Source organism: Hibiscus syriacus, unplaced genomic scaffold (genome assembly GCF_006381635.1).
Source record: "Hibiscus syriacus cultivar Baekdansim isolate YM2019G1 unplaced genomic scaffold, ASM638163v2 tig00111671_pilon, whole genome shotgun sequence".
NCBI classification, from domain to species: domain Eukaryota; kingdom Viridiplantae; phylum Streptophyta; class Magnoliopsida; order Malvales; family Malvaceae; genus Hibiscus; species Hibiscus syriacus.
The window spans coordinates 255,466-306,979 of record NW_024063152.1 but is presented as its reverse complement, the minus strand read 5'-3'; the positions used below and the strand labels follow the sequence as shown (position 1 = coordinate 306,979).

At 32.7% G+C, this 51,514-nt stretch overlaps 6 protein-coding genes, 1 long non-coding RNA gene and 1 pseudogene across 7 annotated transcripts; 6 read left to right on the top strand and 2 right to left on the bottom strand.

Annotated features, from left to right (window-relative positions):
* Positions 1–12,343: 12,343 nt before the first annotated feature.
* LOC120167261 (transcription factor bHLH94-like) lies at positions 12,344–13,718 on the top strand. The gene is made up of 3 exons (XM_039176332.1): positions 12,344–12,959; positions 13,033–13,440; positions 13,525–13,718. Exons 1-3 carry the CDS (start codon positions 12,492–12,494, stop codon positions 13,618–13,620), a joined length of 972 nt encoding a protein of 323 aa, XP_039032263.1. The 5' UTR covers positions 12,344–12,491; the 3' UTR covers positions 13,621–13,718.
* Positions 13,719–23,393: 9,675 nt separating this feature from the next.
* LOC120167208 (kinesin-like protein KIN-1) lies at positions 23,394–27,586 on the top strand. Its single transcript, XM_039176292.1, has 15 exons — positions 23,394–23,536; positions 23,685–23,787; positions 23,886–23,929; positions 24,282–24,311; positions 24,404–24,526; positions 24,617–24,642; positions 24,815–24,896; positions 25,462–25,503; positions 25,583–25,616; positions 25,760–25,835; positions 25,906–26,125; positions 26,218–26,309; positions 26,536–26,653; positions 26,727–26,906; positions 27,182–27,586. The coding sequence occupies exons 1-15, from the start codon at positions 23,423–23,425 to the stop codon at positions 27,317–27,319; spliced, it is 1,422 nt and encodes a 473-aa protein (XP_039032223.1). The 5' UTR covers positions 23,394–23,422; the 3' UTR covers positions 27,320–27,586.
* Positions 27,587–29,277: 1,691 nt separating this feature from the next.
* On the bottom strand, positions 29,278–47,221 carry LOC120167205 (UPF0603 protein At1g54780, chloroplastic-like). Its single transcript, XM_039176289.1, has 5 exons — positions 47,211–47,221; positions 31,243–31,252; positions 30,644–31,131; positions 30,172–30,364; positions 29,278–29,622 (listed from the first exon to the last, which is right to left on the bottom strand). The coding sequence occupies exons 3-5, from the start codon at positions 31,088–31,090 to the stop codon at positions 29,375–29,377; spliced, it is 888 nt and encodes a 295-aa protein (XP_039032220.1). The 5' UTR covers positions 31,091–31,131; positions 31,243–31,252; positions 47,211–47,221; the 3' UTR covers positions 29,278–29,374.
* On the top strand, positions 29,630–30,078 carry LOC120167210. The gene is made up of 2 exons (XR_005520022.1): positions 29,630–29,864; positions 29,991–30,078. It is a non-coding gene; the product is annotated as an uncharacterized LOC120167210 (long non-coding RNA).
* Positions 32,000–34,293, top strand: LOC120167206. The gene is made up of 7 exons (XM_039176290.1): positions 32,000–32,346; positions 32,767–32,846; positions 33,013–33,073; positions 33,215–33,272; positions 33,365–33,422; positions 33,827–33,899; positions 34,044–34,293. The coding sequence occupies exons 1-7, from the start codon at positions 32,041–32,043 to the stop codon at positions 34,134–34,136; spliced, it is 729 nt and encodes a 242-aa protein (XP_039032221.1). The 5' UTR covers positions 32,000–32,040; the 3' UTR covers positions 34,137–34,293.
* On the top strand, positions 37,280–40,292 carry LOC120167203 (annotated as a pseudogene).
* LOC120167207 lies at positions 40,328–41,013 on the top strand. Its single transcript, XM_039176291.1, has 2 exons — positions 40,328–40,659; positions 40,728–41,013. Exons 1-2 carry the CDS (start codon positions 40,351–40,353, stop codon positions 40,830–40,832), a joined length of 414 nt encoding a protein of 137 aa, XP_039032222.1. The 5' UTR covers positions 40,328–40,350; the 3' UTR covers positions 40,833–41,013.
* LOC120167204 (phosphoglycerate mutase-like protein AT74) lies at positions 41,135–42,691 on the bottom strand. Its single transcript, XM_039176288.1, has 2 exons — positions 42,160–42,691; positions 41,135–41,603 (listed from the first exon to the last, which is right to left on the bottom strand). Exons 1-2 carry the CDS (start codon positions 42,632–42,634, stop codon positions 41,212–41,214), a joined length of 867 nt encoding a protein of 288 aa, XP_039032219.1. The 5' UTR covers positions 42,635–42,691; the 3' UTR covers positions 41,135–41,211.
* Positions 47,222–51,514: the final 4,293 nt, after the last annotated feature.

Below are 51,514 nucleotides of genomic sequence, written 5' to 3'. Positions count from 1 at the left end.
TCCCATCTTCCAGATATCCTTTTGTTTTTCCACATGAAGTAAAGATAAAGCAATATCTCCAGACACCTTCCCCCACAAAACACACACAAAATATAATAACATATACATTCATTACAAGACAGCTGGGGGGGAATACATTGTGTAATGATTATCTCTTGTTGGAAACTTGTGTTTTGCCATAGTATTTTAAGTGTAAAAATGTTGTTCCATAAAGGAAGCGAAAGAGAAAGTGAGGGGACATTGAGCAGCCACTGCAATGAAAGCTGTCCATGTGTTTGCTTTTGGAATTTAACCAGACAGCTTTTTCATGTTTGAATATTGTTTCAAAGTTTCGCCATTTCATTGAGTTAGGTCTGCTCCCACAAGTTCTTGTAAGGAATAAAAAACGCTATGTAATTAGCGGAAGAAACATTGTATTGGAAAACTCACCATTGTGATATGCCGAGGAGACGAACAAATTTAAGTGGAGACTGATGCAAAATTTTACGTTACGGGACGTATTTATAAGATCTTAAGAGATGTAAAAAAATATAAAGAAAATATATATAATATATAAGAATTTAAAATTTCAGGAGATGGTTGTTCCATCAACACTCTCTTCGATTGATCCCTGAACTTAATGACTTGGATATTGTGTTAGAAAACAAGTTAGCATGCAGCATGTTATTTATTTGGGGACTAAATCACAGATATAAACATACAAGAGGGACCAAAACCAGAAATTGACCGCTTCTAGGATTTAAAAGTAAAGAATATACAATAGGGTGTTTTGCCTTAATATATGCCATATGAAGTCCTCTCAAGGGGTCACCTTAATCAAAATGTCATTTGACATAAAGTGCAATGGTGTCGGTCACTGCTAATAATGCAAAAAGTGACCCATCTTTATAGGGATCATACCATTAAAAAGTTCTCCCCTATCTATACATTGTTTTCTAAAAACTCAACTACCTGTCATACATGCAAATATTACTAGTTCATATGGAAAGTATGTTACTGATAATTTTTTTAATTACAAATTTGAGGAAAGGAATTAAATAATGTATAGACAGTTTTTATATAATCATCCTAGTATTATATATATATATGGGTAAATTAATAATAAGATTTTAATTGGATTATTGATATTTTAATTTATCAACCATATTATTTAATTATTTAAATACTATCAATCAAATGATCACGTGCAGTTAATTTTTGACGAGAGAATTAGCGAGACTTTTAATAAAATTGATATAGTTATATATTTCTTCATCATTACTTATACATTTTATCGATTTGGTCTCATATCATTAGTGATACATGTCATCATCTGAGATTAATTTTAGAGTAAAGTACACAAATGGTCCCCCGACTATAGGATACTGATTTATTGAGTCACTTGACTATTAAAAGTTACATAGTAGTCCCCTGACTATAGAGAATTGCTTTTTTGAGCCGCTCGACTATTAAAAATTACAAAATAGTCAACTGACTATTCATATGTTCCAAACTCGTCCATTTTCGTTAAAAAATAACTGTAATCTGAGTTGAATGTTAACTTACTGACTGAGATATAATAAAATCTTTAATTATATTAACTGACATGTCAACTTTTATGTCAAAATTTAGCTTGATTGACAATAATTAAATAATGAAATGGTCTAATTGACACAATTGAATTATCGATGATCATATTGGAATCCCCTCATTGTTTTTCTTAATAGTTTGGGGTGATTACACGGGTAATATATTTTCATAATATTTTTTAACCATTGACAACACACAAATTACAAACGCAGCTGCTCGAACTCAGAACCTCAAAGGAGAATAACACTCCCTCTAATCACTGAGCCACTTAAGTGGCCATTGGTGTAGTTTACCCCACATATGTGTGTGTATGTATATATATATATAGTTAGGTAAAACCGTGTATACGTGATTGACGTACATTACTAGTTTTGGTTTAATTAAAGAAAGATATGAGCTGTTATACAGAAGGAAGCCTCACAGCATCAAGTTCATTAGGGGACAAACCCTAAAACCAGAGCTGAGGAGCTGGAGGGGGATGGTTCCAGCCCGTCGGTAACAACAAAATCTACCCTCTTTGAAAAATCTTTACCTTGAACGGATACTGACAAAGTCGCCGGTATCTTCATCACGATCTATATATATAAAATATTGTAAGTATTCATGGAACCAAATCAATGGAGTGGCATTTGTTCAAACCCTAGCTAAGATCTGACCAAACGGCTAAGTGGTTCGACATTTGGGGCGCCAATGGCCCCCAGTCACTTTAATGTATCTTACCGACTCCCTGCGGAACGGGGCATAGTATGCATGCATTTCATGACCTTTCTCTCTCTCACACACACAAAACCCTAATTAAAAACCAAATTGTATATATATATATATATGGGATAATATCCAATTATACAATGTATTTGTTTTAGTTTTACACAGATTTATGATAATTATACGAGTGAAAATAGACGGTTAAGATTAATAATAGAAAATGAGAAGATATCTATTGGAAAAATAAAACAAAGAGTTAATTTCAACTGTATATTTTCACCCATCCAAATGTCTTAAATCTATGTAAAATTTAAAAAAATACATTGTGTAAGTTGATACAAACCCTTTATATATGTATAGAGAGAGATATATGTATATCTTTGAGTGGTCGTGTGATATTTTCACTCGTTTAGTTGGTATATAGGTTGTAGATAATGCAAATATGTGGTTTTGACTTTCAAGAAAAAGATAAATAAGTTTTAGGGCATGCTAGGGGCCAGAATATTGTTCCATGGCTGACCGAATCCTATACGTGCCATATTAGGATTTAGGGGGAGGGGGGGTACTTTGCTCCCATCCTTGGATCCTCTCCCTTTGTTAGTAAAGTTGTCCCTCAAATTACTTAGTTCTAGCATTTGATGCATGGGTTTATATTTTCATATATAATTTCATATATTATCGGTGAATTGAAATTTTAATGATATAGATTCAATTTAAGGTTGATAATAAAGTGAGATAACTTTTTGTTGATTCAATCTGATCTGATTCCTAAAAAAAGTCATTGATTCAAACTAGATATGTCCCAAAATGTTAGAACTATTAAAATATATAAAATAGTCAAAATTAAAAATAAAAAATTAAAGGAGGGTATACCAACTACCAGTTGGTCAAACATGATGAAATGTTAGATTTTTAAACAAGATCATGGGTTTGAATTTTAATATTGTGAATAAAGAAAATTGAATTTAGAGGGTTGTCCTCATAATAGGCCTCTATCGTGTACAATTCTAATTAGTTCATCAATGAATCATATATCAACAATTATACCAATAATATTTAAACTTTAAAAAGATGGAATTTTGATAATTTTTTTAGGGTAAGGTGGAATGAGTTTGACCTAAAGTTCATCCAATCTGAGCTTGAAAATTTTAATAAAAATTTATTTGCCCTAACTTAAATCTATATTGAAAAAAAGTATACCTATATAAAGTTAGATTAAACCAGATGAATTTGGATTTTTTTTTTCATTCTTAAAGTCTTCCTAAAAAGAAAATACATTAAGTTTTTAAAAAATTGATATTATTAAAAGGTATATTCATCTTGTCAAATTAATTTTAATTTATACCTTTTGTAAAGTTAAAAATGTATATATTTGGCATGTTTTGGCAGCATGGACTAGTATTATATATTGTATAAGGTTATATATATATATACTATTATTCCTTTTGTTTCGATCTATATAATATATAGTTTTAATTTTTTTTAAAACATATATAATATATAGTTAAAAAATATTTTTGAAATATATATATTATATTGTTTATATTATTATTATTATTATTATTTATTTTATTTTAATTTTTATTTTAATTTTTTTTGTCCAGGGTCCAATACGTCTAAAGTGGGCAAGAGCCCAAGTTAAGGTTCGTGTCTAGAACAGAGCCTGACATAGCCCAAAAGGAAACTAGGATTTCCAATGATATTCAGCCAGGTGCCGCACAAGCTGCACACGTGGAAGCCACGCGCAGATCGAAGCCAATAGCCAGCGAGATTTCCGACCACTCACTAACGAAACGAATCGGTATGGAAATAATCCCGACTAAATCGGGACTGACCCATCCCGTTTAGCCGGTTAACTGCGAACCCACTCATTTCGGGGATCGAAACGGCCCCTTTGAGGGCTATAAAAGGAGCCCCACCAAACCACGGTGAGAACACATCAACGGCGAAGAACCCAGACCAATACCAAAAAGATCGAATATCAGAGAGCAACACAGAGACAAAAACAAGAGAAAAACCGTAAACACAAGCAACCAAACCACCAAGCAAATACAAATAAAATAGCAACATAAACACAAAAAACCACTCGGAGAGGAAGAAACCCCCGGGAGCCGAACCGTTCTTCGAGAAAGGTAAAAACAGAGAAACTAAAACCTAGATCTACGCCGATTTGTAGAGATTTTGGGGATTTGGGTTGTGGTTTTGGTTTCTTGGGGTTGAGGGCGGCGACTGGAGCGGTGGCGAGCGGCGGAGTTGCAGCCGAGAAGGGTTACTAGCCTTTGGCCGGTCAATTTTGGGTGAGAAAGTGTTTGAAAGGTTTTGGGAGTTTTTTTGGAAATGGTTTCAAATGAGTTTTTTTTTTGTTTTTTTCCTATTTATAGGGGAGGGACTTGTGTGTAATTAGCCAATATTTAAATTATTTCCGCAGTCCTTGAACTTTTGAAGTGTAATTCATTTTGGTCACTGTATTCAATTTGGCCTCTGAATTTTCACACAAAAAAATCAGACGAAAATTAGTGTCTACACAATCATATTTTTTTCATTTTTCTTCTTCTTCTTTTGTAATTTATCTTTCATTTCCTGGTAATAAAAACAAGTAAATGTTATATAATTAATCAAAACGAAACCTAAAAATCAGGAGGAAAATAAAAAAAATTGTTCTAATACATTATTATCATTTTACAGTGATATGGTAATTTTATTTTATTTATTTACCTTTCGGGCTTAGTTTGCAAACTACAACACACTTTTATATTAAAAATATTATAAATAAACAATTTTATGTGTTTTAAATTGATATAGATAAAAACATATTTCAAGGTTACAAGTATAATCAATATATTTTTATGTTGTATGACCAAAATCATATTTAATTACCATAACACATAATATAATCTGATAATTGAAATATGTCTAAATCTAGACTAAAGTAACTTTATATATGATTTATATAGAATGCAAATTAAACTAAAATATATCTAAATTGGGAACCCACATATAATAATACATAATAAAACCTAAACAAAATATTTTCAAAATTTTATAACCTCGGTCTTTCCAGCAAAACTAATATATATATATATATATAATCATCAGATGAGTAAAAATAGATAACTGAAATTAACAGTAAGAAATAAGAAGATATTCATTAAAAAAATGAAGTAGTCAATCGCAACCATCTATTTTAGTTTTACATAGATTTAGAATCGTTGGATGAGTGAGAATAGATGGCTGAGATTGACTTTTTTCCCACTCAACATCTTCTAATTTCCTACTATTAATCTCAATCATATATTTCACTCATCTGACAGTTTTAAATCTCTATAAAACTAAAAGAATTTTACATTGTGTAAGAAGATCTTATTCTCATACATATAAGAAGGCATTAAGTAAATAAAATTCTGGGTGATTACAATATAGTATATACTTGAAAGACTCTCAATCCTTTGATAATGAGCACTCAAATACATTGCAGACGTTGTACTCAAACCCGAAACCTTTAGAGATATAACCATCCTTTAACCACTGTGATCGTTTAATTCGTACATATAATTTGATTATTTTAATTATAAATTTGAGGTAGATCATCATTATTTAGACATTGAAGTTAATGAAAAACAAAGAGGAGGAATCTAGCTTTGTTTTATGGAAAGATCCAAATACAAGTGAGACAGGTGGCAGGCATCTACAGATGGTGTCCATTGATAAAAATATTTAATTTAATGTAAATACTTTATTGACCATTGTAGTGGATACACGAAGGCACAAGATGTTGTTAGTTAAGACAATTTTGGTTCTTTGTTAGCATCTAATCCCTAATTACTTGCTTTAATTATTCATTAGCATTCACGACAAAATGATTAAAATTTTAAATTTTAAAAATTAAGGTTAATCGAAATTAGGAAGATGTAATCTTCTTAAAGATTTAAATTGTCAACGTATCTCTTGAACAACAATATTTTTTTAAAAACACTCGAAAAGTTTTTCTTTTTATTTTTTAAATAAAAATTATTTTAAAATAACATTAAATACTGCGGTGATAATATTAAAATTAAGAAATTAATTAATTTTAAAAAAATAGTTTTATCAAACAAGATAATTTATATAGTACACTTGCTTTTATTAATTTATTAAATAATGTTTTAATATAAATCCAGTAATACGTATAAGAATCAATATTTTCAATTTATCAAATAACATCTAAACTAATACTAGATGATAATAATTAGAGTTATAGGGGAGTCGAGTCAAAAAATTTCGAGTAAGTTGAGTTGACGAGTCCTATTTTATAACTCGAAGTTGATTTGGAATTTTTTCAAGTTGAGTCGAGTTTATAAAATACGAGTCGAATTTTTGAGTTTTTGTTTAAATTTAATTAAAAATATTTATAATACTATGATATTTTGATTCCAATTTAAATGACTTTTTTTATAACCATATACAATATGTATATATTTCTTTATATTTTTTTCATATGTGATATACACATATCATATAGAGTAGAGGGACTCGACTCAAACTTAAAATCAATCCACTAATTACTAAAAATTTTGAGTTATTCGAGTTGCATTTTACAACTCGATTTGAATTTGAATTTTTTTGAGTCAAGTCGAGTCAAAAGAATTGATTTTTCGAATGGAGTCGAATTTTGCTCACCCCTAATTAGATATGTCAGTTTTGAACCCGAATTAAATCTAAATATGATAAACTCTATCTGATTATAAAAAAGTAAACAACACAAACTCAAAAGATCAAATTCAACATGATCTATACTTAAAAATATTTAAATCTAAGATGATCAAAACTCGAAATGAATCGAGTATGTAACTTGAAATTACTTAAACCCTAATAACCTACACTTGAACTGGTTAACTTGAATAGAATAAGTTGAATCAATATAATGGTTAGCTTGCTTTTTTTTAAAAGATTTTTTAAATTTGAACTTATCGAGCGGCCTCAATGATAAAAACGAACGTTATTCTTTCTGGAGATCTTGGTTTCGAACAACTGCTTCTATAAGGTGTGTGTACGTTATTGATAAATCAATAAAGTTTTTGAACAAATATTACTTTATAATTATCTTAAACTATTAAAAATGATTTTTCAAATTTCAGATAGATCCATTACACATTGACTGACTAATTAAAAAACTGATTTTTCATGCTTGTGGATGACTATATTTTTGGATTTATTCTCTCTTTTCCATTCATAAAATCTTTTGGATTATTCTTTCATAGCTGGCTTAAACTCTAACCTTTGCAAAATTTGGTATGAGGTTGACTTTATAGATATTCAATTTAATTAAGGTTGATTAATTGAATTATCTATTATAAGGACTATTTTGCCATATAGGTCAAACTTATGGACTAATTCGCAATTCATAACACTTAGGAAGCTAAAATAAATAAAGTTTTATGTATAGGATAAGAGAATACTTGTAACTCACCGTATTTCTGAATCAACACATGTGAGTTGGACTGAAGGGTCTATGGATAAATGTAAGTATGTGATTAGATGTATTAAATAAAATTTGAGCCTAATCAAATGAGAATTGGGTCCGATAGGTCACACACACACACACACACATATATATATATATATATATATATATATTATATATATATATATATATATATATATATATATGTTTTTAATTAATTATTGATATCCGATCTATTGACCGACTAATGGGCGATCCTCTCAATCGAGTTTGCTTTATTCGCAAACGCTAAGATTCGAACCTCTGACCTTGCTTAAGGGACATAATGCCTCATCACATTAGACCAACTGGTTGTTGGTATAAATATTTTATTTAAGATCAAACGAGCAACGATCATATAGATAATCAAACCGAGAATAAGGTTGATTTTTCATTGAATTTTGCTTATGATCATTTTGAGACATAAGAACCTATTTCCCATCAATTTTCACTTATAATAATTTTAGGGCCAATAGCCATGCAACACTTTTTCTTTTATTTCCATTACAATGTAGTATTTAAACTTTCTTTTCAATTTGGTCCTTCTTTAATTTAATCATTAATTTACTATCAAATTTATATTTTTAATAAAAATCTCAAATAAATTGGTCCTCAAACTATAACCTTAATTTTAAATTGGTTCTTAAACTTTTGAATATTCCAATTACATCCCTAAACTATAACTCTCATTCTAAATTAGTCATTAAACTTTAGAACATTATATTTTCATCCCTAAACTATGACCCTATTTCTAAATTGGTCCCAAACTTTTGAATATTTCAATTTCATCCAAACATGTAATTAGTTTCAACCATAGTTTAACCTAATTTTTTTTTCAAACATACAATAATATAACTTGGCCTAATGATTCTATTAACAAGGGATGCGAATAGTATATATGTATAGTTTGGGATGAAATTGGAATGTTAAAAAATTTTGGGGACTAATTTAGAATGAAGGTCATAGTTTGAGGATTAAATTGAAATGTCCAAAAGTTTAAGGAATAATATAGAATTATAGTCATAGTTTAGAGATGAAATTTGAACATTTAAAAGTTTACAGACCGATTTGAAATGAGATAATACTTTAAGAGTGTATTATGCAATTAACTCTTAAATATATTTACGCATTGATTCCGGTCCAATTCGGGTATTGACTTAAGGTTCTTCAAGCTGTCATCAATGGAGGAATTAAGAAATTGATGAAGATGATGAAATGAAATGGTAAGATTTTGGGTGGTAAATTCGACGGGGAGGCTTAAGACAAAGGAAATTTTATTTTATTTTTAATGAAATATAAACCATATAATATAAATAAAATAACACTATCAACCAAACTCATCACACATTATTTAAGGTCTAATATCAATGCAAGGACCTCATTTTTCACATTTCTCTATTGGATACACCATTTTGCCAATTTACTTATTTGGTTATCAATTGATTTTCTCAAAAAGAACTCTTGATCAAAAAAAGAAACAGACAACTATAAACGTTAAAATCCCCCTAAAAGGTTATTCCAAATCAAAGTATTATGAGAAATAATTCTCAAAGCCCTGATATTATCGGGGAAGAGTATAAAATACAACTTGTAAATGTAAGGTTAAAAAATGACAGAAATTAATTGTAATTAAAATATTATCAAGATGTAACTTTTTAGATTGGACATGATAATATTTTCGGACGAACAAAGAATGTTACATTTTTCATAACATTTTCGAGTACGACCGAAAATATTACAAATTTATAAAACTTTTTAGATTGTAAACCTTAAAATCATTGTAATATAACATTTTCGGTTTAAATTAAAACATTATAAACTTGTACTATAACTTTTTATATTGAACAATAACATTTTAAGTTAAAAATAATTTTGAATTAATCTTAAATTATTTAGGTTAAAAAACATTTTTTATTTATTAAATTCACATGTCATCTCTGACATACAATGTCGCCTTAACTTTCCATCTCTTTAATCAAAAAAAATTCAATAAAAATAAAAAAGAATTTTATTTCTAAATCTTAGCCATTGTTTGTTGTTTTCCTCACTCTCTTTTTTCATAACATGGCAAGAATCTCTGTAAATGTCAGCCTTTTTCATTTTATCATTGTTATAATTATCTTGTATCAATGTAATTCGTACGACCGTATTATTACCAAATGACGAGGGAACCGGTCGCTTCGTTGTAATTCCATGCATCTCTACGTGCGTGTACTTCACGTGCCGCCTAATTTGGCCAACTCGTGGACCTTATTTGTCGTTGTAATTTTGATGCATTGTTTGAAAGTAAGTTAAATTATATAAGATACCATTGAACTTTAGGTATTGTATTGTTTATATCACTAAACTTTCAATTTCTTCAATTATAATATTAAACTTTGATTTTCGTTTTAATTATATATTTGAATCGTTAATTCATTAATAGTATGATGACATGATTGACGATTACTGATGTTTTTATTGCACCAAAACAACTTTATTTTGAAAGATAAAATATAAATAATCTCAAGTGTAGTTTGATAGCTAGATTATTTTTTTTAAAATACAATAAAAGCTTAAGTTAGTTTGATGGATGAGCTCTAACCTTTTTTTTCCAAAGATGGTATAGAGTTTGAATCCATTCAAATGCAATAATTTAATAATTTTACTCCAACAATACGTCATTTTAGGTCTTTTGGGCATCAAACCAGCCTCATCAAAAGGACATAATTTTGGTGTGACATGAGACAAGCACGTTGAAATTGACAGCACGTTGAAATTCATAGCCATCATTCAAATGCAATAATTTAATAATTTTACTCCAACAATACGTCATTTTAGGTCTTTTGGGCATCAAACCAGCCTCATCAAAAGGACATAATTTTGGTGTGACATGAGACAAGCACGTTGAAATTCGTTAGCCATGTCACCATGTCGTTAACGATTTAATGTTCTAGTGATATAATTGAAACATAAATCAAAATTTAGTACTAAAATTGAAGAAATTGAAATTCAGTGGTATAAACGATACAACACTTAAAGTTCAGTGACATTCTATATAATTTACCCTTAAAAGTATTACTCGCTATTGACAAATATTAAAATTATATATGAATTCTAATTAAATGTGTAACATAATATACAAATTTTAATTTAATATAATTGTATACATGAAATTGTAGTTTTATTTTAACTATACACGTGAATTCATTAAGTGACCTTAGTAATAAAAGATAATGTTATTCTTTTTAGAGAATTCAGGTTCGAGCAACTACGTCTACAAGATGTATGAGTGTAATCATCAAATACTATTAAAAAAGTTATTCATGCGAAACTTTAATTTTAGTTTAGTTATAAATATTTAAACAATTATAAATTTATTTATTTTATATTATATTTCTATAATTCTTTGTTCACACAATACATAAATATAAAACCATAGTACATTAATAAAAATGTTAGCGATTTATGAAATTTAAATCAAATTAAAATTATATATACACCATTATACGTGATCAACATTCATATATTATAATATTATATTACATATTTTACCAAAATTATATAATTTTCTTTTATAAAAAGTCACAAACAAATTTGAACCACTAATTTTTTTTGAAAATGTAATTAAATATCTTTATCAAATTAAAGAAACTGAAAGTCATGTCCATAATTCTAGAAGAATCCAAAAATTAATTAAAGTTCGTAAATATCTTGCATCATTTTCAATATTAATTTCAAAAATGTCATTTTCATATTCTTAAAAAGATTTTTTGGTCCAAAATTAATTTTCATTACATAAATAAAACCAATGAGTAGACAAAGTGTGGCTCACAAGACGAGAGCATGTTAGCTTAATACCTACGAGTAAGTTCAAAAATAGAAATCATATTTATATGCCTTTTTTTTCTATCAGTAGAAGAATAAAGTAATCTTTAGTCCTTAAATTTAATAATTTTCTCAATTTGGTCCTTAAAACAATTTTTGATAAAATACACAAATGGTCCACCGACTATAGGATATTGTTTTGTTGAGTCCCATAACTATTAAAAGTTATAAAATGTCTCCCAACTATATGGCGGCGTTGCTTTGTTGAATCTTTTGGCTATTAAAAGTTACAAATAGTCACCTGATTATTCATATGTTCCAAAATTGACTTTTTTCGTTAAAAAAATTAGGGGCTCAAAAATAATTTTAATTCTTAAATTTGATGATTTTCTCAATTTGGTCCCTAAAACATTTTTCCTAGTCTACGTTAGTAAAAAACATGATTTTTTTTATAAATATAGAGTGAATACAAAATAATATATGTTCAAAGACTTTCAAACATTAGCCTCAACACATGAATTTTTTATAACTTAAAGATGTGACACTGATATTATTCCATATGATGATAATATATCACAGTGACATATCATCAAAATGATTAAAAGTTGAAAAATTTATCAATAAGGTGGACTAAAAAAACTATAAGGATTAAATTAAGAAAAATGTATCAAATTCAAGGACTAAAGATGATTTTATCCTTTGAATAAAATATCATAATTTTATTTTAATATTTTTGGGGTTCATCAAATGCCTTTAAAAGGCTCATTTCTGCAACCCAAAGTTGAAACCCTCAAGGCTAACATCTCCCCCCAACTCTTTTGTTTTTTTGTTCTTGTTTTGGCCTTTGGGTATCTTATTTAAACAAATAATAATAAAACCTTTCTTTTTTGTTTTGTTGTGAAAGAGAAAGCAGCAGCAGCAGAGAAAGAAAATGGCACTGGAAGCTGTAGTTTTCCAGCAAGATTTGTTCGGTTTCAGCGGCAAAGAACTCTACAGCTTGTTGGGAGGGAGTTTGAGCTATGAACAAGACATTGAAGACGACAAGCATTTCCATCATTGCAACCAAACATCCGATGATGCTAACGCTAGTTTTGTTAATGGAGATTATTGGGTTTCTTCTTCTTCACCAACTTCAATGGCTCCACTACCCCATTTCAGTGATGCTACTAACAATAATGTTAATAGATCATCCTCCGATGTCATCGATGATTCGGCGGCGGCGGCTTTTGAAACGACCTCAAGTCGTCCCAAAAGACGTCGGCTCAAAACTCGTAAAAATAAGGAAGAGATTGAGAATCAAAGGATGACTCACATTGCTGTTGAACGCAATAGGAGAAGGCAAATGAATGAATATCTCTCTGTTCTTCGCTCTCTCATGCCTGAATCTTATGTTCAAAGGGTATATTTCATTTCATTACTTGTAATATATATATATATATATATGATAATCATAAGTTTATTGTTTTGATTAGGGTGATCAAGCGTCAATAGTTGGAGGAGCTATCAATTTTGTGAAGGAGCTTGAGCACTGTGTTCAATTGCTAAGTGCTAAGAAAGAGGTGAAGGAAAGATCAGATGGAAGTACAAGTACTAGATGCTGTTCATCACCTTTTGCCGAGTTCTTCACGTTCCCACAGTACTCGACTCGGGGCGATAGTAATTCGAACCCGACTAACGAATCGATGTCTGAGAATCGATCCGCCATAGCCGACATCGAAGTTACCATGGTGGAGAGCCATGCAAACCTCAAAATAAGATCAAAAAAGGGACCGGCACAGCTCCTGAAACTGGTTTCAGGGTTGAGCAGTATGCGTCTCAATATCCTCCATCTCAATGTCACTACAGTTGATCAAACTGTACTCTATTCTCTCAGTGTCAAGGTTAGCATACATACATACATCATACATATAAATGGACTTCAGATTTGTAGTATAATTTACTATAATTGGTTGCAAAAAATGCAGGTAGAAGATGATTGTAAGCTGACTTCAGTGGATGACATTGCTACAGCAGTAAACGAGTTGCTAGGTAGGATTCAAGAAGATGCTATGTTGAATTGAGAATTTACTGCGGTTTTCCATTCCATAATCCCACTGTAATTTGTAATTTCTCTTTAATTTCCATCTTCATATTATATGAAGGCTTTTTTTAACCTTCAGGTTGTTCACTGAAATCGCTTAATTTTTAGGCCAATTTACCATGAACTGTACTAGAAAAATTACTGTTGGTTTCACCAGAATCATGTAATTTTCAAATAATCTAAATTTTATCAAGAATTTTCTTCTCAACAGAAGTTCAAAGGAGACTATATGACCACTTAGGGAAGATGAAGTACTAAAACCAAAGGCTGCCATATGAACAGCTTTAGAAAGGCTAATGGTAAAACTTTTTCCTCCTTTTTGTAAATTGTTTTTACTCGAGCCAGAATTGACAAAAATAACTATGGAAATTTGGGTTGGACCAACAGATTTACCCTTAATAACAATGATTATTGTTATTGTTTTCACTGTATTAATATGACTCCAAAGTTAAAATCAAAATCATTTGTGCATGGAGGAGGATATATAATCACGACCCCGTGAATTTTGTACGATGTTCATTGTCGAATCCCAAGGTGAAAAATAAAATAAAGTTGATATGTTGGTGGGGTTTTGATTCTTTTAGATGGTCGCAGAACGTAGAGGTACTGTTAAAGTCTTTTTTTTTTATTACTGTATCAATTTTGTTAATGAATACTGGAAGAGTCTATAGTTCGTGTCGATTTATTCATTTTTAATTTTTGCGAAAAATTAGGATAGTTCTGCTATACGATAGTCAAATTTAAAAGTTAAAAACGACGACTTTAGAGTACAATAAAAAATGTAGTGAAAGTCATAACATTTTAGATTAAACGTAACCTAAAATATTATATTTTTATTAACTTAACATTTTCGGTTGAATCTAAAATACTACAAGGAATATAACATTTTTCGGTTGCCAATCGAAAATGGGTAACTGAAAATGTTATGAAGAATGTAACATTTTCGATTCAACCGAAAATGTTAGGAAAAAATAACATTTTAGGTTGCGCCTAACCTAAAGTGTTATGATTTTTATCACATTTTCTGTTTCGCCCAAGGTTGTTGTTTTTAACCTTAAATTAGGCTACCGCTCCTTCGACTTCCATGAAAAGTTATAAGTATTATTAATGAATAATCGGAAATTGTTAGTGTTAGGAGAAAATCCCTAATATTTACAAGAAAAAATTATCATTTTATCCCTAAAGTCATATTTTTAAGTGTTGGGATAATTGAGATAACGATGAATGTGACATATAATCAACGATAAACATATGATTTTAGGTAGGAGGCGAAAATAGATTATTAGTAAAAAATATTTAAATTATATAAAAATCTAACATTTTCAATAAAACAACAGCTCCACCGGCCTCCCTTTAATCTATCCCTACTTATAACGAATATTATTATCACAGTACAATAAATTTCTTTCAAATCATGCAATACATGTTTTCTTTGGAAAAAAAAGTTTAATACCCATTTTAACCTTTGAATTATATTAATTTTGTCATTTTGGAATTTAATTTTTTTATGATTCATTTTAATATTTAAAACGATTTTTTTGTTTTATTTACTAAAAATTATTGTCATCTAATAAAACGTGATATATTCTTATTAATAACTTTTAAATTTTAAGATAAATTTAAAAAGAAATGATAGTTTAAGTATCGAAATGGAATAAAAAATTTAAAGTAAACCAAAAAACGAGTATAATTTAAAAACCAAAATGAACATTAATCCAAAAAAATAATAGCTTCAGATATCGTGTGTGTGTGTGTTTTTTTATAATATCATTAAAGCAACGTTAAAATCACATGATAATGCCTTTGCAATGCTATATTTCGAGTTGATAATAATTTTTTTTTTGAATTAATCACTAGTAACCGATCTATTGACATACTACTACAGATCGGGTACTGCAGAGGCGAGACGACCCTCCCAACCCAGTTTGCTCTATTCGCAAACGTCAGGATTCAAACCTCTGATCATGTTTAAGGGACCTAATATTTCATCTCACTAGACCAACTGGTTGTTGATGACAATAATAATTTTTAAATACAACAAATATCCAGTGTAGTGATAATAAGATACATTCAAGGAAAGAATTTTACGAATCCCACCACTGTCACTCTTGGTGTGCTATCTGTAAAGTTCTATGTAAATCCCAATTAGTTCTTAGGTATGCCCTGACCCTGGATTGGGGGAGTCAACCTTGACCTAAACTTTTGTATACCAAAAAAAAAGAATTTTAACTCGAATTTTTAAAATAATATTATTAAAAATAAGAAATATAATTTGAAACAAATTAAATACATCAAAATAACCATAATTTTAAAACTCAAAACATATTAAAATCAAATGTGAATGCAACAAGGCGGTTCGAGGTACAAATCAAAATAGATAGATAAATAAATATGGATTAATAAAGGAACCAACTGTAGTTGAAAGAATGTAAAATGAACCAAGGAGGATGTTTGGTCACTGTATGACTTTACTGATGGACCACTAAATTAACTTATTAGTAAAAATAATATTAATGTTAATTATGGTTAGGGATAGTTTTATAATATTTTAGGATTTGTTTGTATTAATGTGTCACTTTTCACATGCATTGAAGAAGAGTCTAAAGTCCCCATATAGGTGAACCGTAGAATCATGTTTTGATTATATATTATATCAATGTACGGACGATTTTATATTAGGCGTGAATTTGAACTTATTAAATTTTAGGGGTGAATTTGAACTTATAAAATTTTAGAGGGACAAAAATATATTTTCAATAGAAAATACATAGAAAAAAAATCTAAAACATATACTGATTTTAAATTTTCAAGGGGTGATCGCTCGCCTAGTTTCATCCCTGATTATACCTCTAATATTTATATTATTTTAGTAAAGATTCTAATCTTATATATCTCCCCCTCGTTTTCTTTTGTTTTCCCTCGTTTGTTTGTATCTTTTGTATTTTAGTGACTTGAAATGATTCTAAGTTTCTCAACCCTATCTTCTTGTGATTAATTAACGTTATAAACCAAGTAAAATTAAAGCATTAAGTGTTAATTATTATTTTTAAAAATATTAATTATACATACTCTTAGAGGAGTGAATAAACTTCGATTCGACTCAAAAAATTTCAAATAAAGTTTGAACTATAAAATAAGATTCGGAATAACTCAATTTTTTTAACAATTAATGAATTAATTTTAAAGTTATAACCGAGTCTCACATATGAAAAAAATTGAAGAAACACACACATGCGTGTGTGTGTATATATATAGATATAGATAAATAAAAGTTGTTTAATTTGGAATCAATTAATATCATAACGTTATAAATATTTAGGGTTATATTTAAATATAAACTTGAACAATTCGACTAAAAAAAATTCAAATAAAATTTAAGTTATAAAATATGACTCATCAACTCGAATAACTTAAAATTTTTGAATTCAACTCAAGTCAACTCGATCAATACTCAACGTCTTTAACTCCATTTATAGTAGGAATGCTAACCAGACATATTTTTGATCCATTATACAATATCATAACACAAGTATTTTAAATTCAATCTAAAAATTTAATTAATAAATTAATTTTGATATGACTTAGTTTAATATAATATTCAATTTTTACATATTTTTGTTAAAATAGAAAAATGATTGAATAAACACTCATTCATATAATTTAATAACATAAAATTTAAATTAATTCCATAATTATACTATTTGGTATGTTATTTTTATTTTTTATCAAAACTTAATCAATAATATATAAATATATATAAAGATATTTTTGTAATTATTTCAAATGAAATGTGACGAGACTGATTCTCTTCAAATTTAAATCTAATTCGATTAATCTTAAAAAAATTAATTAAAAAAATTAATTTAACTCAAAATTTAAATTTTATTGAAATTTTAATTTTTTTTAAATCAAATCGATCAAAATTCAACATGAAGGAGATTTTTTCCTCCCTAGTCTATAAGCAAACCCTATACATATATGGGAAAACAAGATGAATGAGAAAACTTTAATTATAATTAAATAAATTTAACTATAAAAATAGATGTACCAAAAAGGAAAAAGAATATCATGGGGGTGAGATTTTTATCTTGGAAAAAGGAAATAAATATAGGTCAAATTACGCCTCTAGTCCCTTTATTCGAAATAAAATATGATAGGGTTAGTACTTCCCATCATATTTTGTCATCAATCTCAAATTCAAAAGTAAATCATAATGAACTCAGTAAGCATATCTGATTACACAGATTTTGACAGAAAATACTAAATATTATCAGTAATTGAACTATAGATTTTAAATTAAAAATAAAAATAAAAGATTCAATATTTTTAGACTTTTTGGTATAATCACGATATATGATCTATTAATTGACCCCCACTCATTTTTTTACACCTTTAAACTGCCTACAATTCTTTTCTCCCAACTCGATTTTCTCTATAGGAAAAATTTAAGATTCGAACCTCTAACATTGCTTAAGAGATCTAGACATCTAGTGCTCAACCCACTAAAGTTTTTAGACCTTTAAATTATAAGAAGGCAAAATATCAAAAATAGCCCCCAACGTTTACCAAAATAGTCACTTCGACCATTATTCTTTTTTTGGAAGTATTTTGTCCCCCAACGTTTCACTTTGAGGCAAAAAACTCCCTCTATAGATGAAAACCATTAGTTAAGATACAATTAATGTTCTAAAATATGAGCCTTTGTAACCTAAAATGAAATATTGAGAGCTAAAATGTCTCAAAAAAGGGACAAAATGATTATTCTATCAAATGTTAGGAGTTTTTTGCCATAAAATGAAACGTTTGGGACCAAAATGCTCCAGAAAACAGAATAGGGGAAAACGACTATTTTGCTAAACATTAGAGGCTAATTTTGACATTATATTATATACAAACTATCTCAAAGTTTGCTGAAATATAGGGACCGGCCGCATATTTTAACCATAAAAAAAATACTAAAATAGATACAGAAAACTAAATTATTAGGCCTTTTAGATCATATAATATACAATGGAATATTTTTTTTTTAAAAAAGGTGACGGGAAAAGAAATAGTGAAACTATATATATAGTGATTTCCTTCTATCAAACAGAATAAAGCAAAAGAGATGTTAATGTCACTAACAAGAGAAAGTGACTAAAATTACCAAGAAACAGGAAACTTTTAAAGAACAGCATATGTGATCCTTGAGTATGTCAGCATGAGATGTTATTGTGGTCACATTGGTATTATTGTGATTGCGGGTATCACGAACATATGATAATGATTTCGAACGATATTTTTACCGCTCTATAATGACTGCTATTCTGATGATGGACCACTATTTAAATCCTTAGTTCGTACGGCCAAAGGATATATAAAGAAAATAACATTATTATCAAGAATAGCAATACTAGTGATATTCAAGAAAAAGAGCAGCATTATCCTTTGAACAAATAGCAGAATTTCCCATCGTCGTTTCCACTGCGTGGATCTATCAGTTTCCATTATCATGGTGCATAGTTCCTAGTTGCAGAAGCAGGGAACAAACAAGAACATTTGCAGGCAGATACAATTAGATTTCTTCGACTTTTGGAATGTTCTATTGGTTTGAAACCGATAATGGTAAACAATTTATGTATAATGTATGATGGTATTATAAAATACGATATAAAATTAAGTAACTAATTATGTTAAATGTTTCATACATATTAAAATGTTATAGAATTAAAGTATAGATATGATAAGTTGCATTTATAATTTGATGACCACAAAGTTAAAAATACTGTAAGAAAATAATAACATCCATAATGATTGCTCGATAAAATAGACACTAAAATTGAATGTGGAAAACTCAATTTTTGGACTTTTTGATAAAGCCACGTATATATGATCTATTAATTGATCACCCACTCCTTTTTTGACACCTTTAAACTGCCTACAATTCTTTTCTCCCAACTCAATTTTCTCTATAGGCAAATTTTAAGATTCGAACCTCTAGCATTGCTTAAGGGATATTGACATCTAGTGCTCATCCCACTAACGTTTTTAGACCTTTTAATTATAAGAAGACAAAATGTCAAAAATAGCCCCAAACGTTTACTAAAATAGTCATTTCTACCCCTATTCTTTTTTGGGAGCATTTTGTCCCCCCTACGTTTCACTTTGAAGCAAAAAAACTCCCTCTATAGATGAAAACCATTAGTTAAGATACGATTAACGCTTCAAAATATGAGTATTGTTTTAACCTAAATTAAAACATTAAGGGCTAAAATGTCCTCAAAACATTGAGAGACAAAATGATTTTTCTATCAAATGTTAGGAGTATTTTTCACTTTTAGGGCCAAAATGCTCCAAAAAATAGAATAGAGGAAAACGACTATTTTACTAAACATTAGAGGCTAATTTTGATATTATGCCTTATGCAAACTATGAAATATAGGGATCGGCCGCATATCTTAACCATAAAAAAACACTAAAATAGATACAGAAAACTAAATTATTAAGCCTTTTATATCATATAATATACAATGGAATATTTTTTTTTTTAAAAAGGTGACGGGAAAACAAAGAGTGAAACTATATATACAGTGATTTCCTTCTATCAAACAGAATAAAGCAAAAGAGATGTTAATGTCACTAACAAGAGAAAGTGACAAATTACCAAGAAACACGAAACTTTTAAAGAACATCATATGTGATCCTTGAGTATGTCAGCATGAGATGATATTGAGGTCGTATTTTTATTTACGTTGCGTTTATTATGATTGCATCAATAGTAAATATTATTGTGATTGCGGGTATTACGAGCATACAATAATGATTTCGAACGATATTTTTAAAGCTATATAATGACTGCTATTTCGATGACGGACAGCTATTTAAATCCTTAGTTCGTACGACCGAAAGATATATAAAGAAAAGAACAGTATTATCCAGAATAGCAATACTAGTGATATTCAAGAAAAAGAGCAGCATTATCCTTTGAACAAATAGCAGAATTTCTTATCGTCGTTTCCACTGCGTGGATGTATCAGTTTCCATTATCATGGTGCATAGTTCCTAGTTGCAGAAGCAGAGAACAAACAAGAACATTTGCAGGCGGATACAATTAGATTTCTTCGACTTTGAGGCAAAAAACTCCCTCTATAGATGAAAACCATTAGTTAAGATACGATTAACGCTTCAAAATATGAGTATTTTTAACCTAAAAATGAAACATTAAGGGTTAAAATGTCCTAAAAAATGAGAGACAAAGTGATTTTTCTATCGAATGTAAGGAGCATTTTTGCGCCAAAATGCTCCAGAAAATAGAATAGGGGAAAAACGACTATTTTACTAAACATTAGAGGCTAATTTTGACATTACGGTGGTTTGAACATGTCCTTAGGCGACAACTGTCGGATGTGGTCAGGAGGATAAAGTCGATTACAGTCGACGGTGCCAGAAGGAGAAGACGACCAAGGCGGAAGTGGGAATACTGCTTGAGATCTGATTTGAAGGATTTAGCCCTTACCGAGGACATGGCCTCTGATAGGAAAGTATGGAGACTTAAGACTATGGTAGCCGAGTAGTGCGGGTCACAACCATAGGGTGTAACATCTCTGTCCTCTTTTTAATGCCTTTGTAATAATTTCCATGACTTCTACTTTATATACGTTTCTGTCATTGAAATTTATGAAGCTTAGAACTAGGATAGCGGAGTAGTGTTGCCTTAGTTTAGGTCATAACCCATTTGACTTTATTCCTTTTTGTAGCTTGCTATCGTTGACTACTGTGTATCCTCCTCTTCAGGTTTCCTCTTTCTAAATTTAGCTGGGTCTTACGTTTTTTGTATATATGCAGAGATTTTTATGCATGGATTTATTTGCAGGGATTACTCCTTATTACAGACGTGCATATGAAGACTGCATATAAAGACTGTTTCAACTATGTATTTATTTACTTATACATGCATTGCATTTTATCTTTATTACTGTCGGAGGTCTTTCATGGAAGCTGCTTTCAACCTGGCGTTGGGGGCAGCCTACTACCCTACCTCCCATTACCCCATTGCATATGGGAATAGGGTGTTGTTGTTGTTGTGAATATTTTTTTTTTAAAAAGGTGACGGGAAAAGAAATAGTGAAACTATATATATAGTGATTTCCTTCTATAAAACAGAAAAAAGCAAAAGAGATGTTAATGTCACTAACAAGAGATAGTGACAAATTACCAAGAAACAAGAAACTTTTAAAGAACAGCATATGTGATCCTTGAGTATGTCAGCATGAGATGATATTGCGGTCGTATTTTTATTTGCGTTTATCATGATTGCATCAATAATAGGTATTATTGTGATTGCGGATATCACGAGTATACAATAATGATTTCGAACGATATTTTTAGAGCTATATAATAACTGCTATTCCGATGACGGACAGCTATTTAAATCCTTAGTTCGTACGACCGAAAGATATATAAAGAAAAGAACAGTATTATCCAGAATAGCAATACTAGTGATATTCAAGAAAAAGGGCAGCATTATCCTTTGAACAAATGGCAGAATTTCCCATCGTCGTTTCCACGGCGTGGATCTATCAGTTTCCATTACAAATTGTATATTGATAAGGTCATTTTCATTACAAATTGTATCATACAATTAGATTTCTTCGACTTTAGGAATGTTCTAATGGTTTGAAATCGATTATGGTAAACAATTTATGTATAATATATGATGCTATTATAAAGTACGATATAAAATTAAGTAACCAATTATGTTAAATATTTCATATGTATTAAAATGTTATAGAATTAAAGTATAGATATTATAAGTTGTATTTATAATTTGATGAGGGACAAAGTTAAAAATACTGTAAGAAGATAATGACATGCATAATCATTGCTCGATAAAATAGACACTAAAATTGAACGTGTAAAACTCTTTTGGAAAAACTACAAACATAAGAGGAGATAGAGAGATAGCAATCTAAGAAATATGTTAACTTATATTACTCTTATTCCGTCAGAGAATTTTTACGATAAAAAAAATATTTTCTTGAAATATCACAACTAAAAAAGACTAAAAAATTTCATATTTATTATAATTTAATTCTAACATGTGACATTATTTAATATAATTAAAATGAATTTAAAATTTACTATTTATTTATTGGTTTAATAATAAGACGAGAGATTAGATGATTTAAACATCATACACATAAATTTTAATATTTTAAATGTAACAAATTGAATTGAGAAGGTCATTTTCATTATAAATTTTTATAGTATATGATCTAAATTAATTGATTAAAAATTAAAAATTATTTTAATACCAAAAAACTAAGAGTGAGTTCAAAATTTCATATAAAATATATTCTAACTTCTACTTTCCCGCCTTCCCTTGCTATAAAAGAGGAGAAGTTTGCTACTCTCTCATCTCAGCTCAGCTAAAAAACAGAACGGTTCGCTCTCTCTCAGCTCTGTCCCTCTCTATATCCAAACAGAAATTTCATAAAATTTGCTCACAGTTGTTAGCGTTATACTTCATTTTGTACGATTATTTTCACAATACTTTTTGGATTCTTGGAAATTTGGGAAAGAAATTGTTAATCAACTTTTAAAAGCTTACACGAAAATTCGAAATACTGTTCGGATTTTCGGAGATTTTGAAAAGAAACTATAAATCAACTTATGAAAGCTTCGACTGATTCTCAGAAATTTGGAAAACTACAAACAGATCTATGCCATTTCCATTAACTCATTCTTTTAAAGCTCTCATTTGATTGATTCGGTTGCAGATTTGAATCAGCTTTCAAGTAGAAATGTCGAACGTAACTGTCTGCGTACGCTTCAGGCCTTTGAGCTCAAAGGAGAAAAGAGATCTTGGCGATAACATCTGCATTGAAAGCATTGACTCCGAGAACTTCATTATTAAGGTTTGAATTTCGCTTAAGTTTGTTTTTAACTCCAATTTCTTGTCGCTTTTATTTTCTATTTACTTTTGCTTTTTCAAAAAAGAAAAAGATAAAGATAAAGAAGCTTTAAAATCTGACCGGTTCAGTAATTTGAGATTGAATGTGATAGGATGAGAAGGAAGAAGGTTTTACGTTTAGCTTTGATAAGATATTTTATGAGGAATCTAAACAAGCTGATGTCTATGAGTTTCTTGTTCTTCCTATCGTTAGAGGTAAGAGATCATAAAACTGTTTATTGATTTTCTTCATTTTCATGACTTCATCAACTATTTTATCATTTACGCTTTGCATTTTTTCCATCTAAAAACAGACGCTGTCAATTCTATAAATGGAACAATCATCGCTTATGGACAGGTAAGATATCTTGCTTATTTTTGTGTTTTTAGTACATTCCATAATTTCCAGTACTTGAATGAACTCTCTATTAACTAAATAATGCGATTAAGGATTTTTCATAGTATGATTGATTGATTACGTTGTTGAAGATAATAAAGAACTTAATAGTGAGAAATATCCTCCAAATCTTGTTAATGCATTAAGCTAAAGGACTATGTTGGTTTAGATTTCTATTTCTCGTTCATTGTTAGTAAATAGATCACATTCACACTGCTAACGCAACACATTGCCCTCACCTTTTTGATTGATTGCTTAACTTATTATGAAATGCATTTAGTCCTAATTCATTTTCTTTTTCTTTTGATGACAGACTGGGGCAGGGAAGACATACAGTATGGAGGTCTGCCGATGAATGCCTAAATGTAGCCCTGTTAAATCTTATAAATTAAATTGTATTTGTTGATGATGATATATACCTCCTTATTGGATCAGGGGCCAAACATATTGGAATCTGATGAAAAGAAGAAAGGGATACTTCCAAGAGTGGTGGATGGATTGTTTGCATGTATCAAAACTTCTGCTGACTCAACCAAGTACACCATCAAGTTGTCAATGGTATGGAAACATATCATATATGCTTAGAGAACTATATTACTAGCAATTTTACAATTAAATGCTGTATAATTCATGAAATATTGTCTATAGGTGGAGATCTATATGGAAAAAGTTCGGTATGTATCACCTTAAATTCTATTTGTTGTTGGATCGAGAGCTTTCATTCTCCAGTAAATATTTCTGATTGCCCTTTCTGTTCAAAAGCTCAGGCTGATGAAATACTACACGAGGCGCTTTTCTAGCTTTTTTAATATTTATGTTAAACGCATATGCATTTCTTATCCTCAGGGACCTTTTTGATTTATCAAAGGACAATATCCAAATTAAGGAGAGCAAAACACAAGGAATATTGTTATCTGGAGCGACAGAGGTGAGCTACTTCTTGCAGAAATTACTTTTTCCTTTAGCCTTGGACCCTTGGCATTATATTAGAGTAGCATTTTCTATCTTTATGCTCGACATCAGTCGGGTTATTTTCTGATAGGCTTTACTCTTTCTAGTTGAGATTATTTTGAACCTGTTTATGAATATGTTACTTCAGACTCTCAATTTCGTCGGGAAATGTGCCATAGACTTCTATTGATTTTCCTTTTCTCCATCGAGCATACACATTGCTTTTAGTAGAAACTAGAAACCCTTTCTATGTATACATACAAATGTCATACATAATGCATTGATTCTTCAAGCTCTCCATTTAATTCTGTTTGCAGTAATCATGTTTTGGCCTGGTGGCATGAGTACTGTTGTTTTGAACAACCTCAATCTTGTGTAAAACTTAGATGAATTAAGTGCCAAATTTCCTTACCCCTAAGGCCTAAAGCAAATCACAGATGTATAGCATTATGTACATTGAACCTATACTTTGTCTCACTTAGTATTGTTATATGCCTCTTTCCTTACTAAATCCTCTATTTATTCCTTGATTTTGTTCCCAGATCTCTCTTTTGAACCCAGCCGAAGCATTGCAAAGCCTATCTGTAAGATTAAGACTAGTTATAACTTTATCTTCCTCTTTGTTCATCGGATATGGTTTCTAATATCGGCCTTGAAATTTAGAGTGGGATAGCTAACAGAGCTATTGGAGAGACCCGTATCCTTCCGTGTTTTGTGCTTTTATGTTTTCCGTTGATTTCTTAATCAGAGAAATATAAAAATTGAGTGAAAGAATTGAGTCTTCGTTTTTACTTTGTAAAAGTTCTGTTTAGAATTTGTTTGTTACTTGAACATAAACAGAAATGAACATGGCAAGCAGCCGGAGCCATTGCGTTTACATGTTCACACTGGACCAACAGTCACTTTCAGAAAGGAGGTATAGCTTATCCCTTGACTATGTTCAAGTCTTCAAATGTTACTATCTATAAATTTCACAATGTGATCAGGGTGAAATCTGGGAAGTTAGTTCTCGTGGACCTGGCGGGGTCAGAGAAAGTTGAGAAAACTGGGGCTGGAGGAAGAGTTCTCGAAGAAGCTAAAACAATCAATAAATCCCTTTCGGCATTAGGGAATGTAATCAATGCTCTGACATGTGGTACACCAGCCAAAGCAAACCATATTCCTTATCGTGATTCCAAGCTCACTCGACTCCTGCAAGATGCTCTTGTAAGTTCTCTAACCCCTAATTTCATCTCTATGTAATGTCATCAAATCAGTTCCATGAAGTGTTGGTTTTCAATTTCATATTAAATTTGCAGGGTGGGAACTCCCGCTCTGCATTGCTTTGTTGTTGCTCACCAAGTCCTTCAAACGCATCAGAAAGCCTGTCCACTCTTCGTTTTGGTGCAAGGTTCATGAACATATAATATGCTATTATACATATTTAAACCCACTAGAACAAAGGAAGTTTAAGCACCAAGGAAGGCCTAATATTCTCCTTTTAGATATCTTAATTTATCCTTCTAGAAAAGAACATTTTTAATAACAAAAGCAAAAGGTTCGACCTCTCGTTTTGTATGATCAAACTAAATATCTAATACTTGATTTTTTTTGGGGGGGTTTAATTTTCATGGCAGGGCAAGGCATATTAAGGCATCCCCACTTGTCAAGGTTAACGAAGAGAAGGGTTCTGATAAGAAGAATGGAGCTCTTTCTGGTACCAGAGACGAGACATTTGAGAAAATTCTAGAGAAAGTTAGTTTTATGATCCGATATTATGTAGGTGAAACATTCTTGTCACTTTCTAATATGGTTTGTTCTTGTTTAGATGAGTGAGAGACTTGATGCTGAAGATATAAAGTTACTCGAGGAATTATTCATCCAGGCAGGACTATTTGCCGATCTCGATTCAACAGAAGACTTGGAATCAAACATTCAAGATGTTGTTGAACAAACCATTTCTTCATTGATGAAAGCTGTGGAGGAGCTCAGCTCTACTGTTCAGACGGTAATGATTTTCATTATCCATTATTGTCTTCCACTAGAGAAACAAGGGAAAGAACAAAGAGAGGTAGAAGTCAAATATGCTCTGTATATTTGTATGCCCACTTTTGCTCAAAAAATATAATAATCACATTTTTTTCTTGAAAATTTGTTTCAGTTTTTCTATAGTTCTTGCTCACTTAATATCACCAAAGTTATTTTCTAGACATATAGGACCTTCAAATCATGACATTTGAAATTGGTTTCCATGCAATTGCTGAGCTTACCATCTTTTTACAGCTTCAGAGAGAGAACAAGGCCCTGAAGGATAGGCTTGGTGCTGCCGACAGATTCGATACTTTTCCGGGGGGAACTGCTGGTTTCCTTCACAAGATTTTGGGTTTTCTCAGCTCCTTTATTCCTGGAATGCAGAGATGAAACTTTGTTCCACTCCATGATTACTGTCACTCTAGCTCTGTTGTTGCACTTATTCTACATTATAACTGTTGTCTACTGGTCTCAACAGATTTGAAGGAGATATCAATGAGAGAAGAAACGGGGGACAAAAAGCATGAAGCGTGTAAGAATCAAAATCCCAAACACAAAATAAGGAAACAAAAATTAAAGACTAAAAAGTAACCCAAAATGACAATCAAAGAACGGGATAGAAAAACTAAGTAAGATTAGGGGTGATCGTTCAATCTAATCGAGCAAAAAATTTCGAGTTCATGAGTCATAAATATTTACAACTCGAACTTGATTTGATTTTTTTTTGAGTCAAGTAGAGTTATTCGAGTTTATGTTTAAATTTACTTGTACATATTTCTAATATTATGATACTATTTGATTCCAATTTAAAAGGTTTTCTATAACTATATACAATACATATATATATATATATTTTATAACTCGACTCAAACTTGAAAATCAATATACAAATCACTAAATATTTCGAGTTATTAAAGTTCTATTTTATAACTTAACTTGATATTGTATATATTTTATAGCTCTACTCAAGCTTGAAAATCAATCCACAAATCACTAAAAATTTCGAGTTATTCAAGTTCTATTTTGTAAGTCAACTTGAATATGAAATTTTTTAGTCGAGTTCATGAAATTATAACTTTAAGTCAATTCGAGTCGAATCAAAAAGTTTGATTTTTTGAGTCGAGTCAAATTTTACTTATCCTAGTTAAGATGAAACACAACACTTCATAGGCATAAGTGAGAAGGGGGAAAAGGCTTGATGAAAAAAATAAGTGTCGTATTAAATAAAAAGTCATTCATGCTAATGAATAAGCTTAAATCATCGTGTAGAATAAGTGCAATGTCAAAGCTAGAGAGTAACACTAATCATGCATGTAATTTGGAACTTCGTACTTCGAATCCAATACATTGCAAATGGTTAATGAACAGAAAGAAAACGAAAAATGCATAAAAATAAAAGGTCATGCATATGAACTTATGCGTTTGGTTCACGGAATATAAGATTACCAATCGGAATAAAAGATTATCAGGGAATAGGATTACTGAGAATGTTGTATTTTGTGTTTGGTTGGCTTAGCAAGAATGTAAGATTACCGTGTTTGGTTAAAGGAATAAAAGATTATTGGAATATATATTTGACCAAATTGTTCTTATTATATATTTGTTTTTTTAATAACTTAGAAAATATTTATATATTTTCTTTAAAAAATTTAAATTCATAAAATTTATATAATTTTTTTACAAAATTGAAAATATAAAAAGGTTTAATGAAATGGTAAACTTTTATTTTAACCCTTTAACTTTATATAAAATTTTAATTATAGATTTTTTTTGTAAATTTAAAATAGTTTAAGGATAAATTTATAATTTAACACTCGTAGATTTTTTATTATTCAATGACAGAATAAATATATTTTTGAAAAAAAAAATTTAAGGGCATTTTAGTTCAAAATGCCGGTAATCCAACAATACCTAAGGAAAGGAAGGAAATGACATTCCCGGTAATATACCCAAAAAAATTCACTATTAGAAATGTAAGATTATTGGGAATGACATTCCTGGCCAACCAAACGGGAGAATGTGAATTTCATTCCCATGAGAATCTCACATTCCCCAACCAAACACACTCTTAATGTTTTAATCTGTTATTCTGGTTATATGTTCAGTTATCAAATATGTTCTCAAAATAAATAAAAACTTAATAATATTATTAATTCATTCATTAATGAAAAGTATGACAGGTCTCAAAATATAGTTCTCGTGTTGTCGACTTCCTTTCTCCGATTTTAAGCTTTAAGCATTCTGATTATGGCGATTATAGAACTCGGTCACATGTTATCATCGAGCTTTTTCTAAACACGAACCGAAAATCTGTACTACTGCTTGGATTGCAAGTTTCTCATCAACCATATTTAACATGCGTAGGTGTATAACTACACGTTATACATGTTTATTCATGTAAGGGAAGGGAGTGGAAAGACAAATCTTATTAATACAGATTAGCTTTTATTTCTTGGAGACATAGGCATAGTATTGTGCCATGGGAACAACAAAAGCAATCACCAACAAACCTCCAACTACGAGACTGAACTGCCCTCGTTTCTCTTCGGTCTCTTCCCTGGACTTAAAATTCGACTCCCGCTTGTTGTCCTTAAACGTGGGGCCACCGGGATCTGGAAGTCCATCTATAGCAGCAACAAGCCTTTTGGCACTGCTGTAAACTGCTTCATTGTACTTCTCTTCCGTAGCCAAAACTGCAATTGCAAAGAACATGACTATATGATTAAAGTTGCAGAAATCGAAATGAAAGGAAAAGAAGGATTATTTGTGCAGGTGAAACTTCAGTTTTCACAGTAAGCTATACTATCGATGGAAAAGGCCAATATGGCAATATGGTTCGAGACTTAGAGCAATCATATAAGTTCATTAAGTTGAAATGAAAACCAATTTTCGATCTTCGTATTGGCATCTAGAACTCGAAAGATGCTGTCCTTGGGTAAGACAGAAAGGCCTAAAGTGTGTTTTGAAACAATGGAACCTAATGGGAGCACTTGCCAGTGACGAGTGGTAATTAGAATTGCACAACTAAGCACCAACAACTCGTATGCAGGAGCTATAGAAGACGACTAACAGCTTATTCGGATGGTTTGCTCGTGTTGATCACATAGCTTATCAGTTGTTTTAGTTTTATGAATCATCATAAAGGTGAGGAAAATGATTCCAACAAGTTCGACCAGCATGATAAAGTAATTCTACAGGGTTGGACCAGAAGATTTTCAAGTTTCAACTTCAGAAATATGTACCAGGAAGGTTCTCAGTTACGGTAGCGTCGAGAATATTTTCTCCGACAGCTTCGATGAATGAAGGTCCACCGGTGACCGCCCCTTCTTTTTGGCTCGTCACAAGCACAACGATCCCTTTATTGCTACCCTCTTCAACTGTAGGATACCATTTCTCCAGAACTTGGTCAGCATACTCAAAAGCATCAGCTTTGCTCTGCAATCAAAATATTATCAATATTCAGTTTTAATCTATCCCTTCAATTCTTCTCCAATCAATAATAATTCTCAAACTTTGAATCTGTTCCAAAAGCTAAAGTAATCTTATGTTTTTAATGTTTACCAAGAAACTCAAAGCAAAAGAAAAGGAATTCATGGTTAAAATTTAAGTTTGATTTTCCAAGTGACCAAACAGACAGTAAATGACTAAAGCCTGTACCATGTCTTCCCACTGCAAATCATAAAATTCTGCAAATTCATGAAATCAAGATCTTACAGTGAGCTTTCTAACAGTAACAAAATTAATGTGAAAATTCTTCCTCGACTCCAAATCAGACAAAAGCCGCTTCAAATCAGATTTCGTCACCCGACTAAGCACATTAGCATCATCCACAACATAAGATTCCTTTGGTGGCCCCTCGTTTATCACATCAAACTCCGACGCCATTGCATTGCCAGTGAGCAGAACGGGAGAAAAATTGAGTGCCAATGAAATAGCTAGAGCTGCAAGTCCCTGCTGTGCATGAACAAACCAATCTCTGGGTTCTGCCAAACATGGTTTTACTGACTGGAAAGTGTGTTTCTTGAGGGTACAAGCAATGGGTTTTGAGAGAAAAAGAGAGGTTGATCTTGGTTGATGTGAAGGTAACAAAAGGTTCTTGGAAATGGATGGTTTGGGATTCAAGATTGGATGAATGGAGTGAGAAGAAAGAATTGTTTCCATTGTTAAACTGCTCACCAGCTAGAGGACAGCAGAAAAATGAAGAAAGGAGAGATTTTTTTTCATTACAGTTCCAAATTGATTCTGGTTCAGTTTAGTTTAGAGTGTTTGTGTGGTTTGGATTTTGTCTGGTTTTGGATTTGGTTGGCCACATGTTTTTTTTTTCTTCTTTCTCCTGAGGATAATGTCTCTCATCCATATAGAGATAAACAAAGGGTATCTTTGTAACTTCATGTTAGGGTTAAATTTTTCTCAATTATAAGTACAGTGAATAATATTATTTTGGGTAAATTCTATAAATGAGCACTAATATTTGAGTATTTTTTTAATGATGTTTCAAAAATTATAATTTTGATCACTAATGTTATCAATTTATAACAAATCAATCATAAATTGTCACTGAGATAATAAAAAGCCTATGTGGTGCATTAAATTGACTAATATGACATTGTTTGGTCACACAAAACAATTATTTTGATCGACCGTTTGACTCTTCTCCTGTTGAAAGTCAATTTGTCATCGATCGTGTTTCTATTTCTTTCTATCTCTTTTGTAAAATGATTTGTGGCAACAAACTGACTTTCAACAAGAGAAGAGTCAAATGATCGATCAAAATAATTATTTTGTGTGGTCAAACAATGCTATGTCAATTGATTTACACAACAACATTTCATTATCCCAATAACGATAATTAACGGCTAATGAGCGATTTGTCATAAATATATAATGTTAATAGTTAAATCGTTACTTTTAATATAGCAGTGGAAAAAAGAGAAATTTACTCAAATATAAGTGATCATTTATGTAGTTTACCCTATTATTTTTCCCCTAAATAATAATACTTTTTAATCACTAGAAAATGACTATAATACCCGCTGTAAGCATTAAAGTAGTAAATGTCGCATTATCTAGTTTTCTCTATTAACGACCATGAACTCCATCTTCCTTCTGCCATGGCCTTTCTTCTCTCCTTGTCCCCAAACCCTCCTCAAAACCCTAAATTTTCCTCTCTAAACCCCTCATTTCCCACCACTCCCATTAAAACCCTCAATACCAAGAGACACTTCATCATCAACACTGCTTCATTTTGCATCCTTTTTTTGGCCCCACAAAGCCCAATCCCACATTCTTTAGCTGAAGCTTCTGCACCTCCGAAACCGGCTTTGAACATTGCAAACACCAAGTCTTGGTTCCAGTTCTACGGTGATGGTTTTGCCGTTAGGGTTCCTCCTGAATTTGAGGACATCATGGAGCCCGAGGTACATTTTTTGCCCCCTTGCAATTGGTTTTGCCATTAGTTTTTATGCATCGCAGGGATTTAAATTGCGGTTACGGTCGTCTTTTCGATTTGTGTTGCATTTATCGTGTTTGCCAAAAAAACATATACTATTGTGATCATTGCAGGTGTCGCTGTTGTGCAATAACGGTCTTGGATGACATCTATATAGTTATACAAGGGTCGCTATCCTAATAACGGACTGTTATTTAAATCCCTGATGCATTCTGGCCAAATCCACTGCTTTGTTTTATGTGATTATATTGCAAGAAAAAGATATTATTTTATACTCATGGACTGAAAGTGTTTGTGGTTTCTGGAAATTAATGGTAATACTGAATTATGATGAATAAAGATGTAGGAGTTTTGTTGATAAACTGGATGAATTGTTCCATGTTTTTAGGATTTTAATGCCGGAGCGACTCTTTACGGGGACAAAGCGAAGCCTCGGACTTTCGTAGCACGATTTGCATCTACTGATGGGTATGAACTACGAAGTACTTTTGTACAAACTTCCCTTGTCTTGTCTTGCCTTTGATTCCTATGTTCATTTATGTTTTCTCTATGATCATATAGGTAGAGGCTTATGCTTCCTAAGATTAACTTCTGAATGAAGGATTTGATATCTGTCGTATTTCCGTATGTGCAGATCCGAAGTTTTAAGTGTTGTCGTTCGCCCGACTAATCAACTCAAAATCACCTTCCTAGAGGTTTGTGTCTACGAGGTTTACTATCTGAGCAAGCTTAGCACCAAGGGCATGTATGAGATGTTGTAATGTTCGGATTTCTAACATTGTTGGCCTATGATTAATGCATACCTAGAACTTTATGTGATCTCTTCTCATGAGCAGGCCCAAGAAATTACTGATTTAGGTTCCATTAAAGAGGCAGCTAAAATCTTTGTCCCAGGTTGATTTAGGTTCCTTAACAAATGATAATGCCATCTTTCTTCTTGATTTCTGTCATCTTTACTATCGGTCTACTTGATCATGCAATGGCAGGTGGAGCCACTCTCTACGATGCCCGAACGATTAAGATAAAGGAAGATGAAGGTTTCAAGTAAGCTATTTCGATCATCCTGGTGACTATAAACAGCTATCGGTTATTGATTCAACTATTTAAAAAGATACCACACAGATCCTTTTTTCAGTGAGCGAAAGTAATTGAGGCAATAACAGTAGATTAACTTGAGCAAAACCGAATCAGTGAATCCTCTTCTTTCCTGCAAGCTATTTTGGCATCATCTACTGTTAATTGTACCGTTTCTCGGAGTTTTACATTCAACAAAATGAAAAGAAAAGAGATACGTCTTCGGGAAATATGCACCTTAGATGACAGATAAGCATCATGCATGTTGCACTACAGAGTTGCAATAATAAAGAAGAAGAGTTATTTAAAGAATGTGCTTTTGATATTTGCTTCTGAGTCTAATATTTGCTGCTGAAATGCTTGATTCATGTCAGGACTTACTATTTCTATGAATTCGAAAGAGATGATCAACACATTGCACTAATGGCTACCGTTAGCGGCGGAAAGGTGTGTTAATCGCCACTCTTTTTTTATAGTGTGATTGTTCTTCATTTCAGGGCTAAATTCTTTATTAGAGGTCCTGATGCAAAAGAAAATCTTATATATTCATCGTTCTCATTTGTATATTGGACCGATCAACACTTGGTGCAGGCTATTATTTCCGGAGCGAGTGCTCTGAGTTCCAAATGGGACGACAACGGAGTAAAGTTGCGTTCTGCAGCAATCTCGTTGACAGCTTTGTAGTCCTTTGTTGATTGGTTTAGAGATTTGTCTCTGGTCACTTATCTCGACATCTACGAAGAATTTTCGATCAGAAGGCCGATTCATAGCAGCTTCCCTTCTCAAAACAGCTTGTGAACTGCAGAAAGCTTAGAATTTTGAATTCAAGTCTTGATTTTGAGTGCCATTTTATATGCTGATTTTGTCAACAATACTTTCTTTATTTCATTTCTTACAGGACTGGTTATGTCTGATACTTGGACTTTTTGGTATAATCACCTCTAAATCGGATACTACAGAGGCGAGGACGATCCTCTGAACCTAGTTTGCTTCATTTATAAACGTCAGGATTCGAATCCCTCACCGTGCTTAAGGGATTTAATGTCTCATCTTACTAGGACAACGAGTTGTTGGTTGTTAGTACTTGGAATTTAATTCAATCTATTGTCCTTTTATATTAAATTTTTACAATTTTGTATTGGTGGCTTGAATCAAAATTCAGATATCAATTTGAGAACAAATAATTCTTTTAGTACTAATTCGAGCGAAAATGTTTAGCTCGGATACCAATTTGAAAAAAGTGTCTAGGTTTAGCTCGGATACCAATTTGAAATAAAGTGTCTAGGTTTGTCTCATCTTACTAGGACAACGAGTTGTTGGTTGTTAGTACTTGGAATTTAATTCAACTATTGTCCTTTTATATTAAATTTTTACAATTTTGTATTGGTGGCTTGAATCAAAATTCAGATATCAATTTGAGAACAAATAATTCTTTTAGTACTAATTCGAGCGAAAATGTTTAGCTCGGATACCAATTTGAAATAAAGTGTCTAGGTTGGGTACTAAATATATATTTAAGCCTAAAATCAATGACAAATTCTTCTATTAGTCCATGTATTATGTTATGGATTTAATCTTTATAGAGTAATTTAATCAATTTTAGTTTATATACTTTTCAAATTTTTAGAATTTTGATTATGACAAAAACAATAATAGTAAAAATCTAAGTTCATGATTTATAAAAGGAATTGTTTGTCTTTTCTTTTACTTTTCATGGAAAGTATTACCTATGAAAATCTCATTTTGCCATAGTCAAGATTAGGGATGGGCATGAGATTCAAATCCGACGGATTTTTAAAAAAAATTAGGTTTTGGTGATGTTCGGGTTGGTTAGATTCGGATTTAGAGTGAAAAATACCCGACCTGACTCAAAAAAATAATTTTACCTTATATATTTAAGAATAATTACAATAATATTCCTCTATATATTATTATTTTTTTAATTAAATCATTATTTTTATTGAATAAAAATAATATTTTTTTTATTATTTCGGGTCGGATATAATTAGATTCGGGTCGGATAAAAGATGTAAAATTTTCAGGTAGGGTCGGGTTGGCCCAAACCCGACCCATGCCCATCCTTAGTCAAGATAGCATTTTATTTTGTAGATACACACAAAAGACGAGAAAATGAATTTTGTATGTAATTTTAACATAGCTTCTCGCATTTTCTATCTCCTATATCATAGATAAAAGGCGAAATAAATCTATTCTTATTTCATTTATGAGTAATTCTAACATTTAGGTTACACTATCATATACAGGGATGGGTATGGATTAAGTTGGATTGGGTTTTTAGTTAATTTGATCTAACCCAAAAAATTTAACCTCTCCACCCGAAACCCTACCCGAGGTTAAGGTGACTTCACCCAACCTTTTTTTAGATAAAATTTCGACTCCGACCCGACCCAAAATAAATATATTTATAAAAATATTAATTTCATTTGATAAAATAGAGATCTAATTGTAAAAAAATATATAAAGATTGATATTATTACAATTATCCCTAAATATGTACGTATAATCATATTATTTTTCGAGTCGGGTCGAGTTAGAAACCGTCGAATTCGGATCCCGTGCCCATCCCTAATCATATATGTATAGATTAAAAATTAATAATTAAAAATTAGTATGGTATAAATAAAATTATATCAATAATAAATTTAATTAATATTTTAAATTAATTATCACTTAATTAATATTATTGTTGTATATAAATTACAACTTAATACTATAACAAGTATTAGATATAAGAAAAATCATAAAGTAAAAAACGTGAAAATTATTAATATTAATAAGTTAGATTCATCTTAAAGAGAATGTATGGAGTATTAGAGATTTAGAGTAATGATATTTTTAAGAGAAAGTATAAATTCATATTAGGATAATATTGACATCGAATAGAGATAAAGATAGAAGATTATTAAAATGTGACGAGATAATTATAATATTACGTTATCTTAATTTATTTTTTATTGTAATTTTAAAATACTTTTAATATTAAAATTTAGTGTTACGTCAGCAACATGTATTGATTGTTAGTCCTCTAATAATTTTTATTCAACATTTTGATCAAAAATTAAATTATTGGGGATAAAATGTTCTAAAAAAGAATAGGTGGTAAAATGATTATTTATGCAAACGTTAGAGGGGTAATTTTGTCATTATGAGTGTTACTTGTTTGCTACCTAATAATTTCTATACAAAATGTTAGAGTCAAAATATTCGACATGCTCCCCCTAACTCAAGATTAGCGTCCACTTTGGTTGAGCTGGCAAATGGATCATTCTGATCAGGTTCGAGTCGAATCATTTTAGGTTAAATTTTTTTGAATTTAAATTTGATTCGGGTCAAATTTGGATTCCGATCAAAATTAACATGTATACACTTTTGTCTTTTAAAACTTTTGTTTTTAGTAAAAAAATCATTTTTTTTTTGTTATTTCTTTGAATAAAGTGCAAAATTTCAACTTCTGGCGTGGATTTATTAACACCGTCAGAAAAAAAATGATAGAATTTCTTAAAAGCAAGTTTAAGAATTATGCTAATAATGCTGAAAGATAAATGACATAAAAGTTTCCACTTCCATAATTTTGTAGTGTTTATTCGATCCTACGTGGCAGGATTTCATTGGTCATGTGGTAGGTAAATAGGAGAACACGGTGATAGTAAATAGACCCCCGCCAATGGTACCTACCAGTCTTCCCTCCAACAACAGCTTCAAAATTGTACTGAAAATCCTCAACCAGTCTTGTTGAAACATTAGTTTCATCAAGAACCCTTTTTCTCAATCTCTCCAAAGAAAACAATATATATATATATATATATATATGCATGTGTATGGGTGTATGTATATATTGTGAAAGAAAGTTTCATCAGTAACACTTCATATATGTCCACCATTGCAGCTATGTCACATACACTCCAAAGTTCAACAGATTTTCTTAGTACCAGCACCATCATCGCACTTACCATCTTCTTTTCGCTTCTCTGTGCTTGTATCGTCGTAGGCCACCTACTCGAAGAGAACCGGTGGGCCAACGAGTCAATTACGGCGCTTCTTTTGGTATCTGAACTTGGAAATTTTGTTCTTTAACTTGTTTTGGCGTAAGAATTCTGGGTTTGAATTGATTTTTGTGTGGTTTGTATGTAGGGGTTAGGTGCTGGAGCTGTGGTGTTGTTTGTGAGTAAAGGCAATAGTTCAAGGATTCTAGTGTTCAGTGAGGACTTGTTCTTCCTTTATTTGCTTCCTCCCATAATTTTCAATGCCGGGTATGGTTTTCTCTGATGATTCTCAGGTGATACAACGATTCCGGTTCATCGTTTTATGCTGTTTTTCTATTCTCCGGCACTCACGCTTTCAGTTTCGTGATGCAGCTGTTGGTGCCATATTGTCAGCAACGGACACTGTGTGTACATTGCAGGTATATTTGATAACATTTCACCTTTCTTTTTGGGTCTAAATACTAGTTTGTTATGGCACTAATATGCATGAACCGTTTCTTGTGTTGAGAAGGTTCTCAATCAAGATGAAACACCATTTCTTTACAGTGTTATATTTGGGGAAGGAGTAGTGAATGATGCCACTTCGATCGTGCTTTTCAATGCGGTTCAATCAATCGATATGGACAATATCGATGCCTTGATGTCCTTGAAACTGTTGGGGACTTTCCTTTACCTCTTCTTCTCCAGTACCTTCCTTGGTATAGCAGTAAGTCATCACATTTTACTGAGATTTTCCAATGAATATGCTTTCAATCTCTTTCAATCTTTTCCAGGCAGGTCTTTTGAGTGCTTTTATCATAAAAACACTGTACTTTGGAAGGTATAGATACCCTGTTTCAGCCATTTTTTGAGCATTTGCTACTGATATTTCTTCCAAACAATTCACCATCAATGATTTGATTTCCTTTCTGTTTGTAAAAATTACAGGCATTCGACGGACCGTGAAGTTGCACTCATGATGATCATGGCTTATTTGTCATATATGTTGGCCGAGGTACGAATACGAGAATCTCTTCTTTGTTCAATTTCTTCTTCTTCTTCCCTCTTACCATGATGATCTTTGAAGATCATGAGTTTTCAGTGGATTTCTTAAAGGTTAATGAACTTGTTTTTTCTTGCAGCTACTGGATCTCAGTGGGATTTTAACAGTTTTCTTCTGTGGCATTGTCATGTCACACTACACATGGCATAATGTTACCGAAAGCTCGAGGACGACAACAAAGTAAGAACATTCTCTTCCTTTCTTTCCTGACTTTTGAAGATTCATCTTCAAGCACAACCGCCATCAAACGTATGGCATGTTTTAATCCTCATTCTTTGTACCGGTCGATCATTTCAGGCATGCGTTTGCGACAATGTCATTCATTGCAGAAACATTTATATACCTATATGTTGGCATGGATACCTTGGACATTGACAAATGGAAAGCCAGCAGTGCAAGGTGTTTTCTCCTTTCTGATGCGTCGTTCGAGCAAGCAGCTGGAATACCTTGTGATTCTAACTTGGATTTCTGGATTCAGTGCAGGAACCTTTGTTGCAGTCAGCTCAACACTTTTCGCTCTGGTGTTAGTTGGAAGGGCAGCATTTGTGTACCCACTAGCAAACTTCATCAACTGTACTAAAAAACAGGGCAGTTCGAATATCGAGTTTCGACAGCAGGTGATAACAGCAACCATCCATGAATTTAACTATTGTCAAATGGTTCTAATCCGATTTTTTTCCCTAAATCGTTGAATTCTCAGTTTATAATGTGGTGGGCAGGCCTCATGAGAGGTGCTGTCACTATTGCGCTGTCTTATAACCAGGTAAATCATATTCCTAGTTTTGGTTTAACAACGTAATTTTCTTGTCTCTTTGTTGATATCAAGATCAAGAAAACTTGAATACAGTTTTCGGATTCCGAGGATAAAGATACCAAAGATTCTGCATTGATGATCACTTGTACCATGATTGTGGTCCTGTTTAGCACAGTGGTAAGCTTATTAGTTCATAACTCCACGATCTTATTTCTGCAACTCGTTTAACCAGTCATGTCGGGAACGTTGATATTATAATGTTTCTATGGAACAGGTGTTCGGTTCGATAACAAAGCCATTAATCGAAGCGGTAGTGCTATTAAGACATGCGAAACCAGATGTTTTAGATGCTACTGATATACCCAGCCTTGAAGACTTGAGAATTCTGTTGATTGAAAATAGTGAACCAAGTGACATGGGAGAGAACCAACCGGCTGCAGCAACCCGTAGAAGTAGTTTAAGTTTGCTACTGACTCACCCAACTTGGACAGTTCATCACTTGTGGAGGAAATTCGACGACAGATTCATGAGACCGGTTTTCGGTGGAAGGGGGTTTGTTCCATTTGTGCCTGGTTCACCCACTGGTGCAGCTGATGGAAATTCAAGAGCCTGAAGAACCATGTCTACCTACGTCGCTTCGACTCTGTATTTTTCTTGAAGTACTAGTGTCCGCCTGTCCGGTGCAAATCCTTTCATGGGCATGAAGACATGACCATTTGGAGATCATCCAAAAACAAGATAAAACTAAGCATACCCATTTCGGATACATACCCATATGATATGTGATATCCATATTGGATACTCACATCCGAATCCGAGTAGCATAGATCTACATGCATTAATATTTTCGATGATGTTTTCGAATTTACCTTCTGAAAATCCTGTTAGCCTCTGATGCTTTGTATTGAAGCAATAGCCAATATAGGTGTCATAGACAAAGGAAATCTATTAAGAAAAGTAAAGTATTACCCCCAAGTAATCTTTTCTTGCATCCAAAGTAAAGCATCAATGAAATGTGTTAAATATTCCCTCTGTTCTCATTGGCTGATAAAATTTATAAAATAACCAAATGCTCTTTTAGAACCAATTTCCAAGAAAATGGATCAAATCTTTCTTGGCCTTTGCCACAAGCTCTACAATTTCATCATGAAATATCTAGCAACATATGCCATGAAAAGAGTAACTTTAGGCCAAGGTTCTCATCATGATTCAACTCAGTTACCTTCTTCTGGGCCTGCATCGGCTATATCAAGCTCCATCACCGATCAAGCAGTGCTTCCCATGGCCGATGAAACTCCAGTTGAAGATGCAAGTTTGCAGGCCAAAGTAGAGCCAGGTCCAATATGTAATCATAGTGAAAGCGGCATTTCTTCTGCAACATCGAATGAGGAGAAAAATGAGGATGAAGCACCAGCAACGTCTGCAATTCGACCCGAAGCTAGACCTCCGAAGAAAATGGTTAGCATAAATGATAGGCACCAGCAACGTCTGCAATTCGACCCGAAGCTAGACCTCCGAAGAAAATGGTTAGCATAAATGATAGAGTGGAGGAGATGAGCGACAGTTTGGGATCTAGCTGAATTTACCTAGCTGATTTGTTCTTTGTATACTATTGGCTAAAGCCTAGGCAGATGGTTCATTAGCTGAAATCGATTCGAATGAATTATTGCAGCCTTGATTCTCCATGCCAAAAGCAAATAGGGAGAACTCAACACCGTTTTGATTTAGTCCTATATCATTAAACAAATCCATTTTAGTTGATAGATTTTTATTACAATTTCTTGTTAAATCAATGATGATCTTGCTAACATATAGCTGCTATGAAACATTTTTATAAAAAAAATGAAAACGAAAATACATTTGCTAAATCCATCTATATAAATGAACATTCCCATGGGGTATTATGAAATACAAGTTTTGCATTCAAAGAATTAGTATCTACACCTTTTTTATTAAATATCAATTACTTTCAACATCATCTTCGGAGTCTAATTCGTCGAAAAACGACTTAAGATACCAGGTACAATGATTATTCCAATCAGCCTTTTCGCCGGTGATTCGCCATTTTTGGTCTTGTATCATATCCGGGGAGAGTCCCCATTCCAGCATCTCTTCATCTGTATGATTAATAGCTAAGCTATAGTCTCCGCTCTGTCCCAACTCCATAACTCGACACTCACAATTCCCGGGATTATTTAAGCGCTCGAATTGCTCGACCGTCCATTTGAACCACTTCATTAGAAACACCCGTGATGTTAGACCGTGCGAGATTATTATGAGATTCAAGTCTTGACATGGATCTTTGTGAAGCCTATTCAAGTCTATGTCTCTCCAGAGAGATTCAAGAAAACCTGCAAATTTCAATGATTTTTTCTTCGATTTAGCATAAACCGACACAAATTACATATCAAAACCGATTAGTTCGACTCATTCTTTAAGATTAAAGAACGTATATCAAAGAAATCTATGCTCATTACATGGTCAAGGAAGCAATAAAACAGATGCTAATGTATTTTGTTTAACAGTCCCTTAATGTTTATTCTCTTTCACCATTATCGAAATAGAATCCAATTTTCCTTCAGAAAGTTCATATCTTTCAAAGTTGCAAAGCAAGTCATTACACTTTCAACAAGAATACAGATTGATTTCAACAGTCCTCTTTAATTTTTGTTCTTTCATATTGCTTTCAAAATCAATGAAGAAACTTTCCAAGTCATTATCTTCTTAGAAAACTACTTTAAATCAACACCAAGTATTTAACATTTCAGCAATAACTTCATAAATGTTCATGCACCCAGTTCACAAACCACCATTTCTTCATAGAAACTCAATACCCTAAGCAAAATTTACATACAAACTAATGCAAACTTTGTATATGATAAAACTCCACAATGAAGAACAACTTACTTGAAACACGATCAAAAACATCAGCGGCAGATTCACCTTCAGGGAACCTATAAAAGAACCTCCCGAACTTTTCCCTCGTCTCCTTTATTACTTTCATCCTTTCCTCAACCTGAAAATTCCCAAAGTCCTGTTCTCGAATCCTGCACTCTTCCCTCACCCCAATCACCCTTTTCTTCGAAAACGACTTCCCGATCTCCCGCAGTGTGGATCGGGTGCGCTCGTAAGGGGAAACGTAGAAGTACACCCGCCAATCGGGGCGAGACCCATCACCGGAAATGAGGTCCTGGAGGTGCGAACCGGCAAGGCTGGCTTGGGCACGACCTTCTTCGGTTAAGGAGATCTTGTAGTCGGGGGTTTTCGAGTAGGCTGAGGTGTCTAAGTTGCCTTCCGACTCACCGTGTCGGACTAGGATTATCCGCTTCGGTAACACCACCTTCTTGGCGGATTGGTGGCTGCTGTGATTACTCTTTTGCATTCTTGACGGGGGAAAAAAATGGGTTTTTTGGGATGTAAATCTCGAATTTCTGCACTTTGAAAGCTTTGATTTGTTAATCGTATTTATAAGGCTGAGCTCGGCTGCTTGTTGCATTGAAGTCTAAAGATAAAGATGTATGGGAAAGATTCCATTTATATTTGTGGTTTAACTATTTATTTATTTATGTTCAAATTATTTTCTATTTTTCTTAAAATTTGCTTTACGATATAATTAAATATCTGATTATATTTTGTTACTAATAATTTCGTTCTTTTAGATTGATTTAAATTTTCTTTTAAATTGTTTAATTGAATTCATAGAACTGTTTATTTTAATTAATTAACAAGTTTTTATTATGTCGCTTTTATTAAAATTATTTAAAATTAAAATAAAGGTTTATAATTAAATTTAAATTAAGCAAATAATTAAGACGTTTTCTACCATTATTGACATAAAAAACTAGTAGTGAACCACAATATGGATATAATTACATTGGTAAATGAACCACAATAAAAAGATGAAATTATTTAAATATCACTGTCAATAACAAATCATAATTGAGCGTCGTGAGGAAATTATCTCTGAATGTAAATCGTATATTCAAATCTAATATAAGAGTACAAAATATAAAATATCAATATGATAATAAATAAAAGTCATGTTGATCAGTTGAGGCGTCGTCAAATTCAACTATGAGAAAATTAAACAAAGATAATAAAAAAAAAACAACTAATAAAAAGATCGAAGCTATGCCAAAAGACAGAAAAAATATGTCATAAAGGTAGATTTATTAAAAATTAAAAAATAAGAAAAAAAAAATAAAGATGCGATATAAAAAATAAAAGAAAATTTATAACTGTTAACGGTTGACGATCGACACTAATATTGATGGACCAATAAAGATGAAAGAGAAAAGAAAACGAGTATTTTTTAATAGGGAGGAGTTGCAAATTTCATAATTTAGTATTAGTCTTAATGTAAAAAAACGTGTTCAAATTATACTTAAAGTCAACTTTAAGTACTTAAAGAATTTTTCACTAAAAATAATTACTTAAAGTTTTGAACGCTATACTTTTAGATGTCTAGACCGTTAATACTATTAAATTCGACCATTAAGTAATATGTGTCAGACATATAAAATTTCAAAAATTTTATAAATAAGTTTTTTAAATTTTTTATAAGTTTGACACATATCACTTAACGGGTAAATTTAACGACAAACGCTTAAAATTATAATGTCAGAAACGTTATACATATATTTTTAACGAAAAATTCTTTAAATATCTAAAATTAATTTTATATTTAATTTGAACACTTATTTATACATTAAACCTCGGTATTATGATCCGGATGCGTTGTAAACCGAATGTAACGCCATGTGCACCCATATGTAGTTAAAGCACAAATGATTGGTACGTGAATGTAGATGTTTTGGCATCTACAAGGAAGGATATTTAATTTTTTTTAATGAAAACGTGTAAGGTTGGCAGCTTGGTTTGAACAGCTAATTGGTCATTAAACATCTTCAAGATATGGAATGGAAATTCAGAAATGACAGTGCCACTTTCATGTTTTTATTATTTTAATTATGGGATGGAATAGTAATAGAAGATGGCCACAAGTAGATGTCTACATATTCCACTTGCTTTCGTGTAGGGATAAAGCTTTAGTTTGTCAAACCTCTTGTCTGTATTCGATTAACATATTAAAGCGGCCACAGGGTTCATACTTCCGACGACTACCGGTGCCTCTCTTTGTGTGCGGCGCCAATTCTCACACAGTTTCATTATATCGTTGCTTCAACAATGGTTCGTATTTCTATTTTCTAGCTTTTATATTTGTTAGAATTTATAAGCGAGAAAATAATTTAAACGATATTAATATAAAATAAGATATACATTTGAGATAATATTTGTAACACCCCAGACCGATGCGGGTAGCCCGATCCGATTCGGGAAGTCACATTAGGGCCACCGGAGCGACCCACCGTAAAAATAGCGGAAATTTTAAAACTTTTTATCAGAACATGTAAACTTATAAATCATTATCACTATTTAAAAATAAAACAGATTTCCAAACTCGTATATAAATCAAATACAATTTCATGCCTAATCACAAGTACCATACTCTGCAACCACGCCGGAAGAACTCCCTTACTGAAGTCGATAGATGCACTGGTACAATTGTTTTAACCTGAAAAGGTGAGTAATAGAGTGAGCTTTGGAAAGCTCAGTAATACAGAACTACCAGATGATGCTACATGACATGTAGATAAATGGAAAGCCATATAATTTCCTTATTGAATCATATGTATACCAGCTTGCAGAATAATTGGGGTTCCCTTAGAAGTTCATCGAGTAGAAGCCATGAATCTCAGTTCATAAGAAACCTTTCAAAGTATGACATTTTCAGGAGATCGAATAGGATGTCTAGTGTGTTCCAACAGTATAATAAAATCATAATAGGTACAAATCATAGTCCAGTAAATCTCACAATTTCGTAAAAGAGTTTAACTTTGAAAATCATAGTTTAAACCCTTTTCTGGTACACCATCAGTAGTTCCCAAATATTTTCCATATAGCTTACTTTATGCACATAGCAAAAAGAAAGCCGACTTAAGAATAGGCTATGAAGCTTGTATCCTTAAGCCCAAGTCAATAAGTCCATATAGCTTACCCTAAGCACACAGCAAAGGAAAGCCGACCTAATGAAACATCTTGGGGCCCTCAAGAGTCACATTAGGCCCAGTTAGCTTGATCAGAGCTATTCCATCGTAATTCAATTCCAAAATTCAATTGCACCGTGACACAAATTCCATAAATCCAAAAACATGGTAATCATATACCAGTTCAAAACAAAAATTAGATAGCATCCATATTCCATAAATTGTCACATTAAATTGGTGCATCAATAAAACAATAACCAATGAATTCGGTGTACCACATATTAAAACCAATAAAACAGTTCAGTAATAAGTAGGGAACACTAGAGAATCCCAGTATTTCCAGAGGCCATTGTAGTTATCATTTTGGATAACATGAAACTTATGAAATTTGATCGAATTCCTGGAACAAGGTTCTATTGAGGGGAATCGATTACTAACCGATCTAGCCATTTAATGTTGATACATTAGAATCCCACTATTTTCGTGTGCTTTAGGAAAACGTTCAGGAACCTTTATACATAATAATTCTAAATTCAGATTTACTGCGAGTGATTCCATTACCCAAACAATCAGGGGTATTCATGAATATACTTTAAATTCATAGGATTTCAGCCCAATTGAACCAAATGGGATATTCAGAATCTTTTCCATCTGCGTTACTTTTTTTTTTTTTTTCAAACATGACCGAAGTGATTTTAGATGAAATATAGAATCGAAGATTCAAGTCATTTACAATCTACGACTATCGATCATATTATCAAACAACTCGAGTTACACAACTCTCAAACTGATGCATGTCAACAAGTCAATTCATTATCCTTCCAGTGTATTCACTCTTTAATACCATAGTGCAGATCCATAGATCATCCCCATAATCATCACTGAATAAATCTTCCAACGGTCTTTATTTCATTTCCACGTTTCAACAATATCAGGAAATACTGACGTACTTGATCCATGGCTCATAACCCATAATGACAATTCATGTAAGTTCAACAGTGTTTCCAAACTCATAAAATCACCTATTTAATCCTTAGTCATTGATGTTACTTAGTTCGTTTGGTAAGCAAGTCTATCCCGATTACTTTAAAGTTTTCCAGAATAATTCAGACGTTTCTGAATTTCAAATACACGTTGTACTTCATTTCATTTCAACTTAATTAATAAAGTCATTCTGGTATTCGTGGTTGATTTGACTAACGACTACCCACTATTAATACTGTATGCGCTCTAGAGTTGAGCTGCGCCAAGTACTTCCAGAATTATCATCGATCCAAATTTGAGAAGATGAACAAACATTCAAGTGATACTTATATCATTCAGGTAATGATATAGTACTAACGTTGGTTAATCACTTAAGTTGCGTTCCATAACTTTTACTGGTAGCACAACATCCATGTTTATTTGGATTTCTTAATTAATCCAAGACATTTACTTATTCTAGGTCATAAGGGCATTTTGGTCATTTTGGTGCTTAACATTTTTTTTTCTATTCATTTCAAAGCTTGAGTATATCCATTCATTCCTGAGCTTGGTGACATTCTTGAGTCATTTCCATTCCAGGGGTAATTTGGTCATTTATAATTCTAGAATATTTCAATCATTTCCTTCCATCCGGTCTTATTATTTAATTCAATCTTATCATTTACTTCAGTCCTTTCGAACAATTCTGTCAGCAGAATACCTCCGATAAATTACTCTTCAAGTATTTACTCCTTATTCGAATATTTTCGAGTCAAGTGTCTTCTCAGATTTTACAAACGGAATATTATAAATTTTTCTGTACAAAGACAGGATCTTAACAATTAAATTCGTACTTAATCGAGTTAAGTACAAATCCTCAAAGTACTTTATCATTCAGGGTCAAATCAGACTATTTTATCTCTCAAGGCATTTTCGTAATTTCTTAACCAGATAATTTATGTCTTTTCAGAGTTATTAACCAACTTCCAGGGCAATTCTTATCATTTTCCAACATAAGGGTAATTCGTAATTTTACCATATCGGAGTATCTCATAATTTTTCATCCAAGTATCTTTAACATTTAACCCTTGATGATATAAAATATAAGTTACAAATCCAGAGCTGATTTCTTTATCACCAATCACAAACTTGTAATTTAATTCTAACAATTATCAATCTCTTATCTTAGTCATTCGATCCGTATTCAGTTACAGAATTTCTACCATTCATCGAGTGAATAAATTATTCAACTCCACAAAGTGACCAACATTATCTTATTCATGCATTTACCAATATCAACATGTTCCATAAAGCATAAAGAGGTAGTAAAGTATTACCTCGATTTCCGTGCAATACTGATCGACCATAAAAATTCCATTCGAACACCTTTGATCTTCAATTCAACTTCCAATGTTTCCTCGGATCCATATAAACAGAAATTATATCAGAAAAGGAGCTTAATTACGATAAGCGGATCGATCGGGTGATAAATCAGTGAAAGACGGCTTACCGGGTTCGAATTTGGCGAAACGGACTTCGGATTCGGATTCAGGACGTCGAAAGCATAAAATATGACTTTTCGGAAATTTGGAATTTTCGGTCAAAATCAAAGTCAACGGTTTGACCGGAAATTTCGAGGCCTTCGGGTTCGAATTTCGAAAAAACGGACAGCGGAATCAGATTTGGAACGTCGAAAAATGTCAGGATAGGTATACTCGGTCGAAGTCAAAGGTCGTTTAATGCCTGATCAAAGCCGGTCAAAGTTTTGGTCAACATTGGTCAACGTCGGTCAACGGTCAACGGGTCAACGGGTCGGGTCAACAGGTCGGGTCGGGTCAACTGGTCGGGTCGGGTAAATGGGTCGGGTCGGGTAAACGGGTCGGGTCGGGTTGTGACGGTCAAACCGGTCAACTATCCACTAAAACCGGTCAAACCGGTCACTTTTGTCTTCCCCACGCGCAGTGGCGGCGCGTGGGGCGTGAACAGTGCAAAAAATCTCGGAAAAATTTCTAAAAATTATTTTGAGCGATTTCGAGATACTTACAAAGCTCGGTTCACAATTTTGAACGGCGGAGAGCTCGATTTCAACGAATCGGAAACTTTGACCGCTTCACCTCCCGCGCCGCCGTCGACGGAGACCAAGGATGACACCGACAAACTCGGAACGATGCAACGAACACGATGGTGCGGGAGGTGTCGTAAACGGATGACCCGATTGTCGTGAATCGATGAAAAACCAACTAAAACCGAGTTATTACCGACGATACTTCCGACTGAAATTCACGACGAACGGCGATGATTCACGACGAAAGGTTTGAGGGGTTTTGTTCCTCGATTGACAACGAACACGATGGTGGTTTCGGCTCGTCGTTTGGAGGTCGGACGGCGAGTAGATCGGAGTTGGAACTTGGGTCAACGGAAGAGAAAAACTGGAAAATTATACATTCTGCAGCACGGGGAGGGGGTTATAAATTCTCTCATAAAGGAAATTGGCTAAACCAAAAGTTTAGTCACTGAACTTCCTACACTTCTTAAAACGGTCTGCTAACTTTGAAATCTTACAATTTAATCTCCGATTCCTTCCAAAAATACCAATTAAATCCACCACTTTATAATTTCTTAAATTTAGCCCCTAAATTGGGGTGTTACAATATTTAATGTGATTTAGTAGAGCACAATGTTCTTAACCTTGAGGTCGTGGGATCTGTCGCAACCGTCTTTCGGTTGGACCCGGAATTGGGCTTCGACTTGAAATAATTGAGTTAGAGTCGCCACCGATCATTTTAAAATGATATTTAGGTAGATCGGACACCATCTTACCTGATCTGCGTTTTACCAGAAATGTGTCGGGCTCGGGAGTCGGTTACGGTCAAGGAAGGATTAGCACCCTTGCACCGCCCTTTCGGTACCAATTAATTTAACGACTTTCTTAGTTGCGAAAAATTGAAATTTAAATTAAAATTTGAAATTCATTTCGAATTAATTACCTTTGATCGATTAAAAAAATTCCCCTAAAAAGTCAAAAAATATTAGATAAGAAATAATAAATAAATACTAAATAAATCAAAGAAAAAAATATTTTAAAAGTAATAAAATGAACGGAAAAAAAACCTGTGAAAATAGAATAATAATTAAATAAAAATATTAGATCAAATCATAAAAATAAATTAGGGGTTAGATTGAATTCAGAGTAAAGTTTATAGACTGAAAGTTAAAATCTATAAAAGTTGAAATCTATAAAAGTTGAAATCTATAAACATTAGTGGCTTTGGGTGTAGTTTACCCAGGAAAATCCACAAAACCCAAATCTGCATCCCCATTCATTTTACGTGAGTGCTTCTGCCTTCTCCTTTCCTCAGTGTGAGTTGCACGAGACATGAACAACAGGTGGTCCCAGATCCGGCAAGCAAGCCATCCCCATCATCAGCGTAGGTGATCGATTCTCCCGAGCACTCTGCGTACGAGCCCCTCGAAACAATGGTTCCTTACCTCCACGCATGTAGCAAATTCGGATCCTCTGAAACCTCTGGCCATCACGATGGGGATCTCTTCGAACCCTTACCATGGTTGTTGAGGTCTCATCGTTGGGAGAAGAGAATGGAGTGGTCGCTTTGGGGTCGATGAGGTTTGGGAGATAAAAGGTCGAGGGAAGCCCGAGGAGTTGGAAGAGAGAAGGAGACATCGTTGGTGAGGGTACCCGTGAAAGCACTGATGGTAGCGCCCTGAGCGGCGCTAGTGGTGGTAACCACGGCAGCCTCGACGGGTAAGGAAACTGTCTGCAACTGTCTAAGTGGGTTTTGTCGTGGCATCACCACCATTCCTTGCTCCCGTTTTTTTTTTCCACCTCCATTCTTGTCCATTTATAGCGAAGAAAACATATTTCCGTGCGATTTTAGAACTCTAATGGGATTGAATGACTTGTTGGTTGTTGTTGGATTGTTGGTCTCGTGAGCTCTCCTTGCGCCGGAAGGTTCGGGGTTGGTGGCGTGAAAAGCGAGGTTGGCTGGGATAGAGAACATACAGCGAAAATTTAGTGTCTACAACTGCCCCTCTTTGTCCTTTTTCGTGGAACGAAAAATAGGGCAAAGATAAAAGGACACAAATTTTCGTTCGGTGGAGTTGAAGAATAACTCCCTGTCGAATTGAGTTGCGGATAACTCTTCCGTCGTGAAGTTGAAACTGTGGATGGCCCCTCCGTCGTGGAATTCAGCCTTGAATTGGATATCCTTCGTTGTGAAGTTGAAATCCAATGAAAGTTGTGTTGTTTCGAGTCCAATATCCTTCGTCGTGAAGTTGAAATCGGATCTGAAACCGAAAAGTTTATTGACAGACACTCATTCTTTGAAGTTGGATATCCTTCGTCATGAAGTTAAAATCCAATCTAGAGATGGATGATGCTTGTGTGCATGATTCCCTTCGTCATGAAGTTGAAATCGCGGGTGGCCCCTTCGTCATAAAGTTGAGCCTGGAATTGGATATCCTTCGTCGTGAAGTTGAAATCCAAGTAAGTTGTATTGTTCCGAGTCTAATATCCTCCGCTGTGAAGTTGAAATTGGTTCTGGAACTGGGAAATTGTTTGTTGACAGTCAGCCGCCCCTTCGCTGTGAAATTGAGCTTGTGCTGTCTCGAGTCTAATATCCTTCGTTGTGAAGTTAAAATTGACTCTGAATGAATTTGACAATCAGCCGCCCCTTTGTCGTGAAGTTGATCTTGTGTTGTCTTGGGTCCAATATCCTTCGCTGAGAAGTTGAAATTGGCTCTGAAATTGGGAAGTTGTTTATTGACAACCAGCGGTTCCTTCGTCGTGAAGTTGAACTTGCGTTGTCTTGAGTCCAATAGCCTTCGTTGTGAAGTTGAAATTGGCTCTGAAATTGGGAAATTGTTTATTGACAACCAGCGGTCCCTTCGTCGTGAAGTTGAAATTGGCTCCGAGATTAGGAAGTTGTTTTTTTGACAACCAGCGGTCCCTTCGTCGTGAAGTTGAACTTGCGTTGTCTTGAGTCCAATATCTTTCGCTGTGAAGTTGAAATTGGCTCTGAAATTGGGAAATTGTTTATTGACAACCAGCGGTCCCTTCGTCGTGAAGTTGAACTTGCGTTGTCTGGAGTCCAATATCCTTCGTTGTGAAGTTGAAATTGGCTCTGAAATTGAGAAGTTATTTGTTGACAACCATCGGTCCCTTCGTCATGAAGTTGAACTTGCGTTGTCTGGAGTCCGATATCCTTCGTTGTGAAGTTGAAATTGGCTCTGAA

What these genes read in the sequence shown, in the direction of transcription:
- LOC120167261 (XM_039176332.1), top strand. Translation starts at nt 12,492, where the DNA reads ATGGCACTGGAAGCTGTAGTTTTCCAGCAAGATTTGTTCGGTTTCAGC. An exon ending in CTGAATCTTATGTTCAAAGG is followed by an intron (nt 12,960 to 13,032) that starts GTATATTTCATT and finishes TGTTTTGATTAG; the next exon opens with GGTGATCAAGCGTCAATAGT. An exon ending in TCTATTCTCTCAGTGTCAAG is followed by an intron (nt 13,441 to 13,524) that starts GTTAGCATACAT and finishes CAAAAAATGCAG; the next exon opens with GTAGAAGATGATTGTAAGCT.
- LOC120167208 (XM_039176292.1), top strand. Translation starts at nt 23,423, where the DNA reads ATGTCGAACGTAACTGTCTGCGTACGCTTCAGGCCTTTGAGCTCAAAG. An exon ending in CAATCATCGCTTATGGACAG is followed by an intron (nt 23,930 to 24,281) that starts GTAAGATATCTT and finishes TTTTGATGACAG; the next exon opens with ACTGGGGCAGGGAAGACATA. An exon ending in GGAAGACATACAGTATGGAG is followed by an intron (nt 24,312 to 24,403) that starts GTCTGCCGATGA and finishes TTATTGGATCAG; the next exon opens with GGGCCAAACATATTGGAATC.
- LOC120167205 (XM_039176289.1), bottom strand. Translation starts at nt 31,090, where the DNA reads ATGGAAACAATTCTTTCTTCTCACTCCATTCATCCAATCTTGAATCCC. An exon ending in TTACTGTTAGAAAGCTCACT is followed by an intron (nt 30,365 to 30,643) that starts GTAAGATCTTGA and finishes TTTTGATTGCAG; the next exon opens with AGCAAAGCTGATGCTTTTGA. An exon ending in CGTAACTGAGAACCTTCCTG is followed by an intron (nt 29,623 to 30,171) that starts GTACATATTTCT and finishes TTGCAATTGCAG; the next exon opens with TTTTGGCTACGGAAGAGAAG.
- LOC120167206 (XM_039176290.1), top strand. Translation starts at nt 32,041, where the DNA reads ATGGCCTTTCTTCTCTCCTTGTCCCCAAACCCTCCTCAAAACCCTAAA. An exon ending in TCAAAATCACCTTCCTAGAG is followed by an intron (nt 33,074 to 33,214) that starts GTTTGTGTCTAC and finishes TCTCATGAGCAG; the next exon opens with GCCCAAGAAATTACTGATTT. An exon ending in AGCTAAAATCTTTGTCCCAG is followed by an intron (nt 33,273 to 33,364) that starts GTTGATTTAGGT and finishes ATGCAATGGCAG; the next exon opens with GTGGAGCCACTCTCTACGAT.
- LOC120167207 (XM_039176291.1), top strand. Translation starts at nt 40,351, where the DNA reads ATGGATCAAATCTTTCTTGGCCTTTGCCACAAGCTCTACAATTTCATC. An exon ending in AGGAGAAAAATGAGGATGAA is followed by an intron (nt 40,660 to 40,727) that starts GCACCAGCAACG and finishes CATAAATGATAG; the next exon opens with GCACCAGCAACGTCTGCAAT.
- LOC120167204 (XM_039176288.1), bottom strand. Translation starts at nt 42,634, where the DNA reads ATGCAAAAGAGTAATCACAGCAGCCACCAATCCGCCAAGAAGGTGGTG. An exon ending in TGTTTTTGATCGTGTTTCAA is followed by an intron (nt 41,604 to 42,159) that starts GTAAGTTGTTCT and finishes TGAAATTTGCAG; the next exon opens with GTTTTCTTGAATCTCTCTGG.